General features: G+C 42.1%; 5 protein-coding genes across 9 annotated transcripts in view; 3 read left to right on the forward strand and 2 right to left on the reverse strand.

Annotated features, from left to right (window-relative positions):
* The first annotated feature begins 1,965 nt into the window (after positions 1–1,965).
* On the forward strand, positions 1,966–10,914 carry LOC143292265 (uncharacterized). The gene is made up of 3 exons (XM_076602451.1): positions 1,966–2,110; positions 8,997–9,141; positions 9,795–10,914. Exons 1-3 carry the CDS (start codon positions 1,966–1,968, stop codon positions 10,900–10,902), a joined length of 1,398 nt encoding a protein of 465 aa, XP_076458566.1. The 3' UTR covers positions 10,903–10,914.
* An 11,625-nt stretch (positions 10,915–22,539) lies between these two features.
* On the forward strand, positions 22,540–28,067 carry LOC143292034 (putative G-protein coupled receptor B0563.6). 2 transcript variants are annotated; one of them, XM_076602204.1, is made up of 3 exons: positions 22,540–22,582; positions 25,923–26,088; positions 26,931–28,067. In XM_076602204.1, exons 2-3 carry the CDS (start codon positions 25,940–25,942, stop codon positions 27,889–27,891), a joined length of 1,110 nt encoding a protein of 369 aa, XP_076458319.1. In that variant the 5' UTR covers positions 22,540–22,582; positions 25,923–25,939; the 3' UTR covers positions 27,892–28,067. The 2 variants fall into 2 exon arrangements, with proteins under 2 accessions (XP_076458319.1, XP_076458317.1); XM_076602202.1 differs by having other exon boundaries at positions 22,560–22,758.
* A 6,146-nt stretch (positions 28,068–34,213) lies between these two features.
* On the reverse strand, positions 34,214–60,648 carry LOC143292856 (baculoviral IAP repeat-containing protein 3-like). 3 transcript variants are annotated; one of them, XM_076603484.1, is made up of 7 exons: positions 59,454–60,648; positions 56,741–56,901; positions 56,262–56,301; positions 55,546–55,689; positions 54,661–54,848; positions 52,504–52,756; positions 34,214–34,714 (listed from the first exon to the last, which is right to left on the reverse strand). In XM_076603484.1, the coding sequence occupies exons 1-7, from the start codon at positions 60,511–60,513 to the stop codon at positions 34,503–34,505; spliced, it is 2,058 nt and encodes a 685-aa protein (XP_076459599.1). In that variant the 5' UTR covers positions 60,514–60,648; the 3' UTR covers positions 34,214–34,502. The 3 variants fall into 3 exon arrangements, with proteins under 3 accessions (XP_076459599.1, XP_076459600.1, XP_076459597.1); XM_076603485.1 differs by lacking the exon at positions 34,214–34,714 and adding an exon at positions 50,729–51,912 and having other exon boundaries at positions 55,603–55,689; XM_076603482.1 differs by lacking the exon at positions 34,214–34,714 and adding an exon at positions 50,729–51,912.
* LOC143293102 (uncharacterized) lies at positions 35,086–42,583 on the reverse strand. The gene is made up of 7 exons (XM_076604010.1): positions 41,401–42,583; positions 38,416–38,576; positions 38,016–38,055; positions 37,343–37,429; positions 36,440–36,690; positions 35,333–35,528; positions 35,086–35,099 (listed from the first exon to the last, which is right to left on the reverse strand). The coding sequence occupies exons 1-7, from the start codon at positions 42,440–42,442 to the stop codon at positions 35,086–35,088; spliced, it is 1,791 nt and encodes a 596-aa protein (XP_076460125.1). The 5' UTR covers positions 42,443–42,583.
* Positions 60,649–65,287: 4,639 nt separating the features above from the next.
* LOC143292035 (uncharacterized) overlaps positions 65,288–70,900 on the forward strand; it is a 30,025-nt gene continuing 24,412 nt past the window's right edge. The window contains exons 1-6 of one of the 2 annotated variants that reach the window (XM_076602206.1): positions 65,288–65,511; positions 66,583–66,702; positions 67,836–67,949; positions 69,286–69,420; positions 69,926–70,039; positions 70,409–70,534. In XM_076602206.1, coding sequence (XP_076458321.1) covers positions 65,364–65,511; positions 66,583–66,702; positions 67,836–67,949; positions 69,286–69,420; positions 69,926–70,039; positions 70,409–70,534 — 757 coding nt within the window. In that variant the 5' untranslated portion in view covers positions 65,288–65,363. The remainder of the gene's footprint in view (positions 65,512–66,582; positions 66,703–67,835; positions 67,950–69,285; positions 69,421–69,925; positions 70,040–70,408; positions 70,535–70,900) is intronic. The other variant, XM_076602205.1, reaches the window with a different exon arrangement.

A 70,900-nucleotide genomic window follows, 5' to 3' on the forward strand; every position in this document is an offset into this window, starting at 1 on the left:
CTGTCTGTCTATTGTGTATCCGTCTGTTTCTTACTATCTCTCTGTCTTCTGACTCCAACTTTCTTTCTCTCCCTTTCTGAACTTGTACTTTTATCAGCTCTGTCTGTCTGTCTGTCTGTCTGTCTGTCTGTCTGTCTTCATTCTCGCTCTCGTTCTCACCCTCACTGTCTCTCTTCCAGAAATTTTGTTCATTATGAAAAAAAATGCTGCTTTCGTGTGTTATAAGTGTGTCGATATCATATATATTTGTTCATTTGCTATTTGTCCGTATATTGTTTTCGCCATAGAATGTGTGTCCTATCGTGCTTGATTTTTCATTTTATAGTTTTCCTACCCCCATCCCTTTTTTTTCTACTTTCTTGTCTTTTCTTTTTTCTTTCCATTTGTTCTGAGGGCAGGATAAAAAACAGCTGTACAAGCTTATTCTTTTACCATAAAAAGATCATTTTGACTTGACTTGACAGACACACAGAGACACACAGACATAGACACAGACAGACAAATAGGCACACACACACACACACACACACACACACACACACACACACACACACACACACACACACACACACACACACACACACACACACACACAAGGGCAGTGAATTCAATGTCTGTGTAGATGACGAACTGAAAGCTCTGCCGCCTTGTTTATATCTGTTGACTTCGGGATCACAAAAGATACTGTCATCAGCGGAACAGCGGAGAGACCCCGAAGAGACATATAATTTGCTAAAGGTCAGAAATTTACTGAAAAGTAATTCAAAAAATTACAGAAAAGCAGAGACATGAGATCTTGTGCTTAATTCTTTGCTCAGAGGAAGCCAGTGTAATTCTTTAAAATGGTGACGTGTACAACGCTGATAACTACGTGCCTTTCTTCTTCTTGTGTTCGCGGGCTGCTCCTACTACTTTCGTTCTGTACGGATAGCTACATAGATGGATGGGAAAAATACCCGAAGTCTGGCGACATGCTACAGTCCATCCAGTATACAAGAAAGGAGAACGGAGCTCTCCAGCCAACTACCGTCCCATCTCCTTGACATCCGTCTGTGGCAAACTGATGGAACACATTATTCGAAGTGCCATCACATCACACCTCGACAAGCACAAGATCATTGTAGATGCCCTGCATTGATTTCGCAAAAGAAGATCCTGCGAATCACAACTGATCCTCACAGTGGATGACCTGGCAGCAGCGCTTGGCGAGGAAGGACAAACGGATACCATCTTGCTTGACTTCTCGAAGGCCTTTGACAAGGTGCCTCACCGCCGCCTCTCCTCCGTCACTACGGAATCCGTGGACAAACACTTCACTGGACTGAAGAGTTCCTCATCAGCATAACCCAGCAGGTGAATGTTGAAGGACAGATGTCCACCATCGGCCAAGTGACCTCCGGGGTTTCTCAGGGATCTGTCCTTGGCCCGACTCTGTTTGTCATTTACATCAACGGCATCAACAAAAACATCAAATCCATGTTCCGTCTGTTTGCCGATAATACCATCCTATACCAGCAGATCAGGTCCCAAGCAGATACCAACGCCCTCCAAGAAGATTTGAACCAACTTGAGCGTTGGGAGAAGACCTGACAGATGTCATTCAATGCCAGCAAATGTCATGTCCTCTCAGTGACAAGGAAGAAAATGCCCTTCCCAACCACCTACTGTCTGCATAATGAGGAACTCCAGAAGGTGGAGAAAGCCAAATACCTGGGTGTAGAGTTGACAAAAGACCTTCACTGGGGAGCACACATCCAGGCCACTGACAACAGCAAAAGCACACCAGACCAGCGCCTTCATATATAGAAACCTGAGAGGATGCCCCTACACCACCCAGACAACATGCTACAAGGGGCTTGTGAGGCTCATCCTAGAGTATGCTATGCTGCGCCAGTCTGGGAACCCCCGCAATAGTATCTCACAACTAACCAGGAGATGGTGTAACGCAGATCAGATCGGCGAATTATGCATGACTTCCGCCCCACCACCAGTGCAACCGAGCTTGTCACCAGGCTGGAACTCGACCCCCTCAAACTGCGCCGCACTGCAGCCGAGGCCACCATGATGTACAAGATCATGGCTGGCTTGGTTGAGGTGGCACCCCAGGAAGGTACTCTAGTGCGGACAAGTAGAACCGTCCGAGGTCATCCAGAAAAAATACAGGCACCCTTCTCCCGCACTGACTCCCACAGGCACTCCTTCCCTTCAGCTGTTCGCCTGTGGAACCAGATTCCAGACCATATTATCTCAGCCATTTCCCCTCAGGCTTCCAAGACCAGGACTGAGGCCTGGCTGCGAGCCTCGGGCTCAGCATAGCTACAGGACTTTTTTTCTTTTTCTTTTTTTTTTTTTTTTTTTTTTTTTTTTTTTTGACTGATGCTGTGTGGAGTCCGGCTTCCCCTGGCTAAAGTAAGGGGCTTCACGGTCGTACACAGACATGTCTCCTAGAGCGTACCCCCCTATTGTGGATTGTTGCCCTGAACAGGGATTACCACAGGATTACAGACAAGACAGGACAAGGGGTAAATGGATAGATGTATGAACGAACTAACGCATAAATAAATAAATAGATGAATAAATGGATAGATAAATAAATATCAGCACCAACACACAGAAGAAAACAAAATAATGGGAATAGAATGGAACACGTACCCGCTCACGCGCTGACGCACATGACTGTGGTTACTGAGTGGATATGTGTTATCATTCATTCTCTCCTCATGTTCGTATAGTTGTCTGTGTGTGTGTGTGTGTGTGTGTGTGTGTGTGTGTGTGTGTGTGTGTGTGTGTGTGTGTGTGTGTGTGTGTTCTCTTTCCTTCTCTCTTTATGCTTGTCTACTTATGGACGTGCTCGCAAATACACACACACACACACACACACACACACACACACACACACACCCAATACTAATTACTGTGAAAGATGTTCAAATAAAGAACAAAGGAACGTGGGAGTGCCAGCAGGCGCGAAAAGACACAGAGAGAATATGTTCGCACGCACGCACACAATACATGGGGTACATATGCACTCACGCGCGTGCGCGCTCACTCAAACACATACATACGTATGCGTGTATACTACCCTCTCCACACACACACACACACACACACACACACACACACACACACACACACACACACACACACACACACACACACACACACACACACACACACACACACACACACGTACCCGTGCACTGCAGTTATCAGGAGAGAGAAGAAACAGAGAATCAGACAGACAGAAAGACAGACAGACGGACAAAGACCGAGACACACAGAGAGACAGTGAGGCCGGGATGTTGAGCTCTCACTAATTATGTGCAACAATAATTCCAAAGAGGGAAAACTCGTTCACAAACCTCTTAATTAACTTGGTCACCATCCGAAGTTTGTTTGTTCTTTTCCTTTTTTTTCTTTACCTATATCACACTGCCTATGGCAGTCTCTGACATTCTCGGAACAAGACAAATACTGTACGAAGAGGTGGCAGATGGCGGTGAGCGTGGAAACGATAACTGAAGCCAAGGTCCATGTCCGGACAGATCCGGACAGTATAGCAATTAACAGATCAGATCACCACATGGTCAGTTGAGTACAAAGGGACTCATACGCTCCGAGGCCAGTCCAGCACATGTTGGCATATGGCAGTAGAATTATTAAGTGAGGTCCTTTTGGCTGGACACACGTGCGAGAACACAAAGAAACAAAAAGGCAAGCCCAGCGTTGGGTAACGCCCAGCGGAGATAATGGGGAGATTGATCAGTCCCGGGCTATATATAAGGCTGAACACAAAGACCCCGAGAGGAGACCCCAGAGCAGACCCCAGGAGCAGACCCCAGGAGCAGACCCGAAGAGAGAGGCCAGAGCAAACCCTTAGAAGACCGGTCTGCAGCTAGATGATGATTTCAAGAGGTATGTGACGTGTTATATTCTAAGTCAACATAGGCGGTAGTTAGGTTAGGACAGGTCGTAGGATGTCTATGTTGATGACTGAAGAATGCTATTATGGATAGTTAAGTGATATGATGTTTAGCCCAAGAATGTTGAGAATATGTGACTGGATAAACAAAGGATCTAGAAATGAATCAAGTCTTCAGAACTTGTTAGTTATTATATGTTGTGAAATTATTCCCTCTCGTCACAGTCTATTTCATGGTGGTGTGTCTTATTCATTTGTGGGTTCGAGCCTACTCTCTACCTTTCCACATCTCTTAGATGGTAGGCTTTCCTCCCTGTATGAAATCTTATTGCGTCAGGTAACGTTAGGCAACAAACATAGGGAACCAAAGGAAATCAGAGAGAATAGACTGCATTCCCCTGAGTTGAAATGTTCTAGGAATAAGTTGGAATTTAAAGTTGATGGAGATAGGGATATTCACTCGAGAGACATTTGGCCCAAGATATTCCACGACTGTTCCGTCGTGTGATACCTACATAAATCCGAAATTATGGTCGTTTTGTACTTGACGGTGATGTCGTTAAGTCAATTAGGAGCAGAAGGAATAATGGGAAGGGTCAGACAGAACAAGAGAATAATCGACAGAGAAAAAAAAAAGACAGAGTGAGAGAGAGAGAGTGTGTGTGTGTGTGTGTGTGTGTGTGTGTGGAGGGGGCGTGTGAAGGAACTGAGGTAGAGTGCATACGGTGATCGCCTGTGTTTGTGAAAGAGGGTTGTGGGGGGGGGGGGGGCGAGAAGGGGGAGGGGGGGCGGGAAGGTGTGGGGGGTAGAGGAGAGTGAGGGGGTGGGTTAAGAGACAGAGAGAGAGAAACAGGAAGGGAGAGAGACTGAGAGAGACAGAGACAGAATTATGTGTGTGTGCGTGTGTGTGTGTGAGTGAATGTGTGTGTGTGTGTGTGTGCGTGTGTGTGTGTGTGTGTGTGCGTGAGTGAGTGTGTGTGTGTGTGTGTGTGTGTGTGTGTGTGTGTGTGTGTAGCACTGTGCGTGTGTGAGTGAGCGCGCGGGGAGGCGGGGTGTTGCAAAATCCATGCATCTGTGTACGTGTGCGAACATGTATACAGGCGCGTGCGCGTTTGTATGTGTATGCGCGCTGTGCATGCAAATGTTCATGTTTTTAGTGTGCCATGTATACAGGCGCGTGCGCGTGTGTATGTGTATGCGCGCTGTGCATGCCAGTGTTCATGTTTTTAGTGTGCCTCTTCATGCATGTGTGTGTGTGTGTGTGTGTGTGTGTGTGTGTGTGTGTGTTTATGTGTGAGTGTGTGCGCGCGCGCGTGTTCGTGTGTATGTGTGGGTTGGTGCGCATGTGTGTGCGAGAGGACGTGTGTGTGTGTGTGTGTGTGTGTTCGTGCGTGTGTGCATGTGTGTGTTTGTGTAAATGCGCGCAAGCGAGCATGAGATACAAAGAGTGAGAGAGGGAGGGAGGAAGGTAGGAGATGTTTTCTTCCAATATTAGCTTTCTTCTATTATATTTTATTCATCTGCTGCGTTTGTTTCTAGCTGTTTTTTTGAAGGGTGTTTTTTGTAGGGGTTTTTTTGTTTGTTTGTTTGTTGTTGTTGTTGTTGTTTTTTTGTTATAGACGGTAATAATATCGGTGGAAACTACAGATCACTGGAAGAAAATAGAAATAGCGAGAAGGACATGAGGGAGGGGGCCGGAAGGTTATGGAGTTGGGGGGGGGGGGGCATCGGAAGCAGGTAAATGCCAGGACAGGAGAGAGTGGGGGTGGGTGGGGCGAGTGAAAGCGGGCGAAGATGGGGGAAGTGGGTGGGTGTGGAGGGGTGGAGGCACGTAAAGGGGAATGGGGGTTGAGGTGGGGGTGCTGTTAGCAGGGGAATATCTTCACCAATTAGTGAAATATAAGTCGAAGTTGCTTCGGTTACCCCAAAGTTATAAAAGCCGTGACTGTGTTGTGTTTCGCTTCTTGACTAGTCGTTGGTTTCAAGTTCTTTCTCACAACCACGATTGTCAGAACCAGCACCAGGTGACGTTCGGTTTGTTGTTTCTGTACTTTTCGGTGGGGAATTTTAATGATGCATGGAGAGACAGACAGACAGACAGAGACTGAGACTAAGACAGACACTGAGAGACAGAGACAGAGACAAAGAAGCTCGGAACAACATCCAAGTACTGATACTCTTACACAACTGATCGTCTCCAAACGGTGTCTTGCTGAGAATAACAATATTTGTTTGTTCTCTGATTTTTTTTTCCCGCTACGATTTCTATTTTCTTATTTAAGTAAACTCCGTTTCGCCGAACATTTTTATTTTTTGTGCATTAGCGCGCATATGTATGAGAGTGTGTTCGTGTGTGTGTGTGTGTGTGTCTGTCTGTGCGTGTGTGTGTGTGTGTGTGTGTGTGTGTGTGTGAACGAGTATATCGTCTTGTATCGTTTGATGCAGCGTTTAAGGAACTGGGCAATTTTGATTAGGTCAAGGGTGTTGTTGGCGTTTTCTTTAGTTTGTTTGTCTGTTTGTTTGTCTGTTTGTTTATTGTTATTTGTTTGTTTTCTTTTCTTTTCTTTTTGTTGTTGTTGTTGTTGTTGTTTTATGAAGATTCACGATTTTCCTTTTTTTTTACGTTGATGTTGATGCTGCTGTCGCTGTTGTTTTTGTTTCGTTTTACAGATGTTCTGTGTGTGTGTGTGTGTGTGTGTGTGTGTGTGTGTGTGTGTGTGTGTGTGTGTGTGTGTGTGTGTGTGTGTGTGTGTGTCCCCCGACCGTTGAGCCGAGGTGTGTTTGCCTTTCTCCCAGAAGAAAAACAAGGCCAACGAGAATCTGAAGCCAATCTATCATCTCTATTATATATAGAAAATACAATGCGTTGCACGGCACTATTCCGACCAGCTTATCTTTCATCAGTATCTGTGATGAAGAATGAATGAGTGTATCGTCTGAAGTGAAAATCGTCAGCATACTCCTCCAGCGGTGCTGATCAATGAGGATGACAATCATACAGATCCATTTAGATTTGAAATCGACAGTGCTCGGCCGGACCCAAAAAAGGGCCCAAATCGTTATTTTTACAACTACTATTTCAGCAGGAAAAAAACTTCTAATATATATTATCTGACCAGTATTCAGAGATTAAATATGAACAAAATCCAAACGCTGTTATCTGAACTGTTTAAGGATTTCAGAAAAACAATGAAAACTCTAAACGAAATGATCATGCTATAGGTGCCGTTCGACGCTGTGGTTCCAGCGTTTCTGGTAGGATTCACTGTACACAGACTTTCAACAGGGACCAGTTGTTTTCTGATAAGATTCCACAGATTTTTAGCGGAGTGATGGCCTAGACGTAACGCGTCCGCTTAGGAAGTGATAGAATCTGAGCGCGCTGGTTCGAATCACGGCTCAGCAGCCGATATTTTCTCCCTCTCCACTAGACCTTGAGTGGTGGTCTGGACGTTAGTCATTTGGATGAGACGAAAAGCCGAGATCCCGTGTGCAGCATGCACTTAGCGCACGTAAAAGAACCCACGGCAACAAAAGGGTTGTTCCTGGTAAAATTGTGCAGAAAAATCCATTTCGATAGGAAAAACAAATAAAACTGCACGCAGGAAAAATACCCCAAAAAAATGGGTGGCGCTCTCAGTGCAGCGACGCGCTCTCCCTGAGGAGAGCAGCCCGAATTTCACACAGAGAAATCTGTTGTGACACAAAAAAAAGATAAATACAAATACAAAATATAACATCCGTTGCTGCTATGCAGTAAACCGTATTGTTCTGTTGAGGATCTCAGGATTTATGAAGACAAGCTTTGTTTTCAAAGCTGAATTCAGTAGCGTTTGGTCGTTGCATGGCAGAGAAAAAAGGGCATTCACTCTAGCTTGATATTGTTGAAACGGAAGCATCGATTTTGCTATGGTAGGCTGTGTATTTTAGTTTCAGTTTCAAGGAAGTGGAGAAGCGTGCAGATTGGTCCATATACGTTATTCCACATCTACTTAAAAAAGTAATTTAAAAAATAAAAAGCAGACGCAATATCTGCGCCTTAACTGAACACGATGGCTAGGCCTTGATAGCTTATGCTAGGTTTGTAGAAAAAAGATTAAATTGAAATGAAATAAAACAATCAAACAAATGAATGAATAAATACTTTAAAGATATAAGGTACGATAAATTGCATGGGCATGTATCTGCATTCATTGGAGGTCGTGGTGCTCCATTCTGTCAGTCTGTAGAGTCAATGAAATCAGGAAAAAGAAAAAGGAATGCCCATGGCTGTTGTAACCGTCTTTTCCTATGTTTGAAGATCATTCCAGCTCTATTTGTTCGCCTCTTGGTAATCTAAACCATTCTTCGATATTCCCGCTATGACTCTGACATGTGACTGAAGCACTCGTGTGTACAGTAGCTCTATCAGCAGTGTGTTACGTTTTTCTTTTTATTGTTAAACGAAGAACTGTCCATCAGTGCTCGTATCGTGTGTTTCTTTTTTATCTGAAGAATGATCACTTTCCCATGTATGTGTTCCAATCTTTTGTTGCAGTGTGAAACCTTTTTGAATTGATGTCAATGCCAAAGATTTGACTGTGCATGTTTTGTGAAGTTTTAAATGTTTATAAAAAGAGAAAAATGAAAGGGGAATGAAAAAGAAAAAAGCAACAACAACAGACAAACAAGCTTTGCGTTTTTATTTCCAAGCAATCCTTATGTCATTTCTACACACCATGAAGCCTCCCCCTCCCACCCTTCGCCCCACGCAATGCTGCTGTATGTCTCCACATCTTCGTCGTCTTAGAACGCACTGGTGACTGCAAGGAATATGACGCTTTCTGCATCGCAGGCATTTCCACAACTGATGGCGCTTACTGACATTACTTGGGTTCAGATATACTTCTCCTTTCAGCCAATGGACCTGTACAATTTAGTCAGTTTCGCTATGAGTGGTGTTGGCTCTTTCCGTGCACCACCGGCATTTGAACATCTAACACCAAAAAAGTTCTACTCTCTTCCCACAGAATGAAGAGTACTGTCGCGGCCGGTGACAACACCTTCGATGTCGAGGCTGAACACCTGTCACCAGGTGTCACTGACCATGTGTTGACGTCCTCCACGTCTTCGCTGATGTTGGGGACCACCAACATGACCAGTCACCCAGCCACTGACATGGTGTCAGAAAAACCCTATGAGGAGTTTGCAGAAGTCATGACTGCCGTTTTAATTGACAGGTAGGAAAACTACAGGAATATAATCAATGCATTCACTACTGCTTTTACAATTACTCCGACTGCTACTACTACTGCTACTACTACGACTAGTGCCACTATGTTTTCTACCACTGCTACTACCACGACTACGCCAACTACTACTGCTGCTACTGCCATTACTGCCGCTGCTCCTACCACCACCACCACTACTACTACTACCACTACTTCCAGTAAAAGTCGTGGTGATTTATCCATCCAAAATATTTTTTCGTCAGTAAAATGCGCTTTTAACAACAGCTTCCAGTCCTTGATATTTAATTTTCCAAACAATGTTTCATTAATCAGTCAATTGTTTCAGATTTTTAGATTATGAACTCGTTTTAGTCAAGCATTTTTCTAATTAATTTTAAGCGATTCTTCAAAATCACTGCATGTAATTAATTTAGTGAACAGAAATTTTAAATAGGTTTTTGCACGCGCATTCTGTGCCTCATACGAAGCACAGGAAGTAGAAATAGTACAAGAGACACATCGTTATTCCATCTGCTGTTCTTTATAATGTTGTGTGTCCGTTGAACTGGTGTGTCCGTCAGACTACTGCTAAGAAGACGATTTTAAAGGTTTCGAAAGTGTTTCGAATCTGCCGGCTTTCAAAGTTTATTTTTGATTTGCAGAATCTACATTCCCATTGTGGTCAGTGTGGGTGTGTTGGGCAACTTCCTGTGCTTCGTGACTCTCGTCTTCACCAGTCTGCGGAACACTTCCACGTGTGTCTACATGGCCGTCATTGCTGTGCTGGACTGTGTCATCCTCATTCTGGACTTCTGTGTTCTCGTCAGGGGCTACCTTGGTCATACCGATTTTTACCTCCGCAATGACTGGGCCTGTGGCTTCCACAATTTTCTGTTTTACTTCGCCATCCACTTTGACGTCTTACTGCTTCTGGCCATGACTGTGGACCGTTTCATCGTGGTCAAGTTCCCGCTCAAAGCTCCACGCTGGTGCACTCCAAAATCCGCCATTAAAGTTACCACAGGAATAGGGCTCTTCTCTTTTGCATTGAATTTTCAGATTTTTTTCAATAGGCGGTTGGGACCTTCAGGAAGCATAGAGGATCCGCTAAAGTGTTGGTACCCGGACGAAGGTGTCGACTTTTTCATGAGAAAAATATACACGTGGATCGACGCCTCCATTTACAGTTTCATTCCTTTCGTCTCTCTGCTCATCTTGAACATCCTCATCATCAGACAGCTGAAGGTCTCACAACAGTTCAGCAAGCAGTTCACAAAACGCCAGGACGGAAAGTCCAACAACATGAAGGTGGTCCTGGACGGTGACACATACAGCAACGATGGTTACACGTTCAACACGGAGCTGAGTGACACCGAAGTCAGGACGACCGTTGCCGGCGAGAAGACGGAGAACTCAAGAGGCGTGTCCACCATCAGTGGAGGCACGGTCGGCAGCAGCAGAGGAGGTGATGGGAGAGCTGGAGCCGCCAGGAAAGCCGCGACCAGCGCCAACATCACCGTCATGTTGTTGTTGGTGTCCTTCACCTTCCTGATGCTGACGTCACCGGTGGTGATCGTGCTGCTGTACAAGAGGTACCTCTGGCTTCCCAGTACCAACGCGGAGAGGGCTAGGGCCCGTTTGACTCACGCCTTCGTTGACAACCTCATGTACACCAACCACGCTGTTAACTTCCTGCTCTACTGCATTAGTGGACGTCGTTTCAGAGTGGAGCTGAAGAGACTTTTGGGTCGGTCCTGTTGTCGTGGGTAAAACAGTCAACGCTCTTACCATAGTTTAGATAAATCTCCAGAGAGCCCGAACTCGAAGCCGAATGTTTTACTGATGGTAAAAGAATAAGTTCAAAGCTTCTTTTCACCATGCCATTAAAGAAAAGAAACAAGCATTGAAAATAGAATGCATTGAAGAAGTAGAACTAAACAATAATAAGTATAAAAATATGAACGAGGAGTAGGAAAGGAGAAAATAGATAACAGAGAGAGAGAGAGAGAGAGAGAGAGAGAGAGAACGCAAACGATTCGTTGCTTTTAAGCCATAAAGCCAGGTGATGCAATGTAAAACGACAAACGCAACACGATATGAATGACAAGGAAACCACAAAACACATAAGAGAAAACAATCTAAACGTACATGGAAATACATTATTTCTGTATTCCCATTATGTAAGACGTGTTCGTTTGGTAGACTCCAGGCATGTTGTGCTTCTCCATGTCACTATGGACATTATGTAATATCATGAGCGCTATTTGCCAAAGAAAAAAAATATGAAAAAGAAATGAAACGCCATCTCTGCCAAGCCTTATTTTCACAACCAGAACAGGATGAGGTCGTGTTGAGCAGTTTCGTAGAGCACGTGCTTGCGGCTCGGCGTGTTCTGTGTTGTGGATTCGCTTTTCCTTCCGCAGGTTGAATGTAAGCTGCCATGTTTCTCGTTTTCTGTTGTTTTCTTCTTCTTTTTTCTTCTTCTTTTTTTTTTTTTTTTTTTTTTTGTATTTTGTTTTGTTTTTTAACATGGCCGTAGACACACCCGTCATCATAGAAAGATAGGAAGCTTTGCATTCTTGTATTTCCTGCTCCGTATATGGGAAATAATATTCTGTCATCTGGAGTGCGTCCTGGGTGAGTTTGTGTTTCTAAAAACCTCACCGAGCGTTGACTTGGATTTCGGGATCTTTTAATCAAAGTGTGTACGTATTTTGTTATTCTGCATGCGTATAATCATATACAAAAGGGACGAAGGCACGAGGAGATCTGCATATAAGCCTAAGTTGACACGGGTTACTAAAGAAAAAAAAAGGCACTCTGATCGTTACTCTCGACCCATGAGACACTGCTGCAGACTCGTCAGGCATTGCTGAAGGAGGTGTTAGCACACACGTCTGAGGCCAGGTAACTGCAGACAGTGCTCAAAGTGTGTGACAGGGATCGCGAAAAGACAGATTCCTGGGTAATACAATAGCATACTTCTACATGCCTATTCATATTCACACACACACACACACACACACACACACACACACACACACACACACACACACACACACACACACACACACACACACACACACACACACACACACACACACACACACACATAAAGATCTTGTACAATTGCATACGCACAGACCTGCATGATGAGAGAAGTGTTTTCGGAATTTTCTCTGCATGCGTGTTTGTGCGTGATTTTGTGGGTGTATGTGAGTGTGTGTGTGTGCGCGCGCGCGTGTGTGTGTGTGTGTGAGTTAGTCACCGCCCGCGTGCTTGTATGCCCCTTTTGTATTCCTGCTCCAGGAATGACAGAGCGTTAAAGGTTTTCCACTCATTTTTGCAGCATTCTATGCAGTAGTTGTTGTTGTATTGGGAGAAGGTCAGAGAGAGTGCTGTTGATTTGTCTGTCCGTTTGTTTGCGTGTCTGTCTCTTTCAGCAAACAAGCAAACACACAGACACACAAACAAAAAACAAAAAAAGAACAAGCACGGAATGAAAGGGAGACAGAAGGCAGTATGCACCTTGTCACATGAACGCCGTATATGGGAAAGGGAGACAGAAGTCACGATGTACCTTGTCACATGAACGCCGTATATGGGAAAGGGAGACAGAAGTCACGATGCACCTTGTCACATGAACGCCGTATATGGGAAAGGGAGACAGAAGTCACGATGCACCTTGTCACATGAACGCCGTATATGGGAAAGAGAGCCAGGCCAGAAGTCACGATGCACCTTGTCACATGAACGCCGTATATGGGAAAGGGAGACAGAAGTCACGATGCACCTTGTCACATGAACGCCGTATATGGGAAAGGGAGACAGAAGGCAGTATGCACCTTGTCACATGAACGCCGTATATGGGAAAGGGAGACAGAAGTCACGATGCACCTTGTCACATGAACGCCGTATATGGGAAAGGGAGACAGAAGGCAGTATGCACCTTGTCACATGAACGCCGTATATGGGAAAGGGAGACAGAAGTCACGATGCACCTTGTCACATGAACGCCGTATATGGGAAAGGGAGACAGAAGTCACGATGCACCTTGTCACATGAACGCCATATATGGGAAAGAGAGATAGAAGTCACGATGCACCTTGTCACATGAACGCCGTATATGGGAAAGGGAGACAGAAGTCACGATGCACCTTGTCACATGAACGCCGTATATGGGAAAGAGAGACAGAAGTCACGATGCACCTTGTCACATGAACGCCGTAAATGGGAAAGAGAGACAGAAGTCATGATGCACCTTGTCACATGAACGCCGTATATGGGAAAGGGAGACAGAAGTCACGATGCACCTTGTCACATGAACGCCGTATATGGGAAAGGGAGACAGAAGTCATGATGCACCTTGTCACATGAACGCCGCAGATGGCTGTATGACAGACTGAAGCCGATAAGCATCTGCGTCGTTTTCGTAACAAGGTCTGATCAATGCAACTTGCAAGTCTTCTGCATCACGTTTATCCTTAGCTTTGGGCTAACATCACACTTTGCTTGGGTTTATTTTGTTACCAACAGGTCCTTCAGATTCAGAATGAGTCGAGAAGTGTGTATAGTCCTTCAGATTCAGAATGAGTTTTGAAGTGTGTATACATGTTTTGTTTTCGTTTGTTTGTTTGTGTATGGGTGTTCATGTGTGTGTGTGCGCGCGCACGAGCGTGTGTGTGTGTGTGTGTGTGTGTGTGTGTGTGTGTGCGTGTGTGGTTGCGTGTGCGTGTGTGTGTATGTTTATGTGTGTGTGTGTGTGTGTGTGTGTGTGTGTGTGTGTGTGTGTGTGTGTGTGTGTGTGTGTGCGTGTGCGTGTGTGTGTAGAAGGAGAAAGAGGGGATGTGGGCGGGAAGGGGTTGTGGGGAGTGTGTTGAGGGTGTTTTGGACGACCATGATGGATGGGAGATGCGGAGTGTGGATGGGATGGGGTGTGTGGGTGAAGGGCTTTTGTGTTCCTCTCACTGACTTATCTGTTCAGTGCAAAGTGATTCAAGCACGCACCCATTCACACATTCCGACACTGAAAAATGTTTTTAAACAGTTGAATATTTGAATAATGCTGCATTAACCTCGTGGTAGAGACGGTCATACACCGAAAAAGCCTTTGGTGGGGTTGAGGTCCATGGACACAAAAATAAAGACGGTTTAATGGAACGGGCGACCCATAGAAAAAACAAGAAAAGGTGGTGGTGGTGCTGTGATAGGGTTTGAAGTGGAGAAGCTTTAATCGTTGTCATATTATCACCATCGTCATCAAGGTCATCATGAAGGATCTTTTAGCGACCTGGTTTGGAAAAATATATATATATCCTTGCTCGTTTACAACAACGATAATTGTATAACAACAACAACAAAACAACAACAACCACGAGCAAAATCCAGACAAAAAAATAATATTACCCTCTTCTGCTGTCAGAGTCTATCAGGATAGCGAGGCACTATACACCAGGCACGTGCAATGTAGTCCGTCATCCACTGGAATCCTGACCTCTGATGACAGATAATTGTTTGACTGCATACTGACAACCCATGTCCGCCTCCGCCCCCCCCCCCCCCTCCCCTCCCCCGACCATCCCCCCTCCTCCGCCCCCGTCCCTCCCCCCGACACACACACACATACACACACACAGAGGCACACAAACACACACAGCGACACACAAATACACAGACAGACACACAGACACACAAACACACACTCACATGCACGCACGCACTCACGTACGCGCACACACACACACACACACACACACACACACACACACACACACACACACACACACACACACACACACACACACACGCACGCACGCACCTTACTCCCACCTTACCCACTGTCCCTCCCTCACCAAGAGTCCTTTCTTCTCTAGAAAAGAGCATCCTTCTGGAGATACTTTACTTCTGTCTCTTGGTGCGTCTTCCGATCAACGTTGTGGCATGGACGTGTGACGCCTTCGGATGAGCCTGTCACATTCACCTTTTTCTCCCCCATCATCTGCACTGTTTCAGTAACATTACTCTAACACGACTGACTATCATATACCCCTACGCTACTTATTCCGAGTGCCCTATAAAACAGTCACACTCGGGTATGCTCATATACCCCCACGCCAATTATGCCGAGTGCCCTACAAACAGTCACACTCGGGTATGCTTTCACTGTTATCAGCTCATATTTCGAACAACCACCGGGTTCTGTCTTTGGACCTTTTGGTAAGAGGCACGTTTGGCATGACCGGTGCCCTGGAATTCCACCCTCATCCTGCGGATGACCGAGGCCAAGGCAGCCAGCACTGTCTGGGCAACGGGAACCCGGATGGGTGTTCCGATCTATTCAGCTCCGTTCTGTTCCTCGGTGTACAGATGATGTTACTTTACCGCTGACTCAACGTGGATCCAAAATAATGTTGAGGTGAGTGATGTCCCTTTCGTTAGGCCCGTGTTTCTTGGTCTCCAAGCATGGCAGAATAAACCAACCAAGACCTTTGCCTCTGTGTTCTTCAACTTTGCTGCACGATCATCGGCAGCATGTATTTGTTCGCGGCATAACAGATCTACGATACACATATCAAGAGAATAGTTCAGTTCCGTCCCTTGTCAATACGTAAGGAGTGAGGAATATCCTTGACAGTGCGTATAGAAGCAGCTGAGTCTCTTCTACTGGAGTCAGTGTTTCACTGTTGTACAGAACTGTGCCGGTGACACATCTGCTACGTATCTCACGAGCATTTTGTTTTCTTCCAGGACACTGCCTGTCATCCAGGCATTTTGATAAGCAGTGCGATTTTCCTCTGTTTGAAAAACTCTTGTTTCGGCGTCCCGTTTCTGTGTCTGACTGTTCATGAGACAGTTTCAATGTGTTGCTTTGTGTGTATACTAACTTTACCGGGTGCAAACGGTACATATTATAAATATGTTTTGTTTTGCTTTGTTTTTCCCTTTTTTTCCCGTCTGTGAAAATGGCGTCTTTTTTGTCATGAAAATCTCGTCTTACGTCGTGCTTCCACCACATTTTACTATGCTGGCAGAGATCTCTATAGCAAGTAGCCCTCCCATGCCAGTTCTAAAAGTTGATTTTCATGTACAGATTGTCCGGTTGTAGTCCAAGACAATACCACGTGTTTTCATGCTATCCGACTGACAGTCTGAATATACCAACAATTTTTTGTGACGGAATATTGCGTGGACATGCCTCTGCAGCAGAGCACAGTCAACCTTCTCACAACAGCCGTCACAGAACGCTGCTCCTGTGATGATCCTGTGCTCTAAGTGTGAGGAGAGTGTGCTCTAAGTGTAAGGAGAGTGTGCTCTAAGTGTGAGGAGAGTGTGCTCTAAGTGTAAGGACGGTGCTTTAAGTGTGAGGAGAGTGTACAGAGTGCATGTATACGAAGACGCTGACCACACGTGGTTTTTCTCCTGTACGGTTGAGGACAGTCACCCGATGCTGAGCTCCAACAGATCATGTGTCACCATAACTATATAAGTATCGATAATAATAATAATAATAATAATAGCAATAATGATAATTATAATAACAACAACAACGACGACGACGATGATGATGATGATAATAATAATAACAATTATTATTATTATTATTGTTGTTGTTGTTGTTATTATTATTATTATGAAATAATAATAATAAAAATAATAATAATAATAAGATTGAAATAGCTGAGACCATAAACTTTCTCCTGTATTTTTCAATTAATGTAGAATGCTGCCGTTACGAACAATGATTAAAAAAAAATCGCGTGTCTAGAAATAAAAGAATATTTTTAATAGGTAAAATAAAACACCATGACATCATACTAACGGACACAAGCGCTGGAGATTTGATTAGCCCATGATACCTCCTCACACTGGAACACTGTTGGCTGCTTGCACGTTCCACACGAACGGGTATAGCTGCGTGATGTTCTGACGGTCATCCTGAATCGTTTCAGTGATACGGACCCCGTGTGTTCACACCTGTTATCAGACAGTTTGCTATGGATAATGTATGTGACAAAACAAAACATATCGGAATCAGCAGAGCTGAAGGTACCTGTTACTTCTGACTGGAGTTTGTTGTGCCTCATGCTCGCCAGCAAGGAATCGCGATCAGGGCCAGCTGTAAGGATATGAGGATGGTTTTCGACTTTCTTACACTGGAGCAAAAGAAAAGCAAACAAAAAAAAATCACAAAGAAAACGAAATAGGTTTAGGCAACCGCTTCTCGTCATGAGATAAGTGAATGAGAATTTATAAGATTCGGGAAGTTGAAACAAACAAATAAGCAATACATTTCTGTGAAAAGACGAGTAAAGCAATGAGTATGGATTTGAATGAATGTAAGTTTTATTTCAAGTGACTCAAAAGCGATCTCGAATATGTGCGCGCTTTCGTTCGTTTGAATATTTTGTAGATAACTAATTGTGTGTAGCAAAAACAAAATGGGAATTATCATATTTAAAGTAGCCGCAAATTGATTCTTGAGGATAGGTTAACCATCTGCGTTGTCTGTGTGCTTGACATGACTGTGTTTACAAAAATTAATACTGAAACACACATGAACCGTATCACGCCAATTGGTGTTGACGTTTCGTGGTTTCTGGTGTTTATAGCCACATACAGAAACCAGTGAATTCGTTTTTGTGTTGTGTCAAACTGATTTTCTGTCTCTTTGTCTATTCTTTTTCATATAAAAAATATTATCAGTTAAAACAGATTATTATCTCCTTCACCCAATCCAAAATAGTGGAACGTAAACTGCTTACAGTCAACAGTTTACGAATATTCATGATTGATTGAATTATCACTTATTGTCATCAACAACATGAGAGTATCGTTAAGCTGTTTGACAACAGCGTTTAAAATGCAAAGTACTTCTGTTGCATTATGACTTTATGAGCAACTTTCTTCTGTGTGTTATAGCGAAAACCGTCTTTACAAATAAAACTGGACAATCAGAATATCTGTGTGTGCATGTGTGTGCCTGCATGTGCGCGCTTGTGTGTGTGTGTGTGTGTGTGTGTGTGTGTGTGTGTGTGTGTGTGTGTGTGTTGCCATGCTACATACGGATGCACATCTGCATGTTTTATGTGCAAAACACATGCGTTCGTGAGTATATCAAGGGAGACAAATTAGGTTTGTACACAAAGATTGCAGTCTATCGACGTAATAAGAATATAAATAAAAACGCTGATGGAACGTAAACCTGTCGTGCTTTACCCTTATAAATGAGTTGGAACAAGTTTGTTAAAGGGTCTTGATCCGCAATACCAGTCACAAGGCAAGACGAGACACTTTGACCAGCTTGTTTAAAGAAAAAACAGGTTGTCTTGTGTGCAAACTAGATGTTCAGGCAGTGATCAAGGCAAGAAGATCGCCATCCTCAGAACCTGTCGGGGCGAAGTCTGCAAACTGCATTGGATCGAGCTGGTCAGCAACTGAAGTGGGTCTGTAATTACTGACCACTCGCTCCATGCACGGAGGCAAGACACATGTAAGTGCTACAGGTCTTCTGACAACGGTCAACTGCGGTGTGCACTTCAACTTGTTTTGAATGTCAGATACTGTACGTGTGTATATTTCGCCATTGCGTTCAAGGCTAGTTTGTTTCACATGAAAGAGTACTGTTAAGCTCAGGCTTATTGCTGCTCAAGTTGTGTAGTAGTCTTCAGTTTAACGTCTTCCACTTTAAGTGATATTAGTCGGGGGAAAAAAAGGGGGGGGGGGCCTGGGGGGTGGAGGGGGGGGCGTGGTGGTGGGAACGGTATTGGGCAGAAGGTGAAGAATGGTGTGTGTGTATGTGTGTGTGCGCATGTGTGTGTGTGTGGTGGGGAAAGATACAGAGCATTAGAAAAAAATAAAACATTAAAAGGGGAGACATAGGCACAATATAGAAGGAAACGTTAACATCAAACAACTGTAACAACTATAACAAATGTCCAATTGGACTCTGTGTGTGTGTGTGTGTGTGTGTGTGTGTGTGTGTGTGTGTGTGTGTTGTTTGTTTGTTTGTTTTCCAAGACTCTGTATAACTGAAAGCTGTATTTTGTCTTGTTTCTAGAAACTAAAACTGTTTAAACCAACAGTGGTGTGCCAAGTGTTCGGAAAGGTTGGCTGCGGGCTTCAGGTGATAGTGGGGACTGGGAGGGGCGAGGAAGCGGGATGACGGTAGGAACTTGGGCACTGCAATGAACTTGAACTACAGTGAACTGAAGCCGGGAGCCATCCATGTGTGGCTGAAACCTCGCTGCTCCTCAGACCACGAGGCTCGCACATTTTGTTTGGTTTCACATCTGTAGGTCACGCAACCTTCCCACCTCATCATCACTGTCGTCGTCATCATCAGCAGCAGCAGCAGCAGCATCTCAGTCTTCGTCATCGTCATCATCATCATCGCCGTCACCGTTGTCGTCATTCTCGCCTTCGTCATCATCACCGTCATAAATATCATCGACATCATCGTCATCACTACAGTCATAATCATCATTTTCGTCATTGGACACCCATGATGGAAAAGAGTTATCCCCACACAGTCAGCGGGAAAAATAGCTCAGTTCACGAACTGTGGCATTGTGTGCATTAAAGTCACGCACAGCTAGGTTTCCCGTTGAACGCGCTGTCAAGGCTCTCCCTTTCCATCGTTGCCTCAGTCAACAATACCATCAGCCCATCCCACACCCGGAGTGGAACAGCCCTGCAAAATGTGTATCAGGCTGTACCCGTTCCACTGCTGGTCTGTTCGTGTAGCTATTTTCTGCTCTCAGGTGGTGAGGCATGCTCGTTATAGTCCAAGAGGGTTTATGTATGTTTCCATAATCTGCCAGATGCCGGCATCGATTGTGGAATCTTTTTACACCAGTATTGGCTCTTCTGCAAGCGGTTCAACATGAAAGGCGATTTATTCTAACATGTGTACATATTTCGACAGGATATCAACATTTCCGTTTTCCCGGTGAACATGCACGTACACTCAGAAAAAGCAAACCAGCTACATGGGTCATTTGAATGTGTGTGTGTGTGTTCGGCGATGTCGCAAATTGAAGGGAGCTTACCTTGCCAGTAAACTCCACTCTTTTACGGATTTACCTCCATTGAAACGCATGAATTGGAGTGCACTCATATCGTATCCCGGTCATTTCCGACGGACGTTCTGTATACCATGAATCTTTGTAAGTAAGTTTTTCAATATGTGGACAAAATTGCAACAGAGAACTTCCAAACAGACCTATACCATTTTATCTGTGATCTTGTCTTGAAATCAGTTGTACAGAATTGTTAGTTCCAGTATCATTAGTATTGCACAGCTCAAAAACAAATAATATATGTTGTGACCAATTTGAAACCTCCTTTCATTGGTTCACATTGGGTGGGGTCTATTTTTCTGTGGTAAGAGGTTTTTGTTGTTGTTGTTTGTGCTATTCTGATTGTTGTTGCATAGTGTTAACGGCAAGGCTTATGCTTTCCGACAAAGAAATATACACACGTTCATTTGATCATTTCGTATTCTCTGGTTGTGCGTAAATTAGTGCGCCTGCTACAATCGAAGGGCACAAAGCAAGCACTCTTGGAAATCAAAACCCACCTGACGAAACCACAATTTGAACCAGTTCCTTCAGGTTGTGATCCCAAGCACTAAGTGCTATGGGTGATCAGACCCACTAACTCGTCGTACTGGTTTTATATTTGTTAATGAAACCACAAGTTCAATAGGGTTTAGTGATTTCGAATTTCTGCTTCCTAGAAAGTCTGCGGCGTGCTTCTCTTTTTTCCTTCTTCTTATTCTTTTCTTTTTTTTTTCTTTTTTTTTCATTGTGTTTTTTTGTTTTTATTTTGTGGGTTACATAGGACACTGACATACGTATCAAAAACACTTATTTTCAAGTGTAAAAGGTAGTCCGAGCCTTCATGTCTTTATAAGCTTTACAATGAAATAATAAACGATCTTCATCTTTTCTCATACCATCCGTACACACCATGCGCAATCTACTATACTTTCTGGATCATACCGTCTTTTGCTACATATTTTACATATTTATGGTTCTGTTCCTCAGTCTTGCCAGCGTATCTCTATGCCATTACACACTTGAGAATTTCTCTGGTTGTAAAATGTTTATAACAGAATTGAACCAAGAACACTTCACGTCATCTTCCATTTCAGAATATCAGTTTTGGTTATAACATGATACTGACTGATCTTTAAAAAGAGAGGGATGGGGGCGGAAACAGAGATACGGAACGACAGAGATCTATAGAAAAGACATGGAAATGTGTTATATTTTCGGTGTAACAGTCATGTGAGTTGTTTTTCCACTTGTATTCCAAACGGTCAACAGGTAAAATCTCGGTCCAAATGAAGCAGAAATGCCAGTGCACAGGCGCTCGGATACTCAACCGCCAACAAACATACACGATAATTACCAGGTAAATTCGTAATCGAACACTAATGCAGACTGTTCCTCATCAAAAAAAAAAAAAAAGTAACTGTATTCCGTTCGCGAATGGTTTTTTGGAGTTGAGGACAAGGTACACAAATGTCAGAACGGATTATTGATTTTTAGTTACAAAAATAATAAGTTACTTTTACTCTACAACTGACAATGGACAATTAGCTACAGAGGACGTGCGCGCTATGTGACAGAGACATATAATCGCGCGCCTCCACTGACGACCACAGCACGCATACACGCACACACTCACTCAAACACGCACGCACACATGAACGAACACGCACACATACACACACTCGTTTTATATGACTCTTAGTGAAAAGACGTTGAACGAAAAAACACAACACGCGCTCGCACGAATTACACGAATGCACGCACGCTCGAACGAACGTGCACACACATACACACACAGACACAAACACACGAACGCACGCACGCACACACACACACACACACGCACACACACACACACACGCACGTGCACACACACACACACACACACACACACACATATGGCTATTACAAAACGCAACACAGTTCATCTATTGGAATGTGGCTCCAGTGCGCGCATACAACGCAACGCTCACCTATCCACCCAAACACACACACACACACACACACAGAGAGAGAGAGAGAGAGAGAGAAATCTGTTGTGATAAAAAGAAATGCAAATACTTCTACTGCTGCTACTCGCGCACGCGCACGCGCACGCACGCACGCTCGAACGAACGTGCACACACATACACACACAGACACAAACACACGAACGCACGCACACACGCACACACACACATATACACACACACGCACGGACGGACACACACACGCGCACGCGCGCGTGCACACACACACACACACACACACACACACACAGGGAAAGAGAGAGAGAGAGTGTGTGTGTGTGTTCTGGAATATATAAAACCTTGTACAGTTTGGTTGGCAGGCAAACAGTTTTCTTCACACACACACACACACATCATTGTTTTGCAGTCTTCACAGTATAAAAGGTCTGGTAAACTATAAATTGTTTGCATTTAAAAACAAATTATCTCTTTTTGTTGTTTTGGCAGTACAGAGTGCTCGTTATACTTGTGATTTCTTCAAAGACTGACACGCTGCTGTTGAGAGAGTTCATCTTCTCAACTCTTCTGTGCACACATTACTTATCGGTGATATTCTGGATGTAAGTCTGAACTCGTTTTTTCAGTCTCCGAAATAAACGTGGTTAACAGCAAGCTGCGATAAACTACTAGTCAACAGCAACACGAGTAAGACCAACAACAACTACCGCGAGTAACAGCAGTAGAAGTATTTGTATTTGTATTTCTTTTAATCACAACAGATTTCTCTGTGTGAAATTCGGGCTGCTCTCCCCGGGGAGAGCGCGTCGCTAATACTACAGCGCCACCAATTTTTTGTATTTTTTCCTGCGTGCAGTTTTATTTGTTTTTCCTATCAAATAGTAGTAATATCGAAGTAGTAATAGTAGTAAGGAGGCCTATTTTCCTAACATTGTCACCTCAGTCAGCATGACTTAACTGTCACTTTTGCTTTGACATTATTTTGTTATACTCTCGTCCCCTTCCCCCCCCCCCCCAAAAAAAAAAAAAAAAATAAAATAAAAAAAAATAAAAGATAAAAATGATAAAAATCTGTGGTTTATACGACTCGTGCTTTTGGAACTTGGTTTCGTTTTGGAACTACACACAATTTTTTTTTTTTTTTTTTTTTTTTTTTTTAACTTGAACACCTTTTTCTTTAAATAAGTTCACCAAGTTGACGAAGACGGTGGTATTCTGGGGGCTGGTTGGCACAATGATTTTACCACTTCATATAGTTACACGTCGACCTTCCACAGTGTTACACTTCCGTGGTGTTTAACGGGCGCAACAGCCAAGTGGTTAAAGCGTTGGACTTTCAATGTAAGGGTCCGGGGCTCGAATCTCGGTAATGGCGCCAGGTAGGAAATGGTGGACATGTTTCGGATCTCCCAGGTCAATATGGATGCAGACCTGCTTGTGCCTGAACCCCCTTCGTGGGTATACGCACGCAGATCAAATCAAACATTAAAGATCCTGTGGTTATGGAAACAAGAACATACCCAGAATGCACACCCCCGAAAACGGTGTTTGGTTGCCAACATGGCGGGGTAGATAAACAAAACGGTCATGCACGGAAAATGTTAAATGTCTGTCTGAGTGTGTATTTATGCGTGCCTGAAATCTGATTGAATGACACAGGAAACAAATGGTGAGCACCCAGTGGCAGCCGTCAGTCGGTTCCACCCAGGTAGGGTATGACCCCGTGTTTGTAAAACGTTTAGAGCTTGGTCTCCGACCGAGGATAGGTACTATGTAAGTATTCATATTATTCATTAATTCATCCTTTAACGTACTGTTAAACCTTCTGCAATATCACACCTGAAGTATTAGACCATCCCATAGACGTCTTACGATGTCAAGAGTTTCTGTCAGACCCGTTATACTTTCCGAAGTGTTAGACCTTTCGTAATATTCAGCAATGTTTCAGTGTCTGTTGGACCTTCTGCAACCGTAGACCTTCTGTTAGATATTCTACAACGCTACAGCTTCTGCTAGACAATGTCAGACAAGCCAGTGTTAGACCTGCGGTTATAAACATTCTCTCAGACCTGCATTGTAAGAACTTCTATCAAAACGTCTGCGTGTTAGACCTCGCAGTTTTAGACCGTCTGCAGTGTCGAACCTTCTGCAGCGTCAGAAATTCTGCAGTATCAGACCATCAGCAGTATCAGACTTTCTGCAGTATCAGACCTTCTGTCTTTGTGTTGGACCTTCTGAGCTCAGATATCTCATCCGCTCTTAAAACTGAAATTTTCGAGATTGTATGCATGCATACATAGACAAGGGTCGTAGATTTCCGCTCTGCAGAAGGCAATAAAGTCTAGCCAGGAGCAGCTGTAACATCCAAAGCATGCAAACGTAGGCTGCCTGATGGTGCTGAAGATTGGGAATGCACAGCCGACCTACCAGAAGGGACGAAACACTCGGAAATCATCAGCAAGAGCGGCATGAGACCCGACATAGTATTCCACTCCAAGGCAACGAAACGAGCGATTCTGAATGAGCTCACTGTGTCATACGAAAGCAGAATGGAGGAAGCCCACATCTACAAAACCGAGAAGTATGCTCGTCTAGCCAGCAACCTGAGAGAATCTGGCTTCCAAGCCAAAGTCCTCGCCATAGGGATTCGTTCGTTTATTTATTTATAGTCTGTTCATCTAAGATGATGATATTAGACTGAAAATAAATGACATTATTATTATCATTTGGATTATTATCATTTCTATCATAATGATGATTGTTATTATTAATTAGAAATCGACATTTCTGTATATTCGAATGAAAAGGGGGGCGGTTGAGGTGGAGGGGAGGACGGAGGGGGTGGGGGTGGGGGCAAGGGGGAAGGGATTAAGAAAGGAAGAGAGATTGGTGCAAGAGGGTTCGTGAGTGCGTCTGCCTACAGCCTCATGAAACAGCTGTCGATTTCTGGCAGAGAGAGGACACGGGCTTTCAAGGCAATGGCAGAAGCAGCAGAAAAGAGTTCAGGCTGGATCTAGTCGAGGAGGATTAAATTTCCCAACTCAAGTTAGGCGTACGATAACCCAGTGGTTAAAACGTCTGCCAGAAAAGATGACTCAGCCCTGAAGTGGCGACCACCCTGGAGGCGTGGGTTCGAACCTGCTGAGGACCGGGGGGGGGGGAAGGCGGCAATACAAGGGCATCCAAGAGTCATGACCTGGGTGCGGCCCGCCCCTTTAAATTGTAAGGAGTTAAGGGCCGAAACACTTGACTGAGGGGGGCTTCTTATCACTGAAACTTTCAAGTATGTATGCATGCATACATAGACAAGGGTCGTGGAACTTTTTATTATTTTCGTTATTCATTATAAACTTTTAAAACAACGGAATGAATGGTCGGTTTCTCTGAATCGTGTTTTGGCGAGACAAGTTGGTTTTAATAGTCCCCCAATCCGCAACCCCCACGTCTTATCCCCATACCCCTGCACCCACCTCAAGTCAAAAGCAGCAGATTACTGTCTGGGAACTCATTACGTAGAACTCATTCCAGACACAGAAAAGCGAACACAGCACTCCGATGCGCTAGCACGTAATGTTTTAAATAGACGGTAGCACATAGGAGAATGTGATTCGCGCGGTCCATGTGGGAAACATCTTAAAGTCATACGCAGTGTGTGGACCGAGTGAACAGATCAAGAGAGAGAGAGAGAGAGAGCATTTCATAACTGACTCACCAGACCTTGCCGTCGTGAATCTAGCATCAAAGGTTTTTGCTCTCTTCCGTACAGAGCAAGAGGACAGACGAATGGCAGGCAGCAATAACACCTTTGGTGTCCACATTGATGACATGTCATCTGATATCATTGTGACCACCATTCACCCACCTGTGGACATGAACACAGGGACACCCTTCGAAGAGATGGCTGAAGTCAAGGCTGGTCTTTTAATTGACAGGTAAGAACACAGTGAAGGCGTTGTTGCTGGTGTTGTTATTGTCTGCCCCCCTCCCCCCCCCCCCCTTCCCCCCCCCCCCCCCCCCCCACCCCACCCCACCCCCCACCCCACCCCACCCCACCCCACCCCCGCTTCTCCTTCCCATCCCTTTCCTCCTTTTTCAAGACTCCGGGGCTCTTTCGGTATAAAATACCCGAATTCTGTGCTCAGTGGATATTTCAACTGTTCTATCGCTTTCTTTGTTTCTGGCTTTAGTTTTCTGTTCTCTCTTCTTTTTTTCTCGCGTTCTGCGTTTCTAACACATTTATTTCCATTTTGTTTGATAACTCTTTCTAGCATTTTTGGTTTCATTTTTGCTCTTTTGAAAATAAATAGAAAAGAGCATGATGTTTAGTTTGGGGTTTTTTTCAAATAGTGACTGGAAGGACAAGGGGAAAGGAGCTTGTCCCTAGGTATATCTCTGGAAAAAGATCTACCATATAAAAGAAACGATCATATCTGAGGGTCAATGTCCAAATCATTACATCCTCCTTATTTCACATATCTGAAAAGTCCCTTCCGTGCCTGCATTATGAGATTTGTTACTTTTGTTGTAGCATTGTGAAAATGCATTGCCCGCACTGCAACAGAACAGTGTTGCCTACTTGTTGTAGGAAAATGTCTTCAAAATAATTCTAATGTATTTTCGAATAACCTGCTGTATGTCTCACTTTAAGTATAATAACTGCATACAGCTAATGGACATTTTCTATAGAGGTCAATGTTCTGAAATTACAAACAAAATAATTGCATCAGTCATTTCAAAACCAACCAGTCTTCAAGTAATTTATTTTCATGTGCAGGATTTACATTCCTACGTTGACGGTTGTGGGTGTGTTGGGCAACTTGTTGTGCTTCCTGACACTCGTCTTCACCAGTCTGCGTAACACTTCCACGTGCGTCTACATGGCTGCCATCGCTGTACTCGATTGTATCATTCTGATCATTGGCTTCTCTGGAATCATCAGGGATTACGTTGGTCAAACTGAGTTTTTCCTCCGTAGTGGCTGGGCCTGTGGAATCCATGAGTTCTTGTTCTACTTCTGCATCCACTTTGACGTCCTGCTGCTTCTGGCCATGACTGTGGACCGATTCATCGTGGTCAGGTTCCCGCTCAAAGCTCAGAGCTGGTGCACTCCTAAGTCTGCTCTCAGAGCCATCACAGCAATAGGGATCTTCTCCTTCGCCCTCAACATCCAGATCCTTTTCACCAGGCGCATAGGCCCTTCGGGTAATCCTGAAGATCCGATGATGTGTTATTATCCAGACCCGAACGTCGCCTATTTCATCAGGAAGATATACACCTGGATCGACGCTTCTATCTACAGCTTTATTTCTTTCGTTTCTTTGCTAGTTTTCAATGTCCTCATCATCAGAGAGCTGAATCGCTCGCAGAAATTCAGCAAGCAGTTCACATCCTCCGGCGACACCCACAACAACGAAGAAACGAAGGGTGGGGGTGGAGATGGTGGTGCCGCAAAGAAAGCCGCCAACACCAACACCAACATCACCGTCATGTTGTTGTTGGTGTCCTTCACCTTCCTGATGCTGACGTCGCCTGTGGTGATCGTGCTGCTGTACGAGAAGTACTTCTGGTCGCCCGCCTCAGACGCGGAAAGAGCCCGGTCCTTCCTCACGCACGCTTTCGTGGACAACATTATGTACAGCAACCACGGCGTCAACTTCCTGCTCTACACCATCAGTGGTCGGCGTTTTAGACAGGAGCTGAAGAAACTTCTGGGTCGGTTCTGTTGTCGCTGGTGACATTATCGTCATTATTGTACTCAGGCAACCAGAAAAAAAGGCTTGAGAGGAAGAAGGGGAGAGGGAACGCTAGGCACAGAGTCAGAGGAGACGGAGATTGTCGAGGATTTTTAAGACACACTTTCTGCGACTAATTATGAATGCCTTTTCATCTCAGTGTATGCCTGCTTGTCTTTCTGTCTGCATGTCCTCTGTGTGTGTGTGTGTGTGTGTGTGTGTGTGTGTGTGTGTGTGTGTGCCTCTCTCTCTCTCTCTCTCTCTCTCTCTCTCTGTGCCTCTCTCTCTCATTCTTGGTCTCTTCAAGTTGTATGTCTTGCCTGATGCTTGGGGGAAAATACCAACAGTTCTGTTGCATTCTATTCCTTGTCATCATTCCCGGTTCGTTCACAGGTCGATGGATTCTCACAACAAACCTTCTCTCTCTCTCTCTCTCTCTCTCTCTCTCTCTCTCTCTCTCTCTCTCTCTCTCTCTCTTTACCTCTCTCTCTCTCTCTCTCTCTCTCTCTCTCTGGGTCACACACACAGAGTTGGACCAAACCAACAAGGCTTACAAAAACGGAAGAAAGGGGCCTGTGACATGAACGCCGCAGATGACTGTATGGCTACATAATAAGCATCTGTGTCGCTCTGGTGACAAGTCATCTAAAAGGACACGTCTCGAGATTGTGTGTGTGTGTGTGTGTGCGTGTGTGTGTACGTGTGTGCGTGCGTGCGTGTGTGCGCGTGTGTGTGTGTGTGTGTGAATGTAGTTGATGTGGGATTCCACCAGCACCTCCACCCCACCGGCTCTCTCTCTCTCTCTCTGTCTGTCTCAGTGGTGTATGACAATGCGACGTAGATGTTTACCGAGTGGGATCATCGATGAATTGAAAGAGACTTTATTGTTGATCCCCAGTTGGTAACTAATCTCCCAAGATTGTCATGATCATCGTCATCACCATTATCATCATCATTATTATCATCTTCACATTGAACGGTGCTGGTAAAAGAAAAAAAGCGCCAGCATTAGCTCTTGGTATTCATGGTTATTTCTCAGGATCCGAGGATGACGATACGATAAGCCATCATCGGCAGTCATCGATGGACACGAATAATGGCTTCGTAGCATGGAAGTACCTCTCATAATCCGTGATATCCTGCTCAGTACACAAACCATTCACAATACATACACAAAATGGGAAGGGAAAAAAATACAAAAAATATCATTATCGCAGTTCTATAAAGTGGATGGAAGCAAAAACGTAATCTGTCGCAGGACATTTGGAATCGTGGGGATTTTGCTTTGTCCCACTGCAGGAAGTGAAGAGTTCAGATGTTAAACGTCAAGAGACATCTCGGCTCTTTATGCCCCAGTGGGAACGACTTGCTGCGGTTTTCATGTGTGTCGATGTTTCTATATGGATGTGTGTGTCTGTGTGTGTGTGTGTGTGTGTGTGTGTGTGTGTGTGATAGAATAGAATGCTTTTTATTGTCATAAAACCTTAAAGTTTATGACACAATGAAACATAAACATGAGCATATTATGAAGAGAAACATTCGTGACCAAAGTTCGCCAGCTTTGGTTGAAACTCTTTTAGAAGGATCAGTTCACTGGGCTTTGCTTTTGGGCGACATATATCGATCAGGAATCTGTGTCTGTAAGTACTGTATTTTACACAATTGTCTGAAAGGTGAATCTCATCTTCTAAACTGTTGCAGGTATCACATATTTTACACAATTGTCTGAAAGGTGAATCTCCTCTTCTAAACTGTTGCAGGTATCACACAATCTTAAGAATTTGCTCTTTCGTGTTTGTGTGTGTGGACATAACCGTGTCTAGACACAGGGGTACTGTATGAACATGAGTATGTCTGTATGGATATGTGTCTGTATGAACGTGAGTATGGCTGTATGGACGTGTCTGTATGAATGTGACGTCTGTATGGACATGAGTGTGTCTGTGTGAATGCGACTGTGTATTGTATTGATTTACAAATAGTAAAGAGTGGTAACTCTCTCCATTCACAAGGTACATAACTTCAAGTCAGTGCTGCTTACGCTACCGATTCAGCTAGCACACAGGTAAATAAAAGGTACATTGGAACAAACCCAGACACTTCCTCAAAAAAGGAAGCGCCGGACCTGTCCTTATACAGATCATTTGACATGTGCACACAGCAGCAAAGACAGAAGAAATGTGCAAACACAAATTAGCTTTTATTCAAGACTGGCATAGCCTCTTTAATCCTGAACAAGCCACACAGAACACATGGACAATACAGCTATAACGGTTGTCTCGGTGGTTTTTCAACTGAAAATTTCCTGGCCTCATTATTTGTTAATTTTTGTGTATTGTATTGTTTCGTATTTCTCTTTTTTGTCACAACCGATTTCTCTGTGTGGAATTTCGGTTGTTCTCCCCCGGGAGAGCGCGTCGCTACACTGAGAGCGCCACCCTTTCTTCTTTTTTTTTCTGCCTGCCGTTTTTTTATGTTTTCCTATATAAGCGGATTTTTTTTTTACAGAATTTTGCCAGGGACAACCCTTTTGTTGCCGTAGGTTCTGTTACGAGCGCTAAGTGCATGCTGCACACGGGATCTAGGTTTATCGTCTCATCTAAATGACTAGCGTCCAGACCACCACTCAAGGTCTCGTGGTGGGGGAGAAAATACTGGCGACTCTGCCAGATTCTCTCGCTTCCTAGGCGGACGCGTTACCTCAAGGCCATCACTCCACTTCTGGATGTACGTGAGTGTGTCTGTATGAATGTGACAATGTATGTCTGGACGCGAGTGTGTTTGTGTAGACGTGACTGTGACTGTGTGGATGGTGTGTGTGGAATACACTATCTCTCTGCGTCTCTCTTTCACTCTCTTTAACTTCACCAATCCACAAACACACATCCATACGCACACAATCTCTGTGTCTCTCTTTCACTCTCTTTAACTTCACCAATGAACAAACACACATCCATACGCACACAATCAACACTTATGCACACACAACCAAAAAAAAAAACAAACAACCACCAAAAAACTCCACAAGTGATTTCTTCATAATTTTTTTTTATATACTCTTTCTATTTCAGCAAGCATTACAATCCAAGAGCAAGTAACAAACACCTACACTAACACATCAATGCTGATGAAGACCAGTGAACACATTGCCAACACTGAGAAAATAGCTGCCCTATATTTCTTGATGTTTTGGTGTTGATGATGCTATTTATCCAGGATTATAAGAAAACCAAATATTCTTTTTAACTCTGTATCACTTTTCGTCACTGCGATGTTTTAACTGCATTTGTGCTAAAACTAAGCTCACTGTCACAACAAATATGGGCGTCAATGAAGCCCAACACAGCTCTTGTTGGACACACATGAGTTTAGCACCTAGCATCCCAGTACATTTTTCACACTTCTTTCTAGTTATGCAGCGTAAACATGGACACCCTGCTGAATGCTCCCTGCACCGAAATATATATGTATCTGAAAGGTATTTACTTGCACTGGAAAATCATCCTTTTAAGGCAGGCTCGTATAAAACATCTTGAGCTAAAAAAAAAGAATATGACAGATACATATCTGCACTTTATTCAGTGAAAAATCACCTCAGTGAGGCAGGTTCACAGACAGAAACAGACATGTATCAAACAATAAGACATGCTGATGATAGACAGAGATGTGTATCAAACAGTAAGACAGGCTAATGATAGACAGAAAGAGACATGTACCAAACAGTAAGACAGGCTAATGATAGACAGAGACATGTATCAAACAGTAACACAGGCTAATGATAGACAGAAAGAGACATGTATCAAACAGTAAGACAGGCTAATGATAGACAGAAAGAGACATGTACCAAACAGTAAGACAGGCTAATGATAGACAGAAAGAGACATGTATCAAACAGTAACACAGGCTAATGATAGACAGAAAGAGACATGTACCAAACAGTAAGACAGGCTAATGATAGACAGAAAGAGACATGTACCAAACAGTAAGACAGGCTAATGATAGACAGAGACATGTATCAAACAATAAGACATGCTGATGATAGACAGAATGATACATGCATCAAACAATAAGACAGGCTAATGTTAGACAGAGACACGTAGCAAACAGTAAGACAGGCTAATGTTAGACAGAGATGTGTATCAGACAGTAACACAGGCTAATGATAAACAGAAAGAGACATGTACCAAACAGTAACACAGGCTAATGATAGACAGAAAGAGACATGTACCAAACAGTAAGACAGGCTAATGATAGACAGAAAGAGACATGAATCAAACAGTACGACAGGCTGATGATAGACAGATACATGTATCAAACAGTACGACAGGCTAATGATAGACAGAAAGAGACATGTACCAAACAGTAAGACAGGCTAATGATAGACAGAAAGAGACATGTACCAAACAGTAAAACAGGCTAATGATAGAAAGAGACATGTATCAAACAGTACGACAGGCTAATGATAGACAGAAAGAGACATGTACCAAACAGTAAAACAGGCTAATGATAGAAAGAGACATGTATCAAACAGTACGACAGGCTAATGAATTACAGAAAAAAAGACATGTATAAAACAATAAGACAGGCTAATGATAGACAGAAAAAGATACATGCACTGAACGATAAAACAGGCTAATGATAGATAGAAAGAGACATGTATCAAACTGGTTCATGACAGAAAGACATATTTATCAAACATTAAGACAGGTTGATGAATGACAGACAGAAAGAAACACATATATCAAGCAATAACAAAAACAACAGCAGCCAACCAACCATTCCTTCAAACAATCCTCTCCTGTTTCGCTCTTGAAGAGCTTTTCAGGATTGCTACTTGCTCAAGCTCCAAGTAATGCTACGCTCTTTGAAGAGCTATTCCTGTCCCCACTCTCCAGGAATACACATTAACAGTAAAACAGTCAACTATATCATTGTTCAAACAGACTCCACCATGATAAAACTTTGAAAAGAATCAGAGAAAGACAGCCATAAAGCAAGAGAAGTAGTGTTGCGATATTTACATTGTTCAAAAGCTGCCTCCACATGTAACATTCAATGTGGATTATATTTACATTCCATTGAAAGGGGAAAACTAATCCAGAAATAAATCATCTTTAAAATTCAATAAGATTTTGTTCTCTCTCTCTCTCTCTCTCTCTCTCTCTCTCTCTCTCTCTCTCTCTCACGGATCTTTTCTGTCCCCTTTGCAAGCACACACTAAAAGCTTTATGTTTACAACTTAGCTGCTCAAAACTTTGAAAGTACAAAGTAAAACAAATTATTTCTTTACAAAACTTTTTAGCAGTGCAGGTTTTCAAGAAGAAACAAACATTACACTGGTTTTCAAGATGAAACAAACAAAAAAATAACCACAATATACAACACCCCCACTCCCCCAATAACATATAGAGATGCTGCCACATACATATGTATTAGATGTACACATCTGTATGTAATATTAGTTATTCACAATATACTTACAAAAACTATTATCAAGCAATAGTGTTAACATTAGGTACACATCTGTATTATACTATTCACAATACACTTACAAATACAATTTTCAATACATACTGTCCTTTTTTTTACAATATGTTTAATACACTTATAATTTTAAAAAGCTGATGTCAAAACCAACACAAGAATTATCTAAAAGCATACTTTTAAAAAATATTTACACAAAAAGTAATTTCTAAAACTTTCATAATGGGTGATACTTTCTGCCTGCTCTGCATTTTAATACCTATCTTTTTTTCCCCTTCTATAGAATCATGCATCCCTAAATGATGGAGGCATTGAATCATCTTATTATAAACCAAATTCAGATGTCTGCCTGGCACACCACGCAGCATTATAATCAATGCACATGTATGGTTAATTATTGAAATGTGACTAAAGATTTGTTTTCTTGCCAAATACAACTGAATCTTGTTTTACTTGATCCAAGATGTGGAAGATTAACTTTGTGCTCTTATGTTCAACTGAACAAAATAATTCATCAAAGTAAAAATAAACAATTATTTTAAAACAATATGCACAAAACATACAAAGTTAAGGAAAAAACAAGTTGCCAATGTACCTTGCATATAAATACTACCATCCCATACCAAAATATTGCAAAGACAACAGTCTAGATAGAAAACCCACAATTTGTTCTGTCCCATATTTTCATGCATAAAATACACTGCACTGAGAAGTGCATGCGACACTCAATATTGCACTCACCAACTGTCAGCCCTTTGTGTGTATGTGTGTGTGTGTGTGTGTACGCGCGCACGTTTATGTGAATTTGTATGCATGAGTGCATGCCTGTGTGTGTGTGTGTGTGTGTGTGTGTGTGTGTGTGTGTGTGTGTGTGTGTTTTATGTGTGTTTGTTTTTATTTGTTTTTTGTTGTTGTTTTTGATTGTTTTTTGTTTTTTTGTGTGTGTGTGTACCGATGTATACATGTGTGTAATGTAACAATGCATGTCAAAGTATAGGCCGATACTTCCATTTTCTTTCAGATCATTTTGCATATGATACATATTCACAAACTCAAGTTCAGACACAGAGGTGTGAACTGATCCACATATAATACAACTCCAAGTCAGAGACACACAGCATCTGTGTGACCTAGGCCACAAAGGCAGGCAGCACTTCGGAGATATCCTGGCGACAGACAGGGCAGCGTTTGTCAGGCAGACGACTGGTGCACTCGGCACAAGAGAAGAGGTGGCCGCAGGGCAGGAAGATCATTCGGGGTTTGTCCGACATGCAGATCTTGCACACAAGAGAGTGTCCACCATCTCCAGCAATTCCAGGTCTAGCACTGCTGGCACCATCACCTGTGGGAAAGAGTGGGGTTTCAGTAAGCAACATGTCTGGCGTGAGACTTATTTGAAAAAGCTTCAAAACATACAAAAAAAAAAAAAAAAAAAAAAAAAGACATTCCACAGATCCCATCTTCCCTGGAATCCACTTGATATAAGGGCTAGTTCAGGAAATCAAATAAACAAAGGACAAATTGTCCATATTCAGGTTTCATTCTTCAACTTCCATAACTTTGAGCTTCGAATGCTACAGCTTTTTCTCAAAGCTAATAAACACTTCCTCAGAGCAAATAATCAACAACTATAACACTGCATGATTTTTATCAGTTGTTAATTCCTTGATAAAGCAACAGATCCACTCTAAATCTTCCATACTCCATTAACTGTCAATAACTGACAACTGGAAGGTCAATGATTCATATCCAAAGACAGACACAACAGTGTGGGGTTTTTTTTCAGCCCATGGCCAGCTCCTATTGAAAGTCAAATGCGCAACAGGCTCAAGTGAGAAGATTATGACAACACAGTTGAGTGTCATTCAGTCAACAGACCCATCAGTGAGAGTGCTGTTCAGATTCCCTGACCAACACTGCCAGTGTCTGACATCTCTGGTGCACAGTATCCATGACTCACCCTGTGGCCCTGCTGCCAGGGGAGCTCTGTGATGGTGGTCAGCTCTCAGCCGCTGAACCTGTTGCATCAGGGACTGGATCTGCTGGTCCTGCCACCTCAGCTGTTCCTCCTTCTCATCCAGCTGTTGCTGGTAACTTTCATTCAGCTGAGAGACAGTCTCTTTCTCATCCAGCTGATGCTGCAGTGTCTGCACAGTCTGCAACAGTACCAAAACATGTTTTTTTAATGCAACAATACCATTCTGACAGTAAAAAAGTGAAAACATCTGTATCATCTTTGTATCTCTTGTCTTCAAGATCATCTTTATTGTGGATGCAACAGTGACTAACTTAAAAAATGCATTTAACTATTACAGCAAAATGTATAACTACTTTTCAAGTTTTCTGGTTTTTGGGGAGACAAAACTGGATACAGACTTGAGAGCAACATTTGTATTTATCAATTTTTTAAACATAAAAATCATACAGATTTCTCAAATGAAAACTGTACAAACAGAAGCTCAACCACATTATGTCTTTTACTTGCAGTCAATCACAAGTTTTTGTTGAACTGATAGTTGTGGGCTCAATGCGAAAGCTCAACCAAAGACAGCTCACATAGATCAAAATGTCAGTTTTATTGTTCAGGCAATTTTGTTTCAATATCCTGCAATCATTATGATTATATTTACCCAAGTTCCACTGTTTTTATGTCTTTCCTAACATTCTCGCTTGGACACTTCATAACAAAAACTATATTCTAAAAAAAACTTGATAAACATTCCACACAGATACAGTTAAAAAAAACAAAGAGTTGGTCTATAAACTGCGATGGCAAAGTGACTGACATCACAGACTGTTAAGCAGGAAGTCGTGAGTTCCAATACCACCAGGGGCATATCACTGTGGGTCATTTTGGTCTGTGGCCTGATCCTATCTTATGCTGTGGGCTCAAATGAAAAGACAATTGCCACAAAGTCATCTACTTCATGGATAGTCTTAGAGAAACGCCTACACACATATGTATACCTAAACATGTACACCTACACACAAGAATGTCTGTAGACAAGACAGTATTGTATTACAATGTCATTTCTTGGTATTATATTACTGATGACACATTACACACTTGCTCTTTTTCCTGCAGCTGTGTGTCTTTCTGCTGCAGCTGTGTGTCTTTCTGCTGCAGCTGCGTGAAGGTCTGCTGCAGCTGTGCTCCTTGTTGCTGCAGCTGTGCTCCTTGTTGCTGCAGCTGTGCTCCTTGTTGCTGCAGCTGTGTGAAGGTCTGCTGGACCACCTGTTGCTGCCTGCAGATGGTGATGTGATTCTCATCGGCAGCCTTCAAGGAAGCCTTCAGGATTGCCTCGTTGGGATAGCGGCCTGTGTAACAGAAAGAATGCCAAGGTAAATGGTAGGCCTGCGGAGTCAATGGTCAACATCACAATGTCTTCATAACACAACTAGCATGAAAAAACTTCAGTTTATATCAATAATTTTACAAACATTTTGAATTGTTTATAGTAATTGTCAATACCAGAAGGTACCAATATAATAAAGCAATCCTTAACCTTTAAAACAGACATATCACTATCAGAAAAATCATTTGATTGCAGAACACACACACACACACACACACACACACACACACATACACACACACACACACTCACACATACACTTCATGCATGTATATGTTTCTATGTATCTGTTGCAAGACTGTAAACTGATCAATTATTCATTCATCAAATAAATCAATCTATAAACATATGATGCCAAACAATGTTAAAGAAAACAATGCTTGACGCTAAATTATGCATCCACTGTGCCATCTAACAATCATACATAATGCATCTGTATCAAAACCCACCTTAGCAATAAAAACACAAATGTCTGAACAGCTATTCACAATCACTAGCAAAGCCAGAACTACCCTGTAATGAAATCTAAGCTGTGTGTAATCACTGTCCAAACTCACTAGTTTGACAGAAAAACTTGACGATAGCATGTTGGATTTGTGGGAGGGTGTACCCACATGCAAGGGCTGCCTTGACAGCTGTCATGTCCAGGACTGACGACCCTGGCTCCTCCCCCACCACACCCCCACTGCCACTGATATCACCTGTCAATCAACAACATACATCTTCATCAGGTATGACTGTTTTGATGTACATGTATGAATATTATAAAAACAAAAGGAATTGCAATATCATTTTGTAAATGAATTTAATGCAGCTGGCACTGAATGAGAAATGGATTTCAGGAAAACAAAGATGAGCAGAAACAGAAAGTGTCAAAAGCTGTTTATTTCAATGACTGGTTAAACAGAATTTCAGCAAAGAGTGGTGTTCAAATCTTGTACACATGTACTGATTTTAACATCTGAGGGCATTTCATCAGATAATTAAGTATACTATTGTACGTGCTTGCATATTACATAATACTAGTATTCAAACATGGCATTATTACCTGCATGACAGACAACCTCATGTTCACAAGTTTATTTAAACAAACATAATAATATATTTTTATCTTCATTAATTTGAATGAAACGTGTCAGTTTTCATGAATGCAATAAAGTACAGCTTCACCAGGTTTTCATACTATACAAAGAATCGGACTAAACTACTGTTATATTATGAAAGTATCACAAGTATATATCAGGAAGCCATAGCTTCAGAATGAAGAATATATTTCAAAACACTCACCAGCATGGAAATCCTTGGGATATCTTACTTCAGCCTGGACCTGACAATCAATCAGCACATGAAATGTCAGAGAACTGTAAATTTTATATTGTATGATTGCAAAATTGCATGCTTACAATTAAACAATCATAGCATGATACATTGAGAACATCTTAAAGATAGATTTACATTTAACTGACTGGAACTAGTGGAAGGATCAACACAGCAAATTCAAATTTTAGAAAATAGTGATAAAATTCACAACAATTTACTTAAAAAATACTTCACTTATACTGTTATAATTAGAAAACATTGTGCATCAGTTATATATGAAAAAAGACTTTGCCCTTTGCAAGGGACACACACACACACACACACACACACACACACACACACACACACACACACACACATGAAATACCTGTTGGCTTAAAGCCTGAGTGATGAAGTCCTCGCCCTTGCAGTTGATGACGTGAAGGCAGGTAGGAGACACAGCAGCATGGGTCATCCACACATCAGCTTCTTCACTCCAGTCGTAAAGCTCCACCCCACAGCTGTGGCACACCACTTTGTCACTGTACCCTGCAAACATCATCATCACACTGACACTAGTATCAGTCATCTCTCCCACTGTCATGACAATAGAACAGAACATCACCTTGTCATTGACAGTCATTGCTCTCCACATCATGACAATGGTACACTGCCATGTCACTACACACATCATTTTCAACAGTCATCACCTTGTCACAGCACATATTGATCATTATCACACTGATCATCATCACTTTCTACATCATCATGTCAATCTGGCAGAACATGAACATCATTTTGTCAGTGCTGGCTGCACATATATCAATCATCATCACAATGACAGCCAATGATCTCCTGATCATGAAATAAAACAATGTATTGTCGAAACACACAAAATCATGAAATAAAACACTGTATTGTCATCAAGGCCAACACACACACAAAATCATTCACGGTCATCACTCTCTACATCTTCATGACCACAGAAAGTCATCTTGTGACTGCACACATCAGCAACAGTCATTGCTCAGCCACCTGAACCAAAACAAAACAAACCCTTTTTCAAACAATGAACTAACTAAGCTAAACTAAACATATACATGCACACACACACATGTATGCACACACGCACACACACATGTACACACACATGTATGTCCATAACTAAGGAGGTGTTAGACTATTGTACGTAGAAATACTAGAATTATCCATATATTCACTACATTAGATCTGCTTTTAATCTAAAAATACTTTCTAAAAGGTGCAGATGCTTAACCTAAGCCTTGACAGTCTATCATATGATAGACACATACAGGGTATCCAAAATACTATATAATATTGAAGCATTTGATTTTTACACATTAAATGTTACATGTTTGTCTGAGTGTGTATGTGTGCATGCCTGAAATCTGACTGAATGACACTGGAAACGAATAATGAGCACCCAATGGCAGCCGTCAGTCGGCTCTACCCAGGTAAGCAGCCTGTTGTGTAAATGACCCTGTGTTTGTAAAACGCTTTGGGCTTGGTCTCCAACCAAGTATAGGCACCATATAAGTATCCATATCAATCAATCAATTAAAAAATAATAAGTTCACAGATCATATTCATGACTGAAATTAAGAACAAGAAAGGCAAGGCCTCCAACTTTGAAGACTCACTTGTGATACACACTTAAAGAAAAATATTAATAAAAACTTTTAAAAATTAAAAATTAGTTTGTTGAAATGTGTTCTCTATTCGTTATTATATACCGGTATATATATATATATATATATATATATATATTAATTATATATATATATATACACAGCTTTCTGAAAAAAAAATAATAAAAAAGATTTTTAAAAAAGGCTTCAATGCAGATTGGAACCATGGATGTTGGGATTGAGAATGAGTGTTTTTACCCACTGCGCTAATGCGGGTTTAGTGCTGATGTTCAAAAATTATATTTGAGCATGTACTTTTGGTGGAATGAATCGACAGTGGCAATCAAAGTCATAACGCAGTTTAAATCATGTTAATTTGGTATATCTCGGACATTTAAAAAAATTTCTTTCAAGTCCACGGTAAAGAAGATGTTCCCATCGCCTCAAAAACACTGCAATATATGTCTAGTTTTGTAGATCTATCTGCAGAGATCCATGATCCACAAGTTTTGTCTTTCCACTCACTGAGAAACTACGACACCTTCCATTCAATTTCTTTTTTCTGTTCATTCTAATTAATTCAGTAATCAGTATCCACTTTAAAACATTCACATGCAGTAAACACATCAATAATTACTTAAGAAATTCTTTTAATTCGGCGGTAAAGGAGACATTGCTATCGCATCAGGCTTTGCAACATATTTTGTCAAGATCTGCACTGACCAATGCCGTGTAGACGAGCCAGTGAAATGATCGATTCAAATTTTCTTTTCTGTTCATTCCAGTTAAGTGTCCACTTCAGAATATTCATATGCAGTAAACACAACAATAATGTAGTCAGTGTCACTGTATTTGTTCTGTCCAGAATGTGCATTTCTTTGCTTTTAATTGAGAACAAGAAAAACAAGGTCATGGTGTATTCTCACCAATCGGGAAGCTGCAAAGGGGTAACAGTGGTGTTCAGTGTATGGAACCAACATCAATGAAATGAACTGTTAATGATTCGGAAATACAGCTGAAATCGAGAGACTTACAACCTGTTAGTATTGTTGGTATGACTGTGAAGTTGTTGTTTTTTCCTACTATGGATGCATAGACACACAGACACACACACACACACACACAACCGAACACCAGGTTATATAACATAGACTCACTTTGTTTACACAAGTAAGTCAAAAATGACCCACCTTCAATGAACTTGTGTACACATACACACATGCGTGCATACTCACACAAGCATGCACATGCATACGCACACATACACACAGTGACTAACACAGATCTATGATGTGTTGGCCATTAGCACACATGCACCAGTTTGACAACCACTGAACCAGGCTCAATCCTCCAATAACCCATGTTGTAAATAAAAATACCAAAACCCTGCTCTCCACATTATATAAATATCATAAATTAACATGATCACACACACATGAAGGGTCTCTCAGTAAAATTACACATGCTTCTGAGTATGCACACACACACACACACACACACACACACACACACACACACACAAACACACACACAAACAAACACATATATATATATACTAATATACATATGCACACGCACAAACACACACAAAACAACTTGGAATGATAAACATGACGCTTCCCACACCAAAAACACCACAAACAATAATAACATATAATGATAATTACAACAAAAACAAGACAGAAGAAAGGAAACGATTTAATAAAATTAATGTACAATCTTACCACTGTAGAAAAATCCAGCAGAGACCATGATATGAGACGGAAAGATTTTGACACACATCTTAGGCCAGCCTTGGAAACTACCCAGCCTCTCTTCTTCCTTCTGATACTGCACATATTTGATTTTCATCTCAGAGTTCTTTTGTTTCCTGGCCGCCTGCTGCTTAAAATAAACCAGTCTGATACACTGTTCTTGTTTCTGTGAAATGTTTCCCACATCAAAACCCATCACAAATGGACATGAGGGACACACCTTTCTGTGCACAGCACTAGGCTGATGTCCATTGAGAACCAACACAGTTCCACAGTAAACACACATGACATCTTGCTGCTCTCTCCTGAAAATGAACCCTTCTTCTGCCCATGTCTGGTACTTGGTGTTGACGATGGGCTGAGGGAATGTGTGAAGGCGGTGACTGGCAAACAGATGGTCATAATTCCCTGACTTTGGCTTGAAAGGATGTGTGATGGGTGTCTGATCCAGGACACTTGGTTGAGCCACCGCGTTTGGTGTGGCAGCACCCTGAGGAACATCAGCTTCTGAATTCTGATGATTTTCATCTCCGTCTTGTTGGTGCTGCTGCGGCTCTGGGAAAAGCACTCGTTGAGCTCTTGCTGTTCTGTGAATGTTCGTTGGATGCGGTGACTGTTCCGGTGTCATGCTGCTTGTCTGAATACGACAGGGTAAATATCTGCTGTATGGATTATCCATTAAACGTAGCAAGTCAATCTGCAAACTGTCTTCCGTCATCGTACTCTCGTCTGATGGATTCAGTGCTGGACATCTGGGGCTGATAACCCTGTGCACTGCAGCCGGCGATTCGTACAACTTGCAGTCACTTCCCGACAAATCACTACTCCAATCTGAGAACTGCACTGCACATGACTGGCACATCACTTCATCACTGATACTGTCAGCGGTACGTTCAAAATAAGCACCTGCAGCTTTGGAAGCAAAAGCGGTATTGGAGATGCCAGAGCAAGTATCACTTGGCATCGGCCACTTTGCAAAGGAAGACAGCCTACACAGCGACTTGGAAGGCATTTTCCTTAGCAGGATTTGAATTATTTATACCCAAAATGTACATAAACACTTCACTGAACGCAACACTATATAGTATATTATCCAATTTTATCACAAGAATTCAAGAAGTATAGTTTTGTTTAGCAGTCCGCCATGTTTGGTGCATTTTTCAACCTTTCCGGTGGAGGTCAAGTAAGGGACATAAGCCAGAAAACTTGCGACCTCATTTTTGACACGGGCTTGGTTTGTAAACAATAAACGTGACCGCATGCTTTTGTCCAACTCGCGAGAACTTTTTGAAATCGTTCGGATATTGTGGATGGCCACGAAGGCTTCTGAATGTAAAATGTAATGAGAATCGATCTCATAATTATGATCATTGCAGTGCTCTTACAGTCTTGCTGATGATGGTCAAAATAATCAACTTGATAATCACACAATATAAATCGTTCACGTTTTTTTTTTCATACGTAACCAAATCACGAAACATGTAATGCGATAAGAATGCTTGATACCCAGTTTTATTCACTTCTTTTATATCTTTTTGATATCTCTATGGCGTTCTAAACGCTTTGAGTAGAATGCGGTTTCCATTACTGTATCACAGTGGCCGTTTTTAACACTGATGGATCCGATAGGCAAGTCGATCAGTCAGTTCAGTTGATAAGTCAGTGTTCGGGCAATTTTCTCCTGAAGTCATCAATTTCTAAATATAACAATTTGGGACTTTTTATTGTTTACTGTATGACTGATGGTTTTAGCAGCCCTCAGACGGTGTTCATCATCAAATCATTGACGACACTAAAGAGAGATAGAGCGGAGAACTGATCAACTTCAGTGATGAGTGATGCCGGGCCGAATCACAGTGAATTTTACGAGGATAATGAGATAATCATAAATGTTACTGCTTTTTCAACTCAGTACTGATCAGGTTCGATATAAGAAGAAAAGAACAGATCGACAGAGAGAGGGGCCGGCCGGAGACAAAGACATACTAGAGAGAGACATGCTGGGGCAGACTGGGAGAGGGACCGATCGATCGGGTACAAATTATAACGACGTCACTAAAATCGAAAACAGTGTACACTGACATCCGGCGATACCGGAGAAGAAGAAAAAAAAAAGGCGAAGCGGCGCCCGTAAGCGTATAGGCTCCGGCAAAATAATACAGATCGTGAAACGGAATGCGACAATCAAGTTAAACAACATGCTGAAGATTGAAGCAGTGCGCGCAACTTGAATTCATAATAAAATTCAGTTAGACTGAAGTGAAACTGGTAAGAATCATCCAAATAATATTTCAATGAAAAAAGATGAAAATAAGATCCGGAAACATTGTGGTATACCTACAATTTGACATGGCACACAGTAAGCCTCAGATATGTACCAATAATGAGATATACACACTTCACTGGCTGGCCGGCGGCACAGACGGAGAGAGACGAGAGAGAGAATAAATGAATGAATGAATGAATTTTCTTTAATTAGAGAGAGAGAGAGATTTCTTTAATGAGAGAGAGAGAGAGAGAGAGAGAGAGAGAGAGAGAGAAGACAAGATAAGACAAAATTCTTTATTTCGAGGATAATAGATAAGCAATGGTATACTTTTTTACATCCAGTCCCCTCCCTGAATAGGGTCTACATTAAACAATACTAGATAAAATTAAACCATGCATGGTGTTAGTAGAAATACATAATAGAGGAGAACCGACAAAAATTTTAAAAATAATAAAATAAAATAACTTGAAGAAAAAGAAGAACACACACACACACATACACACACACACACACACACACACACACACACACACACACACACACACACACACACACACACACACACACACACACACACACACACACACTGCGCGCACACACACACACACACACACACACACACACACACACACACACACACACACACACACACACACACACACACACACACACACACACACTGACACATGACATACAAACACAAGCATGGTGTTAGTAAAATGCATAGGAAAAAATCAGTGAACAAAATGAAAGAAACAAACACACACAACACACACCGCACCACGGGCCAGAATGGGGGATGATGGGTGAGGGAGGTTCTCAGTCAACCATATACATGTGACAAACAGTATCATTAAAATGAACGATTCACATAACACATTATGGCATAAGGTGGGAAAGGCAACGTTTTTTTAAGGTAGTTGGGCAATGGTGTTGTTTAATTGTTTCTGGGGAGTGAGTTCCATTGGGTGGCGCCAGACTGGATTTGAACAAGTCAATTCTTGGGATTAGGATATGGACTTTGTGGGGCCGGGGGGGAGTGGGGGGGGGGGGCGTCCTTGATGAATGTACAGAAAATTTATCTATCAATGTTGGTCACAGTGGTGCTATCATAATCTTATGCATCATGATTCCTTTATTGTACTCTAATCTACGGATTAGTGGGATAATATTCACTTGTTTATAGTCTGAGTCTAAAAGGGAAGTCCTTTTAAGGAGTACCAGCTTGAATCCCCGTTTATGATGATTCAGTAATGGCTTCATGGTGTTCGCACTTGCGGAGTCCCGTACTGTTGATGCATAATCAATTGGAGACTTGATGTGTGCTTGAAAACATAATTTCTGTGAGTGGAGGTCAAGGAAATATTTCATTTTGGATAGTTGATGGGTTTTCTGTGCTGTATTTTTGCAAAGGGAATTTATGTGAGGATTCCAAGTGAGATTGTTGTCAATAAATTTATGATCTCCAGAACATTATGATCACTGACCTGTTCAATAGGTTCACCTTGGTCAGGTCAGGAGCATAGCCCTTGCTACTGGTACCATGTAACCCAGTACTACCTGCCGCATGTGAAGTCTCCCAACGACGGACCAGGCGGAGGAGGAAACCTTTCCCAACGGCTGTGAAGGCGGAAGAGGATGACCAAAGGGCAGGGGGAGCTCTTATCATTGGCTGGAAGTCCTCCTAGGAGACGGAACTCCGAAGAAAAAACCTGCACCTGCCGAGGCCATTCTACACGTGGCAGTGTCTGCACCTGTGGGAGTGTGACCGTCGGTAGGCGAGAGAGTGGGAAATGGACTGCACGACTCCTCTTCACTAAAAAAAAAAAAAAAAGTCACCTGTGCAGGTCAGGCAACCAGGCTAATGTCGGAACGACGAGCTAGCCCTTCAACAGAGCTGTTGTGCTGACCCGCACCTTGTTGTACTGCTGTGAAACATGGACGACGTATCGTCGTCACATTCAACAACTTGAGCAGTTTCACCAGAGATGCCTACGAAAGACTCTCGCGATAAAGTGGCAAGACAGGGTCTCCAACCTCCAGGTCCTAGAGAGGAGTGGCCTGCCCAGCATCGAAAGCCTGGACAGGACACGTTGTCCGCATGACAGACAGCACGATCCTGAAGATGCTCTTGTATGGCCAGCTGAAGGAAGGCCACCGCGAACTTGTAAGACCCTGCAAGCGCTTCAAGGACACCTTGAAGACAAACCTCAAAGCCTGTGACATAGACATTGCTTCCTGGGAAACTGATGTCCTTGACTGCTCTCGCTGGAGGATGCTGTGCTCTAGTGGCATAAAGACGTTTGAAAACAAGAGAACGCTGGCTACTGATTAAGGAGAAGCGTGAGTGAAGGAAGCAGGGCTCAACTTCTGGAGACGTTTCTCCTTGCAACACCTGTGGGAAGTGCTGCGCATCCAGAATCGGACTCTTCTCCCATATGAGGACACACACCGACAGATAAGCCTGCCTGCCTACTCATCCGTCGGTCCGACGGGAGACTCCATCTTTCCGGTTGAGTCCAAGACTCATAATTTGCCTGCACTGATGGGAGCTGATGACGACGAGACCGTGTCAAAGCTTTCTGTATATAGTTTTTAAACTGCGCTCACAGCGTCATCAACTCCCCCATTGAAATGAACCTTTTGTGTTTCTTCACTGAAACATCATCATCATCATCATCTCTCTCTCTATCTCTCCAAGCACACACACACACACACACACACACACACACACACACACACACACAGGAGGTCGGTGGCCCTCTCATTAAAATCTCTCTGTCTCTGTCTCTGTCTGTCTCTCTCTCTCTCCAAGCACACACACATGTATACATATATCCACATACACACACACACAAAGAGGCTGCCACATGTAGACACTGACTCACGCACACACGCACGCGCGCGCGCACACACACATACACACACGCGCGCCCGTGCGCACGCACTGCACACACATACACACGCACGTGCACACGCACTACACACACACACACACACACACACACACACGCGCGCGCACAGAGTCTTTGTATTACTATGCCTTTTCCAGTTCATTTTTTCTTACCTATTTACGAACGGGTAGTAGGTATGCTTATATATTTTTGTATATGCGCATGCTCGTGACACAAAGAAATAGGAAAATTGTATTGGATATCAATGGCCGGCGACAATATGTCTCTGACTGGAAACTTGTTGACATTTTTCCTTCTACTACTGACGATGCCGTACACTTTCATATGTTTAAAATACAGACATTGATTTTCACGAGTCAGACTGCTGATTGATGATGGGCACTACAAAGTCCTCACGAAACAGTTTGTTCTGCGATCCACAACATGAGCAACATGTTCGTGAAGTGCTGGCTCTCACTCGAGCCAAAGGAAGAAATTCTCCTCTCTACTTTTTTTCTCTTTCTTTTTCCCCGAAGGAAAGCTACCAATGTCAGGTCATCCGTCATGAGCCCTGATATCGGACGAGACCCTGCACAAGTGACAGAATAATCAAAATGATGATTGTGGTCACTGGCGAGGAAGAAGAAGAAGAAAAGGAAGAATAAGAAGTAGACCTGTAGTGAATCACAGTGTCCGACAGTGGAGTTCAGTACGTGGTGCCTGTCAGTTCTGATTCAGTATACGCGCACAGGGCAACACCTACCAAGCCCACTAGGCATACTGACAACAATAACATCTCTTTGTTACGCGGGAGCCAGGTCGGGTGAACGTCCCTTCCAACTTCGAGACCGCTAACACTGAGCACCGCTCCAACGCTTGAACAGTCCGCCATGAATCTGCCGACGCCAATGACCATCAGTTGACAGGAACTCACTGTGATGGGGCAGATGGAGCTCTCGGAACAATTATCCTGGGGCAGATCCCGGCAGCGTATGCGCAGAGCATCGGCCTGCAGTAGGTCTGTACGTGAGGGGACACTTTTGACTTGTACAAAATGAAATGAAAATTTATAATTTTTCGTTCAACCCATCTTCCCGTTTCCCTCACTCAAGTCAGTGACTAGACCACCGGCCACAGCCGTGTGAACACGTGTGCATATTCGCGTGTGTAAACACACACACACACACCTGTTTGTGTATTAGTTGGTTTAGCTACTGGTAAGCATTTGCTGTTGATTGTCCAACACATGGGCCAAATAATGGAAATCGGGCAATGCCTTGTTGTCGACTGAGATTACAAAATAGAAACAGAAGATGCGTGAAAATATTTACGCATGTGTATAAACTGAATGCTTTAAACTCAATGTGTTTTGAGACCTTTAGTCCCCAAGCTTTTGAAGGGTCTCGGGTGTGGTTTTCCAGCAGACATTGGCTGTGTTTCTCGTGCACAAACTATTAGAAGGGAGATAATATGTACATGTCAGTTATTCTTGAAATCGCGTCCCTTGGTTTGTTTCCATGTGGCGCCTTGAAAATGTGTTGATTCTGAGAATAGTGTTGGTTTTGTTTTGGTTTGGTTTGGGTTTTTTGCTATTCAATTGAGGAACAGGCATTAAATTGTATGTAGACCAGCTTATGACTTTGTTTGTGTACACATGCATAAGATTAAGTAGATATGTTAAATAAGTTGGAATACTTTCTCTCTCTTCATTTCCACTGACCATCAGACACAAAAACATGAATGCACAATCAACATGCATTGACACACACAACCAAGTTGAAAATCAAAAACCCACATGTGAATTTTTTCCATTACATTTGTATTTCAGCAAACTTTACAATGAAATGAAAGAGCAAGTTATACAGTTATACAGACCTACACCAGATACAACATGTCATTTCTGATGAAGATCAGTGAACACAGTGCCAACTCTGAGAAAACAGCTGCCCTACACTTCTGAATGTTTTGGTGTTGGTGATGCTATTTATCCAGGATTACATGAAAACCAAGGGTTATTCTTTCTTTCTTCACTGTGATGATTTATTTGCATTTGTGCTGAAAGTATGATCTCCAAAACAACAAAAATGGGCATCAATAAGGCCAGATTTTTAACAGATGACATCCAAGTTCGTCTTTCACACATCTTTCTAATTATGCAACAGAAACATGGACATGGGTTATGACTGCTGAATGCTCTCTGAAGTGAAATGTGAATGTGAAGGAAATTTACTTCCACTGATAAAACCATCCTTTACCAGGCTCATGAATGATAAAAAAACATCAAAAAACAAAAAGAATATGAAAGATGCTTATCAATGCCAAAGTGAAAAATCATCTAAGACAGGCTCATAGGAAGAAAGAGACACATATCAAACAATAAGACAGGCAAATGAAAGACAGACAGGAGATACATATGTATCAAGCAATAATACAAGTAAATGAATTAATGCCAGATAGACTTAAACACATGTGTCACATAAAAAGACAGGGTAATGAACGAAGACAGGAAGAGACAGTATCAAACAATAACACTGGTGAATAAATGGACAGAAAGAAACACATGTCTCAAGCAATAACGACAACAACAGCCAACCGACCAGTCCTTCATACTACCCTCTCCTTGTTTCTCTCTTTCAAGAGCAGTACCTGCCCCTATTCTCCAGGAATACACATTAACAGTAACACCATCAACAGTAACATTGTTCATACAGACTCTGTAACATAACAAAGCTTAGAAAAAGAATTGAGAAAAACAGTCACAAGCAAGAGAAGGAGTGGTAAGATATTTACAAAGCCATCATTAAAAAAAGCTGCCCATGCATTTAATATTATATGTGGCTCATATTTACATTCAATTACAGGGGGGGCGGGGAATCCAGAAATGAATTCTCAAAATTCAATAAGATTTTGTTCTCTCCAACTCCTTCCCTTGATCTTTTGCTTTCTGATCCTGGGCACATGCACACAAATAAACACACTAAAAGCTTTTTGTTTACATCTCAGCTGCTCAACACTTTAAAAGTACCAAATTAAGCAAATGAATTTTCTCTCCACAAAACTACTTACTAACACACAGGTTTACAAGAAAAACAAACCAACCACTTAACCTCCCACACCCACAAAAAAAAAAAGAAATGTAAAGATGCTGCCACATATTTGCATAAGATATATGCATCTGTAATATTAGTTATTCACAATATACGAGGGTCATTCAATAAATAAGGTGAATTTTTCGGTATAAGGACTTCTAATACAGATAGAAGCTTACTTCTTTTTTTTGTTGTTGTTGTTTTTGTTTTACTTCTTTTTCACATGGATTTAATTTGTTTTGCAGATTAAAAAAAAACTTTAAGAGTTTTGGCGATTAACAAAGATGGCCGACCAAGAAGCATGCTCCAGGATTGAACAGCGGTCAGTTATCAAGTTTTTGGTTGCTGAAGGGTGCAAACCAGTTGAAATTCATAGGAGAATGTCAACTGTGTATGGTGCCACATGTTTCAGCCGAAAAAATGTCTACAAGTGGGCTAAATTTCTTTAAAGAAGGACGGAGCAGTGTTGAGGATGAAGACAGGCCTGGAAGACCTACAGAAGTGAGGTCTCCTGAGGTGATCGAATCAGTCAATGACCTCATTCAGTCTAACAGAAGGGTGACAGTGGATGACATTGCAAGGACTTTGAGCTTATCTGTTGGGACAGCACACAAAATTGTCCATGATGACCTTGGCTACTCGAAGGTCAGCTGCCGGTGGGTGCCAAAGATGCAAGGCCTCACACAGCAGCCCGAACGGTGCAGACCATCAACGAGCTGGGCTGGGAACTGCTCCCTCATCCCCCTTACAGCCCAGACCTTGCCCCTTCAGACTTTCACCTGTTTGGTCCCTTGAAAGCGTTCACGAGAGGCACGAAGTTTGAAAGTGACGATGAAGTCAAAAGTGTTGTGAGCGACTGGCTGAGACATCAGTCCAAAGATTTTTACGCTGAGGGAATATGGAAGCTTGTGCACAGATGGGAAAAGTGTGTGACAGTGCTGGGAGACTACGTTGAAAAAAAAAATGAAAAAAAGTAAGCTTCTATCTGTATTAGAAGTCCTTATACCGAAAAATTCACCTTATTTATTGAATGACCCTCGTACTTACAAAAACTCTTCAAATTAGACATACATTTGTAATATATGAGTTATATACAATATACTTACATAAACTATTCTCAACACACATTGTTCAATTTGAAAAGTTATGTCTGTACTTTTGTCTTAGTTATTTACAATATACTTACAATTACAAATAGCTGACATAAAAGCTGTCATACAGATTATCTGCATGTGTATCTTAAAACATTGTTCTCTTCACAAAGACTAAAAATTTAATTTAAAAAATTGTTTTCTTTCAAAATATAAATATGCACAAATGAATTCTGTTTTATTTGCTGAGTTTTGTTTTATTTGATCCAAGATATGAAAGATGTTCTGTTTAAAACCAATAAAAAAAAAAAATGTCAATTTAATATATAAGTTATTCAAAACAATGTGTACCTAATATGCAAAGTTTAAAAACCAAGAAGAATGCTTATATATCAAGCATAAAACATTACCATTCCATATCCAAAAATAAGTGCTGCAAAGATAACAGTATAGGCAGAAAATTCACGATCCAATTAACAGAAAACCCACCACTGGTTCATTCCCAAACTTTCATACATAAAACACATCACACTGAGAAGAGCTTGCACCAAGCCATATTGCACTCACCAACAGAACTCAACCATTTCATCTGTCTGCCTTCTGATATGCATGTGTGTGTGTGTGTGTGTGTGTGTGTGTGTCTGTGTCTGTGTGTCTGTATTTGGGTGTGTGTATTTAGTGTGTCTGTGAGTGTGTCCATGCATGTGTGCATGTGTGTCTGTGCGTGCATGTGCACCAAAGGCTGTGAATAGGTGAAATGTTATTGTACATATCAAAGTATACACCTGTACACTTTTCCTCTTTTTTTTCAGATCAGTCATTTTGCATATGATACATATTCACAAACTCAAGTACACACACAGAGGTGTGAACTGATCCACATATAATACAACTCCAAGTCAGAGACACACACAGCATCTGTGTGACCTAGGCCACAAAGGCAGGCAGCACTTCAGAGATATCCTGGCGACAGACAGGGCAGCGTTTGTCAGGCAGACGACTGGTGCACTCGGCACAAGAGAAGAGGTGGCCGCAGGGCAGGAAAATCATTCGGGGTTTGTCTGACATGCAGATCTTGCACACCAGAGAGTGACCCCCATCTCCAGCATTTCCGGGTCGGGCATTGTTGAAACCATCACCTGTTGAAAGAGTGGGGTGTCGGTGAGCAAGCTGTCTGGTGTGAGACTACATAAAAAAAGCTTCAAAACATCATTCCGAACATCTCACCATCCCTGGAATCCACTCCATATAAAGCCCATACAGGCCTAGGTCAGGAAATCAAATAAAGACAACTTCAGGTTTCATCCATTCATTTGAGCCTCTAATGCTATTTTATATTTATAGTTAACTTTCTCCCAAAGCCAAGGAACACTTCCTCAAAGCAAGCAATGAACAGTGGCATCACTTTTAAATTTTCATTTCGTTTTTAATTCCCTAAGAAACCAACAGATCCATTCTGAATCTGCACAGAACCCATTAACTGTTGCTTGTTAATGAATCTGAGATAAATGAATCATAACCAAAGACAAGCATATCATTGTGTGATTTTTTTCAGCCCATGACCAACTCCTAACCAGAGTCAAGTGTGCTATGGGGTCACATGAGAAGTATCAGGATCACACAGTGGAGTGTCACTGACTTCAAGTACCCATCTTTGAGAGTGCTGTTCACATTTCCTGACCAACACTGCCAGTGTCTGACATCTCTGGTGCACAGTATCCATGACTCACCCTGTGGCCCTGCTGCCAGGGGAGCTCTGTGATGGCGGTCAGCTCTCAGCCGCTGAACCTGTTGCATCAGGGACTGGATCTGCTGGTCCTGCCACCTCAGCTGTTCCTCCTTCTCATCCAGCTGTTGTTGGTAACTTTCATTCAGCTGATCCTTCTCATCCAACTGTTGTTGGTAACTTTCATTCAGTTGAGAGACAGTCTCATCAAGCTGAGAGACAGTCTCATCCAGCTGATGCTGCAGTGTCTGAACAGTCTGTAATAATACCACAAAAAAAGTGATTTTTATACAAATTACCATTCTGACTGGAAAGGAAATCTGTAAAATCATCCTTATCTTCTCTGTGTCCCTTGTCTTCAAGATCATCTTTACTGTGGAAGCAGCATATTAACAGTAACAATAAGTTAACATATGCATTTACTATAGCATCTGCAGCTCAGGTGTCCTTGAAGATAAATTTGGGCACAGACCTGTCCCCTGAGAGCAACATTAGTATGTATTGTTAGAGTATAAAAATCATATAGATTTCTCAAATGAAAAGTGTAAATTATAAGTCGACCCAAATAATATCTTTTGCTCACATTTACACACAAGTGTGTGTCAAACTGATAGATGTGTATTCAAATGTGAAAAATTCCACTTACAGCAGCTCATCTCAATGTCACTGTTTTAACATCCATGCAATATTTTTTTTAAATATCCAGGCAAATTTTATGGTCACATCTACCAAAGTTCCACTCTTTTTCTGTCTTTCCTGACATTCTGGTTTGGACACTTCATATCAAAAACTAAAAAAAAACTTGCCAAACATTCCATGCAGAAACTGACACAGTAAAATGGCTGAAAAAGATCTAAGGCAGAGATCATTTCACTTTCAATTCAATCTATAAAGCACTAATCAAAAATATCTGTATAAATATCACAGAGTTACTACAAAAAGAAGATTAAATTTAAAACTACACTGACTGATCGAAATCATGGATCGGCCGTAGCTACTTTCGTTTTCTCCGCATTGGCGGGTAGTAGTTTGCACAGGACAGGAATCAGACCCCTGCTGGAGTCTGCACTAGTGGGTCACGGTTAAGTATGTGTAATTAAATCATGCTTTATGCTCACTATCAAAAACAATGTTTAGTTAAACTAAAGGGAAAGGAAAGGAAACATTTCCTCCCAAGCCAGGCAATCCTGACCACACTGATCTTCATTTCACTGCTTCATTGTGTTGGCAACCTTTGGATAAAATCTTACTTTTTTAAACTCCTTCTGACTTCATTACAGTTTTTATCATTTCACAACCAAAACTGTAAACGCTTGCCAAACACACCACACAGAAGCTGATATGCATGCAAGACTGCAGATGGAAAGCCAGAGATAGTTTCGCTTTTAAGCTATGTTGACACACAGCATAGAATACATGGTTTGAGCTCACTGACAATATTCCTAGCTATAAGCTTTACAGTAACACTGTGTGGCTGGTTGTTTCTTCGCCTTTGTTGCCACTTCCTCTTTGTTGTTGTTTTTAGTTTGTTTTCAACAAGATGGAGTTGAGGGCCAGGAATCAGTCTCAACGACAGTATCCTAAAGAACAGAAGTATAGAAAAATATAAACTGACAATTATGCGCCACTAATTCCGCAGGCTAATGATCCCAAGTTTGCCTCAGTATCTTTTTTTTTTTTTTAAATATATCATTACTGCTTGATATTTTTTCACTTCAGCACGAAATTCTGTAGTGAGCACAGCAGTGTATCATTCTGAAAATCAGCAGAGCATGCTATGCTCAAAATGTATCAACTGGCAAGTCTGTGGGTACTGAACATAAAAGAAAGACAGTTGTAGCTAATGTTGACCTTCCAGCTGCTGTAGTGAAGTAATTAGTGTCACTACTGATGACCAGTATGTCATGGATACAGACTGTGTCAGCAGCATGATTAATTTTGGGATGTTTTTTTCATGGTGCCTGATACTACCCAGGTTTAATAAGCTAGGAGCTCATCTGAAAAGACATGCAATCATCTACTTCAAAGACACACACTGACACACATACATGTATACAAACATACATGCACACTCACAAGCAAAATGTCTGTAAACAAAATAAAAAGTATTACATCCTTAGTATCATTCCTTAATATGATAAACCGATGACACATTACACACCTGCTCTTTTTCCTGCAGCTGTGCTCCTTGTTGCTGCAGCTGTGCTCCTTGTTGCTGCAGCTGTGCTCCTTGTTGCTGCAGCTGTGTGTCTTTCTGCTGGACCACCTGTTGCTGCCTGCAGATGGTGATGTGGTTCTCATCAGCAGCCTTCAAGGAAGCCTTCAGGATGGCTTCATTAGGATAGCGGCCTGTGTAACAGAAACTGCATTGGTAAATGATAGGCCTGCAGAGACAGTGGTCATTATCATCTCTGTCGTCAGTGTGGACATTGTCTTCACAACTCAAGTATGGTGATAATGTGTCAAAAAAATCAGTTTGTCTTAATATCTGGCAGTGATTTTATCAAAATTTTGTAATGATATCTAAAAAAAATAGATAAATAAATAAATGAATTTCAATGCCAGATAATACCAGTATACTCAAGCATTCCTAAGCCTTGAAAACAGCTATCAGTATCACTATCAGATTTTATTATTCTATTTCATTAAACAAGACACACATGCACTCTCACACACTTCATGAATGCACATATTCAACTATGTGTCTTATGTAAGACTATATAAACTGATCAATTATTCAATCATCAATAAGAAAATAATGCTTGACGTTAAATTACGCATCCACTGCATTCAATCATCAAATAAATAAATCTGTAATTATATATTTATCACCAAAATAATGAAGAATAAATAAAGAAGAAAATAATGCTTGATGCTACATTATAATCCACTGTTCCATCTAACAAGTGGGTATACTGCATCCATGTCATAACCCACCTTCAGCAATAAAAACACAAATGTCTGAACAGCTATTCACAATCACTAGTAAAGCCAGAAGTACCCTGTAATGAAATCTAAGCTGTGTGTAAGCACTGTCCAAACTCACTAGTTTGACAGAAAAACTTGACGATAGCATGTTGGATTTGCGGGAGGGTGTACCCACATGCAAGGGCTGCCTTGACAGCTGTCATGTCCAGGACTGACGACCCTGGCTCCTCCCCCACCGCATGACTACTGCCACTGATACCACCTGTCAATAAACAACACGCAGTTTTATCACATATCTTGTTGTTCATTAATACCATAAAAGAAGTATTGTGCTGCAACGTCATGTATTAATATAGTACAACTGACACTGAATGAGATTGCAGATTATACAAGACTGAAAGCGTTGAAAGCAGTTTATTTTAATGACTGGTTAAACAGAATTTCAGCAAGGACTAAAAATCTTGTACGCTGATTTTAACATCTGAGGGCATGTCATCAGATGATTAAGTAAACTACTGTACATTTGTATATATGTACACATGTATGTATATAAATTATCAAACAGAGCAATCTCACCTGCATGTGTGTCTAAACCTCCAGCTCAGTTAAAAACAAAACATAAACTGACATAATTTTACACAACTGTGTAATGACATAATTAAATTTTAAACTAATTTGGATTAAAAATGTGTCAGTTTTGATGAATATATTAGTATCACCAGGCTTCCATCATATATGAATCAAACTAAAATATCATTTCTATTACATTATAAAAATGTAATATTTATTATTAAGCCATTTCAGAATAAAGAATAAAATATAAAAAGCACTTACCACAACTGGAATCCTTGGGATATTTTACTTCAGCCAGAACCTGACAATAAATCAGCAAGTGAAATTACAGAGGAAATTTTATGTAAAAAAACTAAGTGTAAATATTTCATTGTATTGAATTCTTTTGTATCAATTATTCAATGCATGCTTACAAAATTTGATGTTAACAACAAAAGGAAACTGGCATGATACATTGTCAATATCTTTATATTTGACTGACCATAACACATAGTAAGTTGAAAAATAAAACTGATTTTAAAATCATTCTAATTTCTATAACAAGTTAAAAGACTTCTAGAACTTTTCACTGTGGTTCTAGTCGAATGATAAAGCATGACGCATCAGAAAAAAGTAACCAGGTGCACTTTGCAAAGGATATTTAAATTTCACACACACACACACACACACACACACACACACACACACACACAACTGCATAAACACATGTCTACACACACACACACACACACACGAAATACCTGTTGGTTTAAAGCCTGAGTGATGAAGTCCTCGCCCTTGCTGTTGATGACGTGAAGGCAGGTGGGAGACACAGCAGCATGGGTCATCCACACATCAGCATCTTCACTCCAGTCGTAAAGCTCCACCCCACAACTATGGCAAATCACCTTATCACTGTGACCTGCACACATCATTATCATCAGGCATCACTCTCTCTCCGCATCATGACAACAGAACATTGCCATTGCCATATATATATATATATATATATATATATATATATATATATATATATATATATATATATATATATATATACACACATCATACACACACTTTTTACTCTCCATTACATATAATGACACATTACTATCACTTTGTCAGTGCTGCACAACATCAATGACAGTCATTGCTCTCCACATCATGACAGCATTGTCATTGCACACATAATGTTAGGTTGTTTTTTTTTTTGTTTTTTTTTTTTACTCTCTACATCATCAGTACAGCAGAACATTGTCTTGTGAGTGCATCTTCCTGTTCCACACATGTATAAATCCTTGTCACACCAGTTGGCAGTCACTGCTCTCTACATTATGATTATGACATAGTACATTGCCTTGTCAGATCATTGACAGTCATCACTCTCCACATCATCACACTGACAGTGACAGTCATGTCTCTCTCACTCAGTCTCTGCATAATCACGATAATAGTACCTTGCCTGGTCACATAATACACATAAGCATCATACATCATACCTATTCACATGACCATGGCAACAATACCTTGCCTTGTCACTGCATACATCATCATCACACTGACACTTGTGACTTTTATCACTCTCCACATGATCATAACAATCGTATCTTGCCTTGTGACTATATACATCATCATCACACTGACAGTCATCACTCTTCACATGGTCATGACAATCTTGCCTTGTCATTGCATACATCATCACCACACTGACACTTGTGACAGTTATCACTCTCCAAATGATCATGACAATCGTATCTTGCCTTGCCACTGCATACATCATTATCACACTTACACTTGTGACAGTTATCACTCTCCACATATCATGACAATCGTATCTTGCCTTGTCACTGCATACATCATAATCACACTGACACTTGTGACAGTTATCACTCTCAACTGACACTTGTGACAGTTATTCCTCTCCACATGATCATGATAATCATATTTTGCCTTGTCACTGCATACATCATCACCGCACTGACACTTGTGACACTGACAGTTATCACTCTCCACATGATCATGATAATCATATCTTGCCTTGCCACTGCATACATCATCATCATCACACTGACAATCATCACTCTCCACATGATCATGACCATATAATAGCATCTTACCTTGTCTCTGCATACATCATCATCACACATCATCACTCTCCACATAATACAATCATGACAACAGCACACTGTCCAATTCATTTTTAGTCAATGCCTGTTCACGGCATACATGTATCATAATCAAGTCATTTTCCACATCATGATCATGACAGTGGTATATATGGTGACACACTGACACTGCACACAACATCTGTAGTCATCACTCTCCACATCATGACAACAGTACAAGACACTTGTGTTGCATTAATCTACTGCATGTCATCATCAATATTATTATTAATATGATGTCTTTGTATTCTGCACACATTCATATTATATTTCAATCAACATCATACTGACCATTATAACTCTCTGCATCTTAAATAATGACAATAGCGACTTTTTGTCAATGCAACTTCCACACATCATCATCAACACACTGTCAGTTAATGAGTTATCATTCTCCATATCAAGGCAATCTAAAATTATAGTACATTGCCTTGTCATAACACACAGATCTATACATCTAATAAAAAATGATCTATGTATCATCATGAATCACATTGACATGATAAAGCATAACAATCTTCTTCGTTAATGGGCTGCAGCTCCCATGTTCAGTCGTATAAAATGTACACGAGTGCCGGAGTGGGCTTTTACGTGTATATATTGACTGTTTTTACCCTGCAATGGAGGCAGCCATACTCCATTTTCAGAGGAGGGAAGGGGGGGGGGTGCATGCTGGGTATGGATATATGACTTTTTTTATCCCACAATGGAGGCAGCCATACTCTGTTTTCGGTGGGGGGTTGGGGGGGGGGATGTATGCTGGTTATGTTCTAGTTTCCGTAACCAACCGAACGCTGACATAGATTACAGGATCTTTAACATGCGTATTTAATCTTCTGCTTACATATATACACATGAAAAGGGTTCAGGCACAAGCAGGTCTGTACATATGTTGACCTGGGAGATCGGAAAAATCTCCACCCTTTAGGCTAGCTTTACCCACCAGGTGCTGTTACCGAGATTCGAACATGGGACCCACAGATTGAAAGTCCAACCCTTTCACCACTCGGCTATTGTGCCCGTCATAAACAAAGCATAATAATGTGTGATATGATGTGGTAATGTGTCACTTTATACACCTCTCCCCCACCAGTCATCCCAATCAAAACAAAACAAAAAAACAAGAGAAAACACAGAAAACTGAAATAAACTATAAACAGAAACACACACACACACACACACACACACACACACACACACACATGTATACAAGTACACACTCACTGATGCACACACAGGTAGAAACCTACCTGACAACATTAAAAACCACCACCACCACCAACAACAAAAGAAATGTTTAGAATCTTACCACTGTAGTACAATCCAGCAGAAGCCATAGCATGAGCAGGAAAGATTTTGTCACACATCTTGGGCCAGCCTTGGAAACTACCCAGCCTATCTTCTTCGTTCTGATACTGCACATACCTGATTTTCATTTCAATGTTATTGTGTTTCTTGGCTGCCTTCTGTTTAAAGTACACCAGTCTTATACACTGCTCTTGCTGCTGTGAAATGTTTCCCACATCAAATCCCATCACAAATGGGCATGAAGGACACACCTTTCTATGCACAACGCCTGGCTGATGTCCATTGAGAACCACCACAGTTCCACAGTAAACACACATCACATCCTGCTGCTCTCTCCTGAAAATGAATCCTTCTTCTGCCCATGTCTGGTACTTGGTGTTGATGATGGGCTGGGGGAATGTGTTCAGGCGGTGACTGGCAAACAGATGGTCATAATTCCCTGACTTGGGCTTGAAAGGATGTGTGATGGGTGTCTGATCCAAGATGCTCGGCTGAACCACTGCATTTGATGTGGCAGCGCCCTGAGGAATCTCAATCTCAGTCTCTGCATCTGATTCCTGGAGACTTCCTTCTTCACTTTGGCGTTGCTGTGGCTCTGGAAAAAGCACTCGCTGAACTCTTGCTGTTCTGTGAATGTTTGATGGATGCGGTGACTGTTCTGGTGTCATGCTGCTTGTCTGCATACGGCTGGGTAAATATCTGGCATAGGGATTTTCCATCATACGTATCGAATCAATCTGAATCTGCAAACTATCTTCCGTCATTGCACTCTCGTCTGATGGATTCAGCGCAGGACATCTGGGGCTGATAACCCTGTGCACTGCAGCCGGCGATTCGTACAACTTGCAGTCACTTCCCGACAAATCACTACTCCAATCAGAGAACTGCACTGCACATGACTGGCACATCACTTCATCACTGATACTGTCAGCGGTACGTTCAAAATAAGCACCTGCAGCTTTGGAAGCAAAACTGGAGACCATCATCATGCCAGAGCAAGTATCACTTGGCATCGGCCACTTTGCAAAGGAAGACAGCCTGTACAGCACCTTGGAAGGCATTTTCCTGAGCAGAATTGGTATTATTGATGTCTAAAATGTACACAAACAGTTCACTGAACGCAACACAGTAAATATAATCCAATTTTTATCACAACAATTGAATGGAGTGTATGGTTTTGTTTAGCAATCCGCCATTTTGGTGCGTTTTTCAACCTTTCCGGCGGAGGACAAGTAAGGGACATAAGCCAGAAACTCTTGTGATCATTCATTTTTTGACACGAGCTTGGTTTTAAAACTGGTGAACTTGACCGCACCCTGATTGTTTTACACACGAGAGTTTTCCAATCTGTTTGGATATTGATGATGGCCATGCATGTATAATATGAAGTGAATCGACCACATGTCATTGCAGTGTTCTCACAGTTTTGCAGATGGTAGTCAAATAATCAACCGTGCTTTTTTCATACAGTCGTAGTAAAATCACAAAAATTGTATATGCAGAACAAATACTGAATATCCAGTTATTTTAGTTCCTACAAAATTATACATGCTTTAAATAGAATGCGAATGTCACACATCCCGGTAATATTTGCCCATCTAAAACAGTTGTTTCAGTTTACATGCTCGGTGTTTTCATGCTGATATTCAAAAGATACTCAAAAGCATACATGAATGAACCTTTGTACACACCCCTTCATGAGGATTATTAGGCGTGTTTGTGTGTGTGCGGAGGGGCGGGGGGGGGGGGGTTGTGTAGTGTGACGGTGTTTGTGTGTGTGTGTGTGTGTGTGTGTGTGTGTGTGTGTGTGTGTGTGTGTGTGTGCGTGTGTGCCGCACTGCCGGGGTGTGTGTGTGTGTGTGTGTGTGTGTGTGTGTGTGTGTGTGTGTGTGTGTGTGTGTGTGTGTGTGTGTGTCCGGCGAGTCTGTGCTACGGTCGCGCGCCGTTTGTCGGACTAGTATCAGTTCTCGATTCTTATCACTGAAAGACAGCATTTGCACGAATTTAGCACTCTGACAGTCTCATAGAATTTTCAAAGTTCTTCACCAACTTGTATGCAAAAATATTAATAATGGGAAGCGCTCACCGCCGGTGTCAGTTACACAACTTACAAACTGTGTGTCAGCTCGTCAGTTTATGAGGACAAGCTGTTCCATTTATTTATTGTTTTGTGACTTGCGCTTTTGGCCTTGTTAAGATTTCCTCTTATATCGGGTAGGCAAAACTGATCATTATTGGAGTAAAACAGTCGTGTCTCAGTCTTGCATCGATTGTGTTGCAAAGGTTCGTTCAGATGGTGCTAACCCAAACCGCGCGTCATTAATCTTGGCGAATTGTCTCCACTGCAGTGATGACTTCGACAGCCAGAGTTTCAGCTGTATATTCGCCATTTCTGGTGAACTACTCAGTAGCCGAGTACTGTGCCCATGTTAGTTTACTTCTCGATCGGCACTCAAGCATGCACGCCGGCACGCACTGACTACCGTGGCGCACCGGCAGCAAAAGCACGCGCCGGCGCCGGCGGGCGCGCGCACGCACAGTACACACACACACACACACACACACACACACACACACACACACACACACACACACACACACACAGGAAAGAGATTGAGGAAGGAAAATAAATCATCAGCATCAACTCAACATGTTTAGTCAAAATTTTTTCCATGCGACGACGCAGCTTGTACACTATGAAAATCATCTACCTACTTCACAATATTTTAACGCTGACCATCAGACATATTTCACAGCGCTTTCTCCCCCCACCTCCTTCTCTAAAGACTACTGCGTCTATTAACCAATAGGTTTGAGTAAGTAGTCGGACATATACATCATTGCATGCACCAATGAATAAATTCACTAACCTTCATTTTCCTGCTTTCACTTACTAACACTGCATGGCAACTCACAGTGCAGCTTCTCATCCCCATCCACTCATCCCATCTCCACACACACAACTACACAGCACGCACACTAAAGACACACAGTGATACACAACTTCACACCCCTCCACTGTGCTCGACTCTTCTCATAGTTCAGCAGTGTCTGTAATATTCAACATAGGACTTATCTTAACATACATAGTTTATGGTCGAACAGTTCACTAAAAAAATGTGTACCGCTAGTTTGTACAAGTTAAATTCTGACGCATCAACCCAATAAACAGGAACTACAAATCCACTTTGGACATCCTTCAAGGAAATGATGGGAAGTTATCCTTCTCACTAACAAAAAGGAAATACAAACAAAATAAAAAAACACCAAAAAACCGGTTTATTTTTTTTTGGATACTGTTTTGATTAGGTCAATAACGCCGTTTGTTTTTTTTTTTTTTTGTTTTGTTGTGCTATATTTTTCTTTACTTTACGGATTGAAATCAGCGAATGGATTGTAGATTAATTATTTATGATTTCCATTGTGCGTGGAGGGGTGTTTGAATGTAATGTGTATCGGACATGCGCATAAAATGTGGGATGTCAAGGGTCTTACCACAAATACATAGTGGTGACGGTTTCAAAAATCTGCATAACCATGCATTAGTTCTTAGCCTGTGACACACACACACACACACACACACACACACACACACACACACATACACAGTCAGTCAGTCACACACACACACACACACACACACACACACACACACACACACACATACACAGTCAGTCAGTCACACACACACACACACACACACACACACACACACACACACACACACACGGACATACTATACACACGCGCGCGCACCTTATATTTAGCATGATGTCACAGATACTCAAACTGTGTATACTGACAACAAAAACAAAAACAAAAAAAATCTGCGTATCAAGTTTGACAAAAACAACGACAACAAAAACAGAGATAGAGAGAGAAGAATTCGCGCAAAGGAAAAATGAGGACATCCATCAGCCAGTCTTAGACCAAATGTTTCAGTTCAAAACAGTGTTGTGTGCTGTCTCTTGCGAGCCGACGCAGCTTGGATACCGAGCTATGGAAAAGATTGCATCCTCACCGTGTACTTCACAATGCAGCCTCTTAAACGTCTGGACCGGTATCAGTACATGATTTAAAGCAACCAGCGCTGTATACCCCCCCCCCCCCGCCCCCACCCCACACACATACACATTTCAACCTACGAATGGAAATAAGAACTGTGACATGCCGTCCTGGATTGAAAAGGCCAATATGTTGTTTTCGGGTTTTATTAGAAAGAAAAGCCATCGTAAGTGATTCAGTGGAGCAGTGTCATATATATTCATTTCGCAGCCAACACAAAGAATCAAAAAGAACAACGTCCAAACCCATTCAGATTTTTAATTGTTTTTATCTGTGACTAAACTTGCATGGCAATCTCGGTGCACATGGGTGCATGTCTTTCTTCATTCCCCCATCCCTCTCCCCTTATTCTCCATGCACTATCACAACTTGACAAGCCGCAGTCCACTAAGAGAGATACCAGTGATACTATGTCAGAACTTCATCATGCCGGCCCTGCACTGGTGCTGACTCATATCGGTCATGTTCAGCAGTGCCTGTAATTATTCAACATACGATTGTATTTTGCCGTGTATGACGATAACAATTAAGTTATATGTGCACGAGAAGTAGGCCTACTACAGCAAAAAAAAAGTTGTCACCGCTAAGTTGTGTGATGCAAGTTTATTCGATGGGGCAAACAACCTCAGATGAAATATTTTGCACTGTACAATGGCGACAGCGTTCTTGGTGATAGCAGTCCGTTTCCGGACAGGGAAATGATTTTGTGGTACATGGTTATCCAGTGTTCATCATCATAACTACAATAAATCAAAAAAACAAACAAAAAAGAAAACAAACAGTTGTTTTTTTTAACAGTGATTCTTGTTTTTAATTGTTGTTCTCAATGCAGACGCCGGCTTTTGCCTTTATCATTCTTCAATCCTGCATTTCCTTGTATTCAGCTTGCGCGACTTATTTGTTTGTTTTATTGTTTCTTTTAACTTGAATCGTGACTTTGAAAGTCACGGACCGAAATGGGATTGTATGACCTTAATTATCCTGATGATTTCTTCGTGTGTGCGTGTGTGTGTGTGTGTGTGTGTGTGTGTGTGTGTGTGTCTGTCTGTCTGTCTGTCTGTCCGTCCGTCCGTCCGTATGTCTGTCTGTCTGTCTTCTGATGCCTTCCGCTATATTGAATAGTTTCCTCAGTTCGATAATTAGAAACACGTGTTCTTTTTTCTGCATGCAGTGAGGCTGGCGCACGCGGAAAAATGGAAATGAGTAAAACAAACAAACGGACAAACAAAAATGTTCGGAAAGATTTGAGCATTGTTATTTTGTGACAATACAAAATAGTTGGACATATTTTGCTACTTTCCCATTAACTTGATATACGGACATTATCAGTTTTTCTTCTTCTTCGTCTGGTTCACCTTTTCACAGTGTCATTCCAGCCCGTTTTGTGAATGACGTCGTCCTCATAGACATTATCACAATATTAAGTACAATTTTTTTTTTTTTAAATCACACTTTTAACAATAATTCATTTGAACCTGACGAGAGAGGGGCCCGTGACGAGAGAGGGTTTAAAAAACAAACAAACAACAACACACCAAATATAGTTGTCGGTTGCTTTAACAAGGGGTGGACAGCCAGCCTTCTGGTATACACCGTCGAAGGAGGAAAGAGGTCGCGTATATTTACATGCGTAACTGTGTCACACTAACCCAACCGTCCTGATTAAACGCTAGCACGTCTAGGTACATCACCACACTCCTGCCGCTGGACTGAGACGTGTTCAGATCTGTGAGCTACATCGTTTTCTGTTGCGACCTTTCTGTGGGATTGCTGACGACGGATGCAGAAGAGTGCAATCAAGTAACCAGTTAATCTGTTGGGCAGTCAGTAGCTACGAAAAACAAAGATGGCAGTTGAGAACAAGGTATGGGTCTACCTGCTTGCCGTATTATGTCTGACGATAGTGTTGTGTACAGCCCGGACGGCGTCACCGTCTGAATCCTTCGAAGACTTGGTGGACGTGGAGGAATCTGTGGACAGGTCTAAAAGACAAGGTGAGGTGTGATGTGGTTTGAGTGCGCTTGGGGGGGTGGGGGGGTTGGGAGTGTCACAAATGCACACATCCGTGTAGTATGCCCGCGTACACACACACACACACACACACACACACACACGCACGCACGCACGCACGCACGCACCGCTCACGCACTCACGCTCGCACACATGCATGTGCTCATACACGTATACCTAAGTCCCATTGGTTCGTTCAGTTGGTTTAAAGATGTATTGCCCTGCGAAATCAAAGACAGCCGCCCAAGTCTTTTATATTCCTCCCAGAAGCGTCGTTGTTGATACTGAATGATTAGTATAACTCGCGTGTTGTTTTTATGTTACGTGGGGGGTGGCTAGCTGTGGTGTATGCACTGATAATTATGTCCGAGTATCACCCTGTGTTTTAATATTCGTCAATAAAATAAACGTAGAATGTTGTTGTAAAGACGGGCATTATACTTTCAACAGATTAATGAAATATTGTTCAGTTGAAATGAAACTGATTGCCGATGTTGTTTTTTTTCTTTCCAGTTCTGTTGTACACATTTCAGCAGTGTCAGAGCACACACAGTTGTATGTCATTTTTTTATTTGAGTTTGAAATTTTAGACAGTTGTGCCTCCCTAAGCGGTCCAGGAATATCTGAAATCGCGTTGTATTGTGTTTTATCTTTGTATGCGATATTGCTTTGTACTGCATTGCGCCGTTTTATATCACTTTCTCGTCACAATGCACTTTTGAAGATCGACACAGAGCAGCGCTACATAGTTTTTCCCATTATATATATATATATATATATATATATATATATGTGTGTGTGTGTGTGTGTGTGTGTGTGTGTGTGTGTGTGTGTGTGTGTGTGTGTGTGTGTGTCTGTCTGGATCTCTGTGTCTGTGTGTGTGCCTCTGTGTGTGTATGTGTGTCTGTCTGTATGCCTGCGTGTTGTTGTTTTTTTAGTAACAACCGGGTTCTTTCCCACTCACAATCAATCAATCACAGAACCATTATTGCGTGTATCGTGGGGAAAATGTGACCACACAGTCTTATTACCTTTCGTTTTCGTTGTGTCCTCAGCGAGTTGCAAATTGTCGGACGGTCTTGTCTATGAGGACGGGGAAAACTTCACCCGCTATGAAACGGGACCGTGTGTGTTCTACCTATGCAGGGACGGCAACGTTCTGCCTCTGGAGTATGGTAAAGAAGACCGCAATAGTACTGCGAATATGCGTGCTTTTTCTCTGTCTCTATCTATATATATATCTGTCTGTTCTGTCACGCTCTGTCTGTCTGTCTGTCTCTCTCTCTCTCTCTCTCTCTCTAGTCGATGATCTGTGCAGGGAAAGAGGGAAAAAGGGGGTGGTTTTTTTTTTTTTGTTTAGGATGGAGTGATCACATACGAGACATGTTCGCACATACCCAGCTCTGCAATCTTTTTTTTTTCTTTTTTTTTAAAGATCAATGTTCGTTGTAAAAGCCGCACATTTTTGCATAAAATCATTTGACCATCCCATACACGCCCACTTTTTCAGCCTGTTAACGGAATGTCATTTCAGACTGTTCCCAGAATCATTGTTGTATGTTTCACGCTGTTCCCACGATCAGCGTTGCTATTTTTCAGGCTGATACCAGAACCACCGCTGCATATTTCAGAGTGCACTCTCTCTGTATGACTGTCTTCACGTCTGCACCCTATCCCGCTCTCTTCCATAAGCTCCAGATCCACTCTGTTTCTGCGTTCCCATGCTGGTAGTGGATTTTATCGTTATTGTATTTCAGAGTGTTACATTCATAGCTGTACATTTCAGGCTGTTACCGGAATCATTGTACGTTTCAGGCTTTACCAGAACCATCGTAGAATGTTTCTGGCTGTTTCCGGAATCATCGTTTTATAGTTCCGGCTGGTGATAGAATCATTGTAGTGTGGTCCACCTTTCATGTTATGATCGGAATCATCGTTCTATGTTTCAAGTTATAACCAGAATGAATGTTGAACATTTCAGGCTGGTTCAGGAATTCATTGCTGCACATTTCAAAGCGTAACTGGAAGCAATGTTGTACATTTAAGAGTGTTACCGGAATCAGTGTTGTCCATTTCAGGGTGTAACCGGAATTATTATTGTGCATTTCAGGTTATGTTTCCAGAATTATATTGTTGTACATTTCAAGCTGTTCCTGGAATGACCATTGTTGTACATTTCAGGCTGTTACCACAATAACTGTTGTACATTTCAAGTTGTAACCGGAATCATTTTTGTAATTTCAATCTGTCCCTAGAATCATTGCTTTTTATTTAAAGCTGTTCCCGGAATCATTGTTGTACATTTCAGGCTGTTACCGGAATCATAAGTGCTATCCTCTAAACGACGTGTTCAAACTGGGCTGTATCGAGAGGACCTGCCAGCTGTACAACGGACACTTTGAGTACGTCCTCAGTAAAGAAGGTAAGGTCTGGTCTCTGTCACCCCCACACCCCCAAGGGAACTTGAGAACACTGAGTCTTACATCAGAAAGGATTGTGGTACTGATTTACATATTTACATAGAAGGGAGAGAGAAGAGAAGATTTTTGGTGTTTTTCTAAGAGTGATAGTAGACAGAAAAGGGAGGGGTGGGGTGGGGGATGTGAACTGGATAATGGGAAAAGTTGCCTGAGTGTGTTGTGTGTGTTCCGCTGTGTGTGTGCGCGCGCTTGCTTGCGTGCGTACACGCTTGCATTTGTGAGTTATGTTAGACAGGTAAGTATGGCAGTACCTCGTGTTTAAGTGTGAATTAGCAACGAGAGAAAAGATTACAATTCATTGTCTCGAGAAAGAGGAGAGGGTGGCGAATGGGGAGACGCTCACTCAGTCTGGCTCCTCAACAAAGCCATTATTGTCGTCAGGCGGGGGCTTAGTAGGTGGTTTCTAAGTACGTTAAATCAGAACAGGCACTACCGAACGCCACCGAAGTGACTCAGCAGCAGTGCAGGGTCTCCTTTGGTGTGTGGCCTCCTGGCGACCTAACATCGATGGTTCCCTGTGGACTGCGGGCGCTGGGACTGCGACAGACGAACCCGGGTGTGGCTGCGCATGGGGAACTCGGAATGAGCCGTTTTGGAGAAATGCCACTGAAACAGTGCAGATGATGGGGCAGCAGAAAAAAAACAACAACACAAAAAAACGAAAGAAAGAAAGGAAGAAAAAGAAAAGAAAAATAGAAAGGAAAAGGAAAGGGAGGTAAGAGAAGAAGGCATGAAGAGAGGGCGAAACAAAGACAATGGAAGCAGACATCGGGAAACTGACCAACCGTGTCATGCATGTCATGTGCCTCATGGCACACGCCATTATTTTGGAAGAAAACGCAGGAATGATTCTCCCGTTACTTTTCCTTTAACTTTTATGTGTCAGTATTGTTGCTACTGTTTTCCAGGGATGTTTTTGTGTTGCTATGTCAATGTCGTTGTCATCGTGACGTCCTCCGTATTATTACATTACTTTTGGTTGGTTGTTTCTTTTTCTTTCATTCTGATCATTTTTTAGGGATGGGGGAGGGATGAATGAAGTGTGGCAATAGTGGTAATGGAGGACATTGTATAGCCTAGTCCTTGTAATGCAGGTGAATGAAAATGCTAGCTGCTGCTGCTGCTGCTACAACTACTTCTACTACTACTCTTGTAGCTTTCGCCTGTTCTTTTCTTGATGATTAAATGTCGTGTCGTGATGGTCATCCACGGACAGTCTCTGTTCTTATTACACATGTTGTTGCTGCTCACTACTTACCGTGTCCCTTCGTGGTGCAGGCTGCATGGGGCGCGACTTGAGGACGTGTGTGGCGGTGGGGGCCACCTACTCAGAGGGCTGCTTCAAGTACAGGTGTGACAAACGCGAGCTGTCTCACGTTAGTCTCTCCTACAACCTGGAGCAGTACGAGTACGGTGAGTGTTTCAGTGACTCTTTTAGTCGATCTATCCCCGTTGGTTTTTTGGTTTTTTTTGTTTTTTGTGGTATGTGTGTGTGTGTTGTGTGTGTGTGTGTGTGTGTGTGTGTGTGTGTGTGTGTGTGTGTGTGTGTGTGTGTGTGTGTGTGTGTGTGTGTGTGTGTTTCAATCATTACACGAGAAAATCGGTGTAACAGCTACCGTTTTAGGCGGGTTCAAAAAAATGTGAGACAACAGATAGATGGATCACTGATGTGCCGGAGATCTGTTAATTGCATAGACATACTAAAGGATGGAGGTAAACCTGTGACAGCAGACAAATTTTTAATGGGGCAGTAACATACATAAATTGGATCTATACACACACACACACACACACACACACACACACACACACACACACACACACACACACACACACACACACACACACACACACACACACACACACACACACACATTGATACCATCCTTATCGCCATCGTTGATCTGATGTTGGACAGGGTGTGAACTGAACGGACAGTGTGTGCCAGAGAACTACACTTACGTCCAGGGCTGCCGAACCACGCAGTGCCAGAAACGGTTCATGAATGTCGGCTTCTACATTGTTTCCGATGGTCAGTATACTGCATGTGATAAAAAAAATTTAAAATAATAACTCTGCAAATACAAATAGTGTACTGATTTTTGTTTTTGTTTTGTTTTCGCTTTTTGACACTTCTAGCCCCTACCCTTATCACCTCCCTCTCCAGATACTGTATTGTATTGTGGCCCTTGGCTGATGCCCAATAAAACATTGTCGCCCCCGCCCCCACGCCCCTATCTTCCCCCGTCTCTTTGTGTGTGTGTGTGTGTGTGTGTGTGTGTGTGTGTGTGTGTGTGTGTGTGTGTGTGTGTGTGTGTGTGTGTGTTTGCCATATTTCGTGAACGTTTCTATGCAAATGAATGGATTCCAGCAAACGTACTGACGTGATGACTGCGTGCAGGCTGTGAGATCAACGGGCAGTGTGTGGACGTTGGGCATACATTGGTGGACAGCTGCCGCACCTTCAACTGCACGGTCAAGGACTTCAACGGCCTCAAACTGCTCAACATCGACCCCATCAAAATACGTGAGCGCGCGCATTACATTCACCTCCACTCCTATTCTGGCTAGGACCGAGTTGTTGTTGATCCGCTGTTGATCCGTTGATCCGTTCAGTGCCTTGGTCTTGTGAAGGTTTCGTTGTTCAGTGGGGCGGGGATCCAACCACTGTGTGTGTGTGTGTGTGTGTCTGTGTGTGTGTGTGTGTGTGCGTGTGTGCGTGTGTGTGTGTGTGTGTGTGTGTGTGTGTGTGTGTAGGCCCTGTTTATATCTATATCAATACCCGTTGATGTATCATAATAATATGCGGGGGGAAAAGTGGATCTTACTGATGTGGCTGTCTTCTATAAAAATGAAAAAGTTTTATTACATCCTGCATTAGTGGCGGATGATA

The sequence above is a fragment of the Babylonia areolata genome, chromosome 18, assembly GCF_041734735.1.
Source record: "Babylonia areolata isolate BAREFJ2019XMU chromosome 18, ASM4173473v1, whole genome shotgun sequence".
Lineage (NCBI taxonomy): Eukaryota > Metazoa > Mollusca > Gastropoda > Neogastropoda > Buccinidae > Babylonia > Babylonia areolata.

What these genes read in the sequence shown, in the direction of transcription:
- LOC143292856 (XM_076603484.1), bottom strand. Translation starts at nt 60,513, where the DNA reads ATGCCTTCCAAGGTGCTGTACAGGCTGTCTTCCTTTGCAAAGTGGCCG. An exon ending in TCCCAAGGATTCCAGTTGTG is followed by an intron (nt 55,690 to 56,261) that starts GTAAGTGCTTTT and finishes GTTTATTGACAG; the next exon opens with GTGGTATCAGTGGCAGTAGT. An exon ending in CAAGTTTTTCTGTCAAACTA is followed by an intron (nt 54,849 to 55,545) that starts GTGAGTTTGGAC and finishes TCTGTTACACAG; the next exon opens with GCCGCTATCCTAATGAAGCC.
- LOC143293102 (XM_076604010.1), bottom strand. Translation starts at nt 42,442, where the DNA reads ATGCCTTCCAAGTCGCTGTGTAGGCTGTCTTCCTTTGCAAAGTGGCCG. An exon ending in TGCTGGATTTTTCTACAGTG is followed by an intron (nt 38,577 to 41,400) that starts GTAAGATTGTAC and finishes TGATGTTTGCAG; the next exon opens with GGTACAGTGACAAAGTGGTG. An exon ending in TGTCAAGGCAGCCCTTGCAT is followed by an intron (nt 36,691 to 37,342) that starts GTGGGTACACCC and finishes TCTGTTACACAG; the next exon opens with GCCGCTATCCCAACGAGGCA.
- LOC143292265 (XM_076602451.1), top strand. Translation starts at nt 1,966, where the DNA reads ATGCATGACTTCCGCCCCACCACCAGTGCAACCGAGCTTGTCACCAGG. An exon ending in TGAGGTGGCACCCCAGGAAG is followed by an intron (nt 2,111 to 8,996) that starts GTACTCTAGTGC and finishes ACCTGTCACCAG; the next exon opens with GTGTCACTGACCATGTGTTG. An exon ending in ACTGCCGTTTTAATTGACAG is followed by an intron (nt 9,142 to 9,794) that starts GTAGGAAAACTA and finishes TTTGATTTGCAG; the next exon opens with AATCTACATTCCCATTGTGG.
- LOC143292034 (XM_076602204.1), top strand. Translation starts at nt 25,940, where the DNA reads ATGGCAGGCAGCAATAACACCTTTGGTGTCCACATTGATGACATGTCA. An exon ending in GCTGGTCTTTTAATTGACAG is followed by an intron (nt 26,089 to 26,930) that starts GTAAGAACACAG and finishes TTTCATGTGCAG; the next exon opens with GATTTACATTCCTACGTTGA.